A 72,089-nucleotide genomic window follows, 5' to 3' on the forward strand; every position below is an offset into this window, starting at 1 on the left:
AATATTTAAAATTTACATTAAATTATAATTTAAAAGAAAAAAATTATAATATGATGTACCATTGCTATCTAACACTGGATAAATTGATAAGAATGTACAAAGATACTTCAAATAAATGTTGGAAATGTAAATGTAAAGAAGAAACTATTTACCATTTATGTAATAAAGCAACCGAATACTGGAGTAGGATTCACTCTTAATACAGAAGATTCTTAAAATGAATATAAAGATAAAAGCAAAGATCTTCCTTTTGGGATCAATGGGTTAAAGAACTTTGATATTATATATGCTGACAGCAAGAATACTCCATGCACAAAAACGGAAGGATACTTGATTCCCACAATGGCTGCAAAAGTTGATGGAGTTATCAGAAATGATGAAATTGATTGTTTTGAGTACAAAAAAGAAAACAATTTTGTTTTTACTTAGCAACCCTTTTGGACATTGTGCTTGAGATGGAAAAAACAAAGCTTTGATTTTGAGTTTTGATGATTGGATAGATATGTTGTTATAGAAATAGCTTGTATATATTATTATGTAAAAGTAAAAAGTTGAGATTGTATGTTATTACCTTATTTTATTGCACCAAAAGGAGTAATAAGGCAATGCTTTTTTTTCCTTTTCCCTTTCTCCTACACTTTTTCCTCTTCCCCTTTTCCTCCCCTATTTTCTCATTATTTTCATTTCTGTTTGTATTTCTGTATTATGTATTTTGACAATCTAATAAAATTTGGGACTGTTCAGCGGCAGGTTTTTCTGTCATCCAATTTTTGTCCACGTTTTCATCTTTCTCTTTCTCCGCCCACTTCTTCAGCGCAGGGCGGCCTAAGTCAAAGATTAAAGTACTGTATGCAAAAATATTGCACTAAAACAAAACAAAACACGCCAGCACTCTCACCGTTGACTCGTCGTAAGGCAGGAACTTTAGCCTAAGCAAACAAGGCCCTGTGCGGACCAATCTCGGCGTAACACGCCTTCCCCTTCGTCCGCGCGGGGAATCTCTGACAAAAGCAAGCGAAAGGGAATCGCGGAGGCATACGTCATTCTTTGCCACGGGCGTGGATGAAGACTAGGGGGCGCTGTGGAGGACTTTGGAAACGACCAATGGAAGGGAGGAAGAGGCGAAGCTCGGCGTGCGAATCAACGAGGCTGGCTCAAGTTAATACTCACGCCGCGGCGACGGAACAGAAAGCCGACCCACGAGCCGGGAAGGGAAGGCGGGAACGAGCGCTGCTTGGTGGAAGCGGCGGCGTTGCCTGATCGGCGAGGGTTCCTACCTTAAACGTGGAAGGCACCTATAAGATAAGGTAGGAGGCAAGGTTAAGTGCAGATACCCGGGGAATGAGAACAGTGGGTGCCCGCCATCCCCTGCCTCGGCGAGACGTTTCATCGACGGCTTTTCCCTTCGCCCGTCCCACCTCAGCCACGAAGCAGGACAGCTCTGGCTAATCCCGTTCCTGCTGAGCGCAAAGGCAGCTGCTGTGTTTGGGCTCCAGCGTGGCGGCAGTCTCGTCCTTCTTTCCCACGCCTCCGGAGGCAGCTGCTTTCTGTCCGCTGTGCCAAGCTGCGGCAAGCGTTCCTTTGCTTCCGATCCGGTTCGTTGTTTTCTGACTAGGAGCCCCTGGTATGCCCTCTTGTGCACCATCCAAACCGCCTTAGTTTCTTTTCTGCAGATCCATCTTCTTAACCTCTTGCCGGTTAGGATCTGCTTCCACAGGTACCACGGGTTGGGTGGAGAAAAAGCACCAAGAAGCACCAAGTCCTTCTTGCACTTCTGATGAGACTTCTTAGATTATCGGATCACTGCGGGTGGACTTTACCGTTGCCTACACTGAACCCTCTTTGTCTGCCACCCTACATATCCCAAATTGCCTTGCCATGCTATAAAAGCATTCATGAAATGTATTCACGTTTTACTACAATTGGCTGAAGAAATGTAACTCTACGTTCAAGTAGGGTATAGGTAACCCAACTGAATATAAAATAATCAAATTAGTATTTAATTGACATGCCTGGCAGCTGTATCATGTCCAGGTTATTGTGCATTTTCTGATGTACAGTAGTATATGAGGTATTTGCAGAGGGAGAAATTATGCAATCAGATAGTGAGCAAATATTTATTCAGAGTCCCATCAATGCCATAGTTGCAGGAGACTTTGTCTCTTTCAGGAATACCATTTAAGCTATAAGCTATAGCATAATAGTTTATTTTTATATTTATGTTTTAATGAATACTTTATTATTGATGGTATCAGAAAGCTGCTTGTTTTAACTGTGATGAGTACTTTCATGATAAGGACTCTTGTTCCATAACCTGGTTGTGTTTTCATTGCCTCTGTTTATTCATCTAGGTGATTGATATTCTGGGTTCTGAAGTTTCAGAATATAATTTCCATTACCATCAATTCACACATAATTGTTTCTATATAAAATTTATGTTTGTTTAAATATATTGAGAATATATAAAAATATGTACGTCACCCACCCCAATGGTTCTGGGCAGCTTATAAAGTATAGTAAAAGCATCACTCATGTAAAATAAGAGATGTAAAACAAGAAAACTGAAATAGTGGTATTAAAGCTTATGGCAAAATTTGAGCCTTCTTTAAGGCTTCTCCCAAACTTAGGTTTTTCCTAAAACTTAGTAAGAAAATGGCTTTAATTCCAGGGGCAATTTAATAATATATCATTGCCACAGAGAAAACTATGTTTTTTAAAATATCAAATTATTCAAAAAAACCCTTCATTAATACCTGAGACATCGACTGATAGATAAAATAGAAAAAAATGATGTAGAAAGAATAACATAAATCACCCCTCCATTTCTTTATCAACAAAGAAATTGATGGATGAATATGTTACAAACTGCTACTCCAAGAGCAACTGCTACTCCATTATAAAGCTTTTGTTATTTTGAATAATACAAAAATCTCAATCAGGATGACTGAGTTTCACTAAAATCCAAAGTATAAACTTTCCAGAAGCCCAAGCATGTAGTTGGTAGCAGTTGTGTTAAGATTTGGACAAAACTAGGCTAGATAAGAATCTAAAATTAGGAAATAACAGTTACTGTAAGAGCTAGGAATTAAACTATATTTTATCAGATCCAGAGATTTAAAGTTTTTTGGCCTTGTGCATTGAAGTTCAGTAGTTTGATTATGGCATTCTCTTCCTAGTTTCCTTGCTTCCAAGCTTTAGCCCTCACAATTACAATCCATTTCCTGTTACACTTTTCATATATCTGTGGATTTGGTCAAAAGTTCAAAAATCCTTTTGGAAGTACTTAAAAGTTGAGTGACATAGTTTAGGTTATGCTGCTCTTTAGAAAAGAGACTGTATGGCTCCTGCTCTTAGCTTTGCTTCATGTTTCGAAACCTTTATTGGTCTTAGAAGAAATCAATGAACTAAGTGGATGTAGTAATGAAAGTAAACAGCATTGCAATTGATAAAAATTATTGTGCTGAACATACGAGTAACACTTTCTGTCGGGCAATGCTTCTAAGAACTATTATATATAGTTATGCTGAACAAGAATGATGGGATTATGGATTGGTTATTTTCTACTACAGGGAGTGGTCTAGACTATATCTGTTCTGATTTAACATTTGTCTTGATGATATAAAATACATTATATGGGATAGCATTCAAAAATACAGTTTCCTTCTCAGAAAAAGACCAACAGAATGTGCTGTTTTTCTTTTTTAATGAGACCTGGAAACATTTTTAAAACTATGATATCATTGTGGTACTGTAATTTGAAGTAATTCAGACCATATTATCATCTAATGTTCTTTCTTGTTCTTCATGTCTACAATAGAATTGATAAATGTGTCTATTCTTAATGTTCCATTCAATAATTTTGAAAGGAGGATAAGGGTAAAAAGTGAATAGGTTTACTGGACAGCAAGCCAGGTATTAATCATTATAATTTTCCAAAGCAGGAAAGCAGGTGGAAGCCCTACTGGAGAACATATTTCACATATTCTCTTTTTAAATAGTCTAATGCACGGGTGTCAAACTTGATCGTGTTATGTTATATATCACATTTTTTTTGCCTTTGAAGAGCTGGGTGGGTATAGCCACCAAGGCTGTGGCCGGCCAATTTGACATCCCTAATCTAATGTGTTTTCCTATTTAGTTTACATTTATTCATTCTGATACTAAAATTGTGAATTCTGTAATAAATCACATTTACCTAAGGAAATTACTTAATTACAACTGATTAAAACACTTCTTCTATTGTTTAGTCATTTTTCTTGATTCATTCATAGATATCAGCATCCGTTTCAGGCAATGTTCTCCATTTATACTCTTTTCATGTTTCCTCATGAAGCAAAACACAGAATTTCTTCACAATGCTTTTTGAACAGTTAATGCTAGAACGTTCTGGAAGCATCCTAATGCTCTCAAGGAGATGTACAGTATGTATAACTATGCATAGTTATTATGCCTTTGAAGTTGTTGAGCATACTTGCGAATATATGCTTAAAATGATTTACAAAGCAGATCTTAGAAATGCATTGCAATAGCAATTTAGCTGTGGTAATTCCTTTTACAAACTCTAAACATAGTTGTTTCATTTATTTGAGATTATTATTCAGCTAATCTTAAAATTTTAGTAATTTAAAATGTGTGTGTATTTGTGCTATTTTCATATAACACTTAAATTATACTCCTTTATTAAAGTCAAATTTGTTAAAATGAGTATCAAGTTATTTGCTATCTTAGGATGCATCGAATAAAAAAATACAGTATCATCTAAATGTTAACTACCACTTAAACAATTCCTTCCATTCAATCATGATAGCTGGGGCTAATAGGAAATGAACTTCAAGAAACTTGAAAGGCATTGGATAGTAAACCATGAACCAGATTTACATTTGTATTTCTGGATTTGTAAATAAAATAATGTTTGATCTTTGCTGCTTGAGTAATTTCCATATAATTGTATTTATTATCTCAGGAGGGAGGATTCTATGGCAGTCTTGCCTGGGCTTGTGTCATGCCTAGGTCGAAAGATGACATAGTGCAATCCAAATGATTTGATTCTTTATTTGCTTATACCTAATGGATAGAATCTTGTCACAGTAAAGATATAACTTTCTAACCTAATAGATAACAGCTTGGGAAATGTTTAGGGTACGACTCCTGAACCTCTTCCTGCCTCACACTGCTCAGTTTCTTAATTTGGTGTTCCTGGCAGAATTTCCTCCTGTCTTTTTCCTGATACATGTTCCATCACAACTTGTAATCTAATCTGTGTTGAGGTTGGTTGTTTCTTAGATGGGAAACAATTAGGCATCAACAGGCTGTATTGGAAAGAAAATGGTAGAAAGCCATGGTAAATCTTTTCTGTATTGTTGCCAAGCAAATTACGTGGATGTGCTCATAAATTCACCAGGAATTGAGATCAACTTGAAGGAAGTTTACTTTGAATTGCTTAATTGTTACCAGTTTCACCTGAAGAGCAAAAACTAGACTCTTGATTAATACCTGGTGTTTCCTAAGATTGTGTTTGTCTTGGCAGCGAGACAAAGAAAAAAGGAGGAAATATTCCATCCCAGATATATTTTGAGTGATGTTAACAGCTGCAATGGTAAATTGAACTTGTATTGTGCATTCTTTTATCACAGACTGGTGCTTTGACGAACATTTTATTAGTAGGTTCCAAATCAAACATAGATTGACAAATAATTTTACTACCATTATAACAGATATAATTCTCTTTCCCATTCTTATTTATCAATTTTTGCTTGATCTCTGTCAAACTTTCCATTCTATTCCTTTCCTCTTAGATTAATTTATTCAGACATTCTCCGTCAGTTTGGGCAACTTTTCAACCCTGAAGCGGGTCAGGTAATGCAGATAGAAGTCCTTAAATTTCTGTTGTGTCGTATACATTAACCTTATAATGGCATAACTGGTTTTCTCATTTTAATTATAAAAAGATAAAATAGTTTTTCAAACTAGCGTGGAAAAGGAACTACCTCATAGTTCTCCACTGAGCCAAAGGAAGAGTCCAGGATGGGGTAGTCTCTAGTCTCCTAGCTCTGCAGACTGAGTTGAAAAACTGAGGACACACCCCCTGGTAACAGTCCCCACTTCTTCACTCGGTCTCAGCGTGTTCAGACCACCCTTTAAGGGCTCTGAATAGTTAAGATCGTAGAAGAATTTTCACCCCCTGGATTAACCTTTTTGTTTTAGAGAGGCTTAGATCAGGTTTGACAGCTAGCCGGCTTGCTGGTTTAGCACTTTCATTTTTTCGCGCCTTTTTTTCCGGTTTGCGGTTTTTGGTTATCATTTAATTTTTAAACTTTCCTTGCTAGTGGACTGGTTTTTTTCCCTTTCTGGTTGGAAATTGGGTGGAGGTGACCCTGAGAGCCCATGTGGCCCGGGCAGGGGGCAGGAGGTGGCGTCTTACTTAACTCACCTTCTCCCGATCTACTTTCTCTTGACTTGGGCTAGCTGCATCTGCTGCTAAATGCCCTTTGTTTCAACAGCAGCGGCAGCCATTTCTCACGTTTGGGGAAAAGGAACTACTTCATAATTTTCTGTGTCTCATTTCCTGGCTAATATGTTTATTATGTTTTATCGAAGTAGCAGAAAAAACATATAATGTGTTCTCATTTTTAATCTTATTAAAGTCCTTTTATTAGTAACTTATACAAGTACAAAACTCCTTAAATTTTATACCTGTGATGTCTTCAGGATTTAAAATAAAGCTGAACTACATTAACTACATTATTTCTTCTAGGCAAAAACTGCAAATATTTTTTTATTTTATTAGGCAAAATTGCCAACTCCCAACTTTTCTCCTTAAGCGTCCAACTTTTTCCCTAAAGCAGCTCCCTATAGTGCAAATGAAACAATGGATCTTACTCAGTAGCTTATAAAATGAAGATGAAAGGAAATAATAGAGGAGGCTTTGGAAATGAAGGTTGAAAATCTATTTCAGTAGATTTTAAAGCAGCTTTTTAGGACATTTATGACATGCTTATATTTCATGTGTAGGAGGATTCTGAATTTCATATGTAGACTTGTAATATGAGAAGGCCAGCTTGAACAAGTTACTTGATCATAGACATGATCGTATTGGCAGCTGACAAAAAAACCACAGAAATAATTAGAGAATGATTTAAAGCTAGGTATTTGAGAATCTGATGACTAATTAATACTTTCAAGCTATTACACAATCCTTATGTTGCTTTGCCATTATAAGAAATATGGCTATTCTTCAGGTATATTAAAACATCACACATTTTACATGTCTTTACCATAAGAAAATTTCCTCTATTTGTTGTGTATTGAATCTTTTCTCAAATTGTAAATATAATTTGGATTAGACTAAATTTTAAAGACCCATGAAAGTTTGATTCCAGAATGTACTATGGAAAAGTATAACATAGTCCAAAGAATATTCTCTAGGTTGCTTCATTATTGTTATTTTATTCCTTTGTATCATAGCTTTTGAATTTTTTATCTGTAGAAAAAAAAGCTTTTTGTCCTTTTGCAAAGGGGTATTTTACTATTTCTCTTATACAAAAAGAGATAATCGTAATAACCATAATAACTTATGATGATAAATCATTACATAGGTAGCTCTCAACAAAGAAGAAATTACATTTAAAAAATAAAAAATGCAAGCACAATGAAGTCAGAGGTCTGACATATCTCACTGAAGGATGAAAAGATCTTTAGAACAGCTGTTCTAAACAACAGCAGAGCGGGTACTATCTGGATCTCAGAGTGAACCTAATTCCAGAAGGTGGGGACTGCTAATTCTAAAGAAGGTATGTTTTGGGGGTCGGAGAGATGAGATTGTTTAATGGTGCTTAGCAAGGTTGTATTTTATAAGGGTTTGAATTTACAGAATTATTTCTGGGACATCGTGGCTAAAGATGAGAAATGCAAATACAAATAATAGTATGGGAAAGGAAAATGGAATCAAGAGGAAGAAGAATACATTGTAAACAACAAACTAAAAGACTCAACGTCCATCCCATCCCTGACAGGACCTAATGGCAAAGACTGCAACAACAACACCATCAAAGCAAACCTATTTAAGACATTCTTTGGCTTAGTATTTGTAAACAGCAATGGATCATGCCCAGTATTTCCTAGTCGAACCACAGACAACTACAATGAGCTAATACATATCGATTTTACAGAAGACATTATTGAAAAAGCACTGCGCAATCTAAAACCATCCCTATCTATTGGACCAGACAGAATATGTGCCTATTTCTTAAAAAAGCTATCACTGACATAGCCGAACTTCTAAGCATAATCTTTGAAAAATCTTTCAGGACCAGCTCCTTGCCAAAACTATGGTCACAAGCCACGGCCATCCCCCATCTTCAAAAAGGGAGACCCTAGCCTAGTTGAAAATTACAGACCAATCTCCTTATGCTGTGTCACCTGTAAAGTCATTGAATCAATTATTAATCAATCCATTATCCTCCACTTAGAGACAAAAACCTCTGTAATAAAAAAAATGGTTTCAGAAAAAAACTATCCTGTAATCTGCAACTCTTACACTACAAAAACATGAACTACACAACTCGATCAGGACAAAGCAATAGATGCAATCTACATAGACTTCTGTAAAGCCTTCGATTCAGTGATACTCGACAAACTACTCCTAAAACTAAAATCTTATGGTATCTCTGGACATCTACATAACTGGATAGAAGCATTCCTGTCGAATAGACAACAAATGGTCAAAATTGGGAGTGTCCTATCAAATTCTGTACCTGTCAGTAGTGGTGTCCCCCAAGGCAGTGTTTTAGGACTAACTCTCTTCATACTCTACATAAATGACCTCTGTGATCATATTAAGAGCAACCGTGTTCTCTTCGCTGATGATGTAAAGCTATTCAACACCACAGACAATACTACTACCCTACAAAAAGACCTCGACTATGTATCAGAATGGTCAGTCAAATGGCACACATCCAATACTTTGAGGAATTTCACAAGGAACGTGAAGACTGTGTCGAGGAAAGCAAGACAGCCCTCCAGGCAGCGGTCCACAATGCGCATCAGCAGGAAGTAGCATCAAGGAAGCAGGCCACATCCGACATGGCTCCTCGATCACACGTGTTTTCTTCCCACCATTTTAAGACGCCCTTCTCCCTCCATCCCAAACTGGCTAGATCACAAGCTGGTTCCAGTGTTTCGCGCCAGTTCTCTGCTGCCAGCTCTCATCATCTTTCCAGAGCATCCTCCCATTGTAGCGGCACATCTAAGGCCTCCAAAGTAGCAAGTTACACCGAATGGGCTGAAGAAGCTGAAGTAGAAGCTGCAGTAGCAGACGCAGAGCTACATGCCACAGAGGAGGTAACGTGGTAGAAAGCGGCAATAGCAGCTCAACAGGCTGAAATAGTGGCTCAACAGGCTGAAATAGCGGCTCAACAGGCCAGGCCAGTCAACAGGCTGAAATAGCCAAAGCCCAGGCCAGTCAACAGGCTGAAATGGCCAAAGCCCAGACCAGACAACAGGCGGAAATGGCCAAAGCGCAGGCCAAATTGGAATTGGCCGAACGGCAAAGAGATGCCACAACAAAGATGGCATGTGCCGCAGCATGGCGGAAGATGGCCAACAACACCTCCCTCTAATTCAACCTCGAAGAGTTGGGAGAAGAGAGCCCAGGTACACGGATCAAGGCCCACATGGACGAGCAGCACTCGCTACAAAACAAGCAGCTGGAACCGCCTCAGTTGCCTAGCAGTCTCCCACAACTAGGGAAGCACAGGGATGAATCTCAACCACAGACTCTACACGTCAGTTACGCACCTGACGTTGTACGACTTAGAGTACAAGATTCACTTCCCACCAATAGCAAACCTTCCCCAACTGATGTTGTATGTACTAAGGTCCGAGATTCTCTTCCCAACACTAGCATCCCTACTTTTAGGAATATAAGTCACCTAACAGGTATTTGGCTTAGAAATATATAAACCAAGATAAACATTTTAGTACTATATTTTTAAGGGAATGCAAGAGCATGCAATAGGGTGTGGTTTCTCAAACAGCCATAAGATGGAGCCAGAAACCTGGATTGTCTTAGTCTTACTCTCAGAGAAGAGTGTGTCTGAGTGTATCTCTGTTTCCTTCTGTTGGAAAGTATTGCCGTTGCACCATTTCTTCTAATTGACTGATATTACTGGATTTAATGTAAGTCTGATACTGAACTGTTTTTGACACTGGAATTTGTTATTGGATTATCCCTGGATGAAAACTGACTGATTTTACCTGTGAATGACTTTGGATTGCTTATTTTGGACTTTGCTTAAACCTTTCTGGAAGTAAAAACCTACATTTACTGTACAGTGTATCTGTGTGCTCTGTGTGTATTATTCCAACACTACTCTCTATACGTCTCCCTGTATGCGCTCATTCTCCTAACGGGGAATTACCTCAACACCTACTCCAATGTCTCACGGCCTGCCAGGTGAGCAAATTAGTCTACCAGTGCTCAAAACAACTTCTCAACAAGTTGACATGCAACCAATCACAATTGCCACACTCAATCCTCAGGCTAAAGAGTTCTCACCACAACCGCTAAACAACTCTGACGCACAGTGTAGAACCTACACCCAACCTTAAAAGGTACCATGTACATATGTGGGGGCAGATACCGACCTCATAAAGTACTCCCTGGCGAACCACGTACCACTCACAACACATGCCCTCGACCCAGAACACCACGCCTACAATTATGTCATACGAAGAGATGACTTGCCCTCACAGAGAAGTAACAGATCCGTCATTAAGGTGTGGAAGGTTTGACTTAGCAGCCAGTGGCGTGTACAAATTCAGTGACAAGCCAGGCAGAGAATACATACTATGGAAGTCTATTTTCATGAGCACCGCCCAAAGCGAACAGCTGCTTCCCGGTAAAGAACTTAAATTTCTGTTGGCTTGGCTAGGACCACGGTCTAGCTACATGGTGAAACACATTTACACAGACTTACTTAACGACCCAGACACCGCTTTAAAATGAACGTGGGATGCTTTAAACCAAAAATATGGTGAAGACACATTGATGGAATACTAGCTCCTAGAACGACTTTACAGTTTACCATGTATCGCCATCCATGAAACCCAAAAACTAGAGCATTTTTGCAACATCCTTACAGAGCTGAGAACAGCCAAAGAATGTTCTGACTTACCAGGACTGGCTTGCCTTGATCTCTTCATAACACAAGAAGTAATCATCGCCAAATTCCCCCCCAAAATATTAGAACGATGCATTGTTTTATCCGATGCCTTTCTGGCCGCAAACTGCAGATGAGACCCACCCTTTGTCTTTCTCCAAGAATTTGTCTTCCGGCAAACAGAGTCCTTCAACAGCTTCAGAAATCTTCACCTCAGATGCAGAGTTTACCAACCTACCAGAGACCACTACCGCAACTCTGGACCTCTCCAGCCTCTACTGCACATCTGTACAGATCATCACCAAATATCAACACATAACACAGGAGTTGTGACCTGATCCCTACACAATGCAGGACAGACCTCATCAGATACAACCCAATTTAGATCTACTACTTCAAAGAGAAAGCAGCTTTGTCCTATGCACCACACTTGTCACTCGCTGAACAGCTGCACTGGGTGTGCAGCAAAATCATTGACCCAATGAAAAGAGTTACTAAGGGAGTACCAATACTGCTACAAATTTTGCGAATCCAAACATCTGCCCAGATACTGCACAGCCAAAGTGCAATGTCACATCTGCAAAAGTGAACACCACTTGACTGCTGCATCCAGATGCTGAACCACCACGGCAGATATCTCGCAATTGTCCTTCGAACAAGGAATCTTACCGCACCACAGAAGCACACAGGGCTCCTTGGCAGGCTGCCAAACCCCTACCTAAACCAGCAATGAGTGTCAACTGCACGGCACTGTGTGCTGACTCACCATGCCCTCGTTCATGTCTTCCCATCTGTTTAGCCAAAGTGTACCCTGAAGGACGCCCTGAATATGCCATGAAAATGTATGTGCGAATAGACATTCAAAGCACCTGCACCCTGGCCAAACCTGCATTCTTCAACCTCTTTGAGTTGCAACAGGACGAATTTCCCTTTAAGTATCAACGTGCCATGGACCAAGAAGCACGGCGGGGAGGAGAACTACTGGACTCTGCGTAGTCATTGGATGGAAGTTCCCGGTTCCCACTACCGCCCATATTTGAATGCAATGGGGTACCAAACAACTACAGTCAGATCACAACACCTGAGGTCATAAGTAGCATGCCTCACCTATAGCACCTGGCTCATCATGTTCCTGCTCTAGATCCAGAGGCTGATATCCTACTCTTGCTGAGAAATAATGCCCCACACACCTTTCTGTTTGAGTCAGTCAGTGGCCCTGTAGACGGCCCAGTGGCCATCAAATCTCCACTAGAATAGGGGATTGTAAGAATTGTCAGTGTCGATTGGATGCAGGCCCCAACCCAGGCAAATGCCTGAGCACCATCCATTCCAACAGCCTTCCGACACCCTTTAATACCATCAACAACAAGAATGCCATTCCAGAATAAAAGGCCACCTGTGATCAGTACACTTTTGCTAGGATACCCTAAACGGCCTCCAACAACCACCAGACGTCCATTAAGATGCTCTACACAGGCATATGCCTCAGCAACACCCTTTCCAACAACTTCCTGATGCCTTTTGACATCATGGAAGCAAGAGTACTATCCCAATTCTAAAAGGCCGCCAGAGGTGACCAGCAGACTTTCACCTTTGCCGCCAAGAGTACCTCTCAACCCTAAAAGGCGGCCGGAAGCGACCACCAAACTTTCACCTTTGCCACCAAGAGTACCTGTCCACCCTAAAAGGCCACCAGAGGTGACCAGCAGACTTGCACCAAGAGGCTGAACTTGAAGATTGAACCTCAAACTTCGCATGCTTTGCTTTGTTTGATGCTTTATTAATGTTTACTGCTTTTCTTAGTTATATAGCTAACTGTTTATCTTAGTTATATAGTTATATGTTATTCAGTTAGTATTACTGTCTATTGCTTATCTTAGTTTATAGTTAATTTTTTTCTTCTTTTAATAGTGGAATTTATAATTCCAGGTGGGGAGTGTGCTGTCCATCCAGTATATGGGAATTGGATAGTTAGGTAGCAATTGTGAACTGTTCCCTTAAGGGAATGCATCATGGTAAATGTAGTTAAAGGTATCCTGGGAAATGTAGTTCATGTCATGTGGCCACATCTGTAATCCTGATTGGTCACTAATTTAACCCTCCATGGCTTGGGGGAGTTTTCCCCACTTTTGCCTGAATTCCCTAACTCATGGCAGCTGCTTTCTATCGCTACGAGATGGGTTAGGAGATAACCATCTTTTACCTACAAGGCAGATATACAAAGGATTGGTCATTAAAGAAGAACTTCATCACAAATGTTAGTTATGAGGATACCTGATGAACTACTAAATGTACTTTGTTATGGACGTCTTGTTGAGTTTATCTATCTGCATCTGCACAGCTTACAAATCCACCACTGTGCAGAAGACAGAAAAGGCAGTGAGGCTACAATTTTACATATCCTGTCACTTCAGACTAGTGATAATGTACATTTTGCGAATCAAATATTTGAATTAGTCTTCGTATTCATGCTTGAATTCAACTACGATAATTTTTTTGTATTTCTTACACATTTTTCTCTTTAGTAATCAGAGTAGTATATTTGAGAAAATTCTGGAAAAAATGTTCTTTGGTCATCTTTCACTTTTCTTCCCTACCCCCACTACATACATATAGTTTATGTAATAAAGCAGTCCTACTATGTCAGCAAAAGATTACTGCACATTGTTTATCATAACTTGCTGTCCTGAGGGTGGAGAATTCAGGAATCCTTCCTAAAGTGTTTAAAAGATTTTTTTTTTAGATGCTTTGCATATAAAGCAACTGTATATACTTTCAAATAAGAGTTTCAGTACATCCTAGTGGACTACCATCGTCTTTTTACACTCCAATAATCCTGGAAAACATTTTGAGCTCTCATCCCTGATAAGTATAATTATTTCAGAAGGTAGACTGAAAAAATGATTACTTTGGAACTAAGCCAATATGTTAGAGCTGTTGCAATGATTCACTGTAATAATATGTTTAACTTTTGTTTTGAGACCAGCAGTTGATATTATAAAGTAGCACTTTGGAAATGTCAAGTACTGTTTTTACATGATTGAAAGTTGGAGTTGTTAACTACTTTAGTAGCATAGTAATTTTTCATGCCCGTGTGCTTAGTCTAGGAGAACATAGTCATGACATCTTTGATGTGATTATATCAACCACAGATTTAGCAACTATTTGAATATACAAAGCTATGTGAGTAAAGTATTTTTCCTTCAATATAGAGTGCTCTACATGTTTCTGTTTTATTAAAGGAGCCATGTCTTCTAGAAGGCATTCCTGACTGCAGTGTAAGGGAAGAAGTGTTTCTGCATGTGTGTTCAGTTTTCTTTATCAGCTGAAGAGTAGTTTGTGCATATACATTTGTAAGCAGCAAAAGACAGCCTTTGTTAGGACCACCCACATAGCTTCATGAGACCAATTCACTTCGAGAAGTGCCTCCCACCCTTGTGAGTTTCTTTTTATACCTTCAGTTTACAATTGCTAGGCTGGGATAGAGGAAGCTTCTAATTACAAGTGATAAAGGATGATGAGCATTCTGGTCTTGGCATATCTTTCTAAAGATCATAGAGCTGCATTCATAATATTTTTCATATTTCTTCATTTTTTCCACAATATGCTTGAAAAACATAACCACTCTTCTTTGTATAATTTAGTGATTTCCAAATTTTCCAAATACTCTCTAATAAACAATTTGGTTTCAGAAAAAAACTATCCTGTAATCTGCAACTCTTACACTGCAAAAACATATGGACTACACAACTCCACTACCATAGCTGAACCCTAAGCATAATCTTTGAAAAATCTTTCAGGACCAGCTCCTTGCCAAAACTATGGTCACAATCCAGTCATCCCCATCTTCAAAAAGGCAGACCCCAGCCTAGTTGAAAATTACAGACCAATCTCTTTATGCTGCGTCACCTATAAAGTCATGGAATCAATTATTAACCAATCCATCATCCTCCACTTCGAGACAAACACCCTACTCTCTAAGAAACAATTTGGTTAAAGAAAAAAACTATCCTGTAATCTGCAACTCTTACACAGTAAAAACATGGACTACACAACTCGATCAGGGCAAAACAATAGACGCAATCAACATAGACTTCTGTAAAGCCTTTGATTCAGTGGTACACGACAAACTACTCCTAAAACTAAAATCTTATGGTATCTCTGGACAACTGCATAACTGGATAGAAGCATTCCTGTCAAACAGACAACAAATGGTCAAAATTGGGAGTGTCCTATTAAATTCTGTACCTGTCAATAGTGGTGTCCCCCAAGGCAGTGTTCTAGGACCAACCCTCTTCATATTCTACATAAATGACCTCTGTGATCATATTAAGAGCAACTGCGTTCTCTTCGCTGATGATGTAAAGCTATTCAACACCACAGACAATACTGCTATCCTTCAAAAAGACCTTGACTATGTATCAGAATGGTCAAACAAATGGCAACTTCAAATCTCAACAAATAAATGCTCTGTCCTATATATTGGCAAAAGAAATCAGAAAAGAAAATACAGGCTTAATAGACAAGACCTTGTTGATGATCCAAACTGTCAAGGATCTTGGAGTACTCATCTCTAATGAACTAAGTGCTAGAGCCCACTGTAACTACATAGCCAAAAAGGCATTAAGAGTTGTTAACCTAATCTTACGTAACTTTTTTTCTGGTAATATTACACTAATAACTAGAGTATACAAAACATTTGCTAGACCAATAGTCGAATACAGCTCATCAGTCTGGAACCCAAATTACGTATCTGATATTAACACAGTTGAGAAAGTCCAGAAATATTTCACAAGAAGAGTTCTCCACTCTTCTACTCGTTGCAGAATACCTTATGCCAACAGACTTGAAATTTTAGACCTAGAAAACCTAGAACTACGCCGCCTTCGGTCTGATCTAAGTATAGGATATAAAATTATACATTGCAATGTCCTACCTGTCAATGAATGCTTCAGTTTCAACCATAACAATACAAGAGCACACAATAGATACAAACTCAAGATTAATCGCACCAAACCTGATTGCAGGAAATACATCTTCAGCAACAGAGTGGTCAATGTCTGGAATACTCTACCTGACTCTTCCCCAAACCCCAAAAAGTTTAACCTTTGTCTACTATTGACCCTTTCCTAAGAGGTCTGTAGGGGGCGTACATAAGCACACCAACGTGCCTACTATCCCTGTCCTATTGTTTCTTTTATTCTTTTTATATGTATCCATGTGTTCATAACTATGTTTTTACTTATACCTATTATCTTGTAAGCAATTGACAAACCAAATAAAAAAATGTTGCTTCAGTATGTATTGAATTTAAAATTCCGTAGTACTCAGCTAACATATATTAGAAGGTAACCAAGTTGAAAATCATTTGTGTAAACTGTTCAATCACATAAATAAGTTTCTCTAGTAATGTGTTATGTATCTACTTTAACTTTATATATTTGAATAATTAGGTAATCTTTTGTATGTTTTCTTTTCTGGAAAACTTCCTTATCATAACAGACTTTTAAATGTTTGTCCTATGTGTTTTAACATTATTTAATAAATATGTATGTTTTGCACTCATTGTATGGCTGTTAATGTTCAGGTTCATGTAGCTTTGGAATGGTTTGGAAAAATGTTGAATGAACTCATTAATCGTCAGTATGTAGATTTGTAAATATTTATGCAAATAGAATAGAATAAAAAGTTTATTGTAGTTTAACTAATCAGCATACATTAAAATAAAAATTCATTCAGTTCTCAAAAGATAACCATTATGCATTTGTAACATTTTACTGTTCATTTCCTACTGTTCATTTCCTGTAGTTCTCATTGTGTTTTCTTTAAAATTTAGATAGCCTAGTTTAGCGTAGAACTGATTTAAAAAATCAGTTCTTGAGTTTATTTTTGCAAAGTGGCTTTTTCACTCCTTACCCCAGCCTCACAATCCAAATCACCAGTACTTCAGATAAAGTGAAAAGCATTTATTCATGAAGGATAAGTTTTGTATAGGGTACAGAAACAAGTGATACATACATTCAATATATATCATGTGAATGTATGGGTTACATTACCCCCTTTCTCAGTTGAATTTGTATCTTTATAGTTGCAAGTGTTTCGAGTTCTTCCAGAATACAACCCCTATTGCTTATTTTGTGGTTTAAGCTAGTTTTTGCAAGTAAAAAACAAATGTCTTTGGATAAAAAGAAAACTTAGTTTTCTAAACTTCAAAAGAAGTATGAAAGAAAGCATGGATACCATGCTAAAATGTTAATGTCACCTTTATTAAATTTTAATTTTTAATATGCTTTAAGTTTTAATATGCTTTAATATGCGTTAATATGCATTAATAAAGCATTTATTAACAATGAAGCATAGCATTACAGGTAACAATGATACCTTGCAAACATGACTTAAGAAACTTATCAAATATAGCAACATGGAGAGTGATAATGTACTATAAAAGTTACCTGGAGAATTCTTAAGATATATATATATATATATATATATATATATATATATATATATATATATATATATATATATATATATATATATATATATATTTCATAAATATGAATATATTAGAATTAATATTTACAATATTTATACTTATATTTTCAGAGTATGCTGGAGGTAAAACCATGAAGAAATAGTGGAAAGAAGAATAATGTTTTTCCGAAATCGTTTTCTGTTTCTGTTGGCTTTAGCTGCCTTATTAGCCTTTTTGAGCCTTAGCCTCCAATTCTGTAAGTATAATTTTAAATCATAGCTAAGATTTATAAATACCATGTTCTTTTTATTGCATTTTAATGTATGTGTAGGAAGTAAAATCAAAATGTCAGAATGATTGTGTATGCAACATGAGAACTCCTTTTCTGCTTTATAAAAATGACACAAATGACACAATTTTGAACATATTTTAAACAAACTGATATTAATTATAACTGCGGGCTGAAAATGATTGATATGTTTGATATGTAATAACAAAGGAGGAAGGAAAATTCTTTTCCCCCTCACTTTCTGCAAAATATTTAGTTTATTTCATATGTATAGATTTGAAAAACAAATGCAAATTATTCGTTACTTTTCTCATATTGGAATTTTTTAATAATTACATAATTAAAATATGAGCATCAGACTAATTTTCAAATACAAGAGCATGATTTTAAAAAAGGAAAGAGATAAAGCATACTTATATTTGCAAGGTTCTATTACCAAATCCAATTGTAATATTTTTTTAATTTTGATGTAGGGTTGATTTCTTGGTCTGATCAACCTCTTGAGGCTGGTTGTTTTATGCTTTACCTACTCCTTTTCTCCTACTAATGTGAATGAGTTTGTATAGGTGTGTCTATCTGCGATATTTACACATAATTTAATTCCTTTTTCATTGTTTGAGCTTAAGCAGTGTTTTTCTCCTCGGTGTTTTGGTAACAGGTACCTCAGTGCCATCCTCTTTACATTTCACAGACTGTCACCACATCATAGTTAGCGATGGAAGATCATTACATATGAATAGCCCTAAACCACAGCCACTCAATTTTGTCAGAACCTATAGCCAAAACCTGTTCTTCCCCACCTACCTCCAGGCACTGGGAAAATATCTTGATGACAATATCTTTGAATGCTGGAAACTAGCAAAAGTCTCAAATTGTGGTCACATGACTTTAGAAATGCTGCAACCAGTCATAAAAGTGACCGGTTGAAAGTTAACAACATGACAACATGACAGGGATACTGCAACCATTCATGGTTATTTCTGGTAGTGATTGATGGTGGTGCTTTTTAGGCCCCAAGTTAGTTGTTAAATTCAAATGCTTAAATACCAAAGGACAACTGTTGAAAAACCAACTTGGCCCACACTGCATGGTCCCAAACATTTTTCAAGTGTTCTTTCAGACTGTTTTATTTTCCAAAAGCTTGAAGTAGACACAAAACTTTTCTAAACCTAATCCTAATTGATCAGATGGATCAGATTGAAGAGGCAAAACAGTTAGAAACCTTGGAAGAATCTCACATCATATTGTGCTTCAAAGTACATAAAAATGGAAAATTGGAATAAATCAAAATGGAGACCTAATTTCAATGTTCAAGATACATTCAGAATTCTACATATAAAGACCTATAGCTAATATCTGTAGAAAGTTACCAAAGAATGCAAATGGCAAAAAAGAGAGAGAGAGAGCTTATTTTAGCTATGCGATTAATAATGAGGGGTGGGTGGGAATGGAAAGAATGAGTTTGCTACTTGGAGAAGATAGATAAGATAGTTAATAGATGGTGAGGAAAGTGTTTCTACCATGAATAAATTTAAGGATTCAGAAATAGCTCAGTTATGTCTGAAGACCTTGAAGAACTTAATGGATACAACTGTGGAGTGCTTTGAGAAACCATATAGTGCCAAATGATTGGTGTAGGGTGCATGTTCCTATCTTCAAAAAGGGAATAAAAAAAGGACCTGGATAAAAAGGCATGTCACCTTCGTATTAGTCCTTTGCAAACTTCTGGTACAATCTGTTAAGTAGGTGGTTTGTGACAATTTAAAAAAGAATGCATTATTTAGCAGAACCCAACATGAATTTATCAAGAAAAAGTTGTACAAAAGAATCAGGTTTCCTTTTCTTTTTGATAAAGTGCTGTTCAAAGAACCATAGAAAAGTGTACAGTGAAGATGGTAAAATGTGGGTTGTATACATGCAACTATTATATGGATATGCGCCTGATTTTACCATTGTACCGAACAAATATACATCAGTGACTTGTATAAAGCTGGATTAAAATGTCAAATGGCATATTGCAGAGCTCTGTTCAAGGCAAAAGAAAAGTAGTTTTTCAGAATAACGAGCAATAACTTTTACTCATAGCAAAACACACTTAAAACATGGGCTATTCTTTTGGGAATGTGAATCTATTAATTAGTTCAGCAGATACTATTTACTAAAAATAAATAAAAGTCTTATGTTTAAATGTCTGTTACATATTAATGTTAAGAAGCCCATATTAGGTAAGATACCATGATTGAGTTCTAATGTATAAATGTGTTTTTAAGTTTAGTTTAGTTTATTGTCATTGCACCTCGTACAACGAAATCAAACAGCATCTTCAATGCACATCATGACCATGATCATGAAAATAAACACATACAGACATCCTTCACCCTTCACACATTGAACCGAAAACACCTAACACAGCACCAGCAATGCACTACACAGCAGAATTCAAAAGAGCTACTGCCCTGGGATAGAAGCTGTTTTTCAGCCTATTTGTCCTTGCTTTTATTATTCTGTACCGTCTGCCAGATGGTAATAGTTTAAAAAAAAGGGTTCCCAGGATGAGATGGATCTTTGAGAAGTTTTGAACTTTCTTAAGGCATCGGGAGCTATAAAGCTCTTCCAAAGAGGGGAGAAGGCAACCAATGATCTTCTGGGCAATGACATTAACCCTCTGGAGTGCTTTGCAAACCATACTGAAGTGCAGTATGTTAAAATGCTCTCTATGGTGCAGCGGTAGAAGGTCACCAGCAGTTATTGTAAAATACATGCCATCTTTGCAAACATAAGAGTTGTGCACAATATAAGTATACATTCAAGTATCGTTGCCTATGACGTGTGTGTGTGTATGTTAGAGGGAGAGGGAGAAAGAGAGAGAATGATTGAAACTGATAAATCATTTGGACTATTTTAATGTCTGGGATGAATTTGTTTTTGTCCACAAAGAATGGAATTATTTAATGTGTACTTTTGAATAAATATTTAGATTTCTTCATGTATACCATCATGCATTCCTCATAATATAAAGGCATCTGTTCAGGACAAAATTAAGCTCTTGGTAAAAGGTCACTTATAAACGTTGTATAAAGAAAGGAACTCTTTGTCATTATATATATGAAAGATGATATACTATTTTAGTTTTAGTAACATAGGTGGTATGTATGATGACCTTTACAGAAGAAAAAATAAATCTGAAGAAACATTGCTACTGAAACAGACACATTGTTACTATAATTATTTGTTTGGATTTTCTGAAATCTCTGATAGCATTGGGGTACTTTGATGGTATAGAGAAAAATAAGGAGGATAAATCTCAAAACAAATACATGAAGGAAAAGTGAATAAGTCTGAATCAATCTAGAAAATTGTGATTTGATAGAGATTCAATTCTCAAAAACAAAGGTAAGAATTTAAAGGACATAAAAGCAGTTTATGAAATATATGGGATGTAGAGGAAGTAAAGATTTTCAAGGCTAGAAAGTTATATTATAGAAGCTGGATTTAGCTGTTTCCTTTTCTTTAGCTTACTATTTCTTATTTCTTTTGTGCTTTACATAACATTTTTTATTCAGGAAGGAGTGTGGGGTATATACATGTATAGTGTGCATATTCTCTTGAGGGTGCACTGTGATGAGCACTTCTCCTGGGAGAAAGATCACCCTAAGACAACAGATGACAAGGTTATAGGCATTGTTTCTTTGGAAACACTGCCAAATATGTTATAGTTGAAGGCCTTTAAAAGTCAAACCTTAACGCTGTTTACCTTAGGCCATTTCAGACACCTCTGTTCTCAGACGAAAATCAATATTATGGACTTACTGTTGTACTCATAAATGAAACACAGCTGTGGTCCAATAGGTAATAATTCACTCTTAAAAGCCAGTGGTTTGGAGGGTTTTTAAATCCAATTTAATCAAGAACTAGTACTCTTTTCTTGCACTAGGGTAAGCAGGAAAATAAGTTCTCAAAGTACAAAATATTAAAATTTACTAATATTGCTTCAGTAGATTCATCATTCTTAAGCTTTGCAAATGTTTAATGAGAGTCTTAGACTTAGAGCTATATATAATTATTTTTCCATCTTCTTACTAGTCAATTTCATTGGTACGTACATAAGATCATTGTAAAGGGCAAGTTTAAATATGAAAACCCTGTTATTGTTAGCCTATGTCATTGTACAATGTACAATCAACATAGACCCTTGAACAAATGTTATAGAGGTAATTAAAAGGAATGGCTGGAATGTGATTTGGAGTTTGTTTTCTTGTTACTTACGTGTTGAGGATTGAAATTCCTGTGTTGTTATATTTTCACGAATAGATTTAATATGAAATATAACAATACCTGATTTTAAGCTTGGGGGAAAGAACTCTTGATCAGTAACACCTCAAGAAGGATATTTTCAAATAAGCAATAATAGATTTTAGTTGAATGCAGATGTTAGAATGCATAATTACCATACGTATTCTTTCTAGGCCATTGTTTCTGTGGAATATTTTCTTCTTCATAGGACAATGATAGTAACAGAAATTTCACATGTATTTAAAGAACCACTCAGTAACAATTTAGGCCCATGTTTCGGTACTATCAGTTTTATGGAAAGAATATGAGCTATGATTCAGTCAGGTGAGTAGTTAATAAGGGGAGTGAAGCTCATTTTTTTAGCTCACCATTCCTCAACTTTACACCTTCCAAACATGAAAAGTGCTAAAGTTTGGGGAAAATCTGATCTATCCCTATCAAATAAATCTAATTTATGATGCCAGATTGGGAAACAGCAGAATACATTTCCACATAATCTTTCCAGAAAATTTCCTATACTCTTTATCATGCTCAGTATAACAGTCTGAACATGTCTTTCTATGACATTTCTCAATTGCACAGGTTAGCAAAAGAGATAGTTCAGAATTTGAGCAAAACATTACACTTTTTCCCTCTGTTTACACATAAGAGAAATAGTCTCGTAGGAAAATATTTTAGCAGCACTTTTTATAAATAACTGCTGATGGATGGAAGAGTTAAAATTTCTTTTTCCATTCTTGCAGAACTTTTCTAGTGTATCTTTTTATGTTTAAAGCCAATGAAAATTTATCATGGGTCCTGTAAACAAAGTCTGCTGTGTACTTTCTCAAGTTTGTAAAAGTGCTTTGAAATAGTTTGGTTGCGCAAAACTGAAAGAATCTACTGTGTTTAAGGCTAACATTCAGGAAAAAATATTTTCAGAGTTTTAAAGTCGAAAGAAAAAAAGGGAATGGATTTGCTTCCATGTCTGATTTTTTTTGGTAAATATTAAAGATTTTTCTTCAATATCTTACCCTTTAGTTATTTTAGTATTAATTGCATTTGCTATACAAATAACTGTTCTTAATTAAAACCAAAACAATGGATGGATTGTTGAATGGATAAAAAAAGGGATGAACATATGTACAGCTCAAGAGATTCCATTTTTATTTTATATTGTTTCTTTTATTTTTCAGAAGTGATTATACTGAAAGCATAGTGCACATATTGTATGCATAATGTAAGGTGGGGCAAAATTAGGATAAACAAAATCTATGACAAAATGCTGTTTTCAGTAGTAAGGTAGTTTTAATACTCTAAAGAATAATATTTATTAGGCTAAACTAGAAGATGGGTATGTTTATTTTTTCTTGTCTCTTCATATCATGTTTTATATATATAATATGCTGTATGTATTAAAGATAATTCTAGAAAAATAATTTATTTCAAAGGATTTTCTTTTGAAGGCAGAATAGAATTTAAACATATTTAGGAAAGCTGAAATGGATTGTCATTGAAAATTATATTTTCTAAGAAAACATAATTCAATATACAGTACATGAAATAGCAATGTTAGAGCCTTAGACAATTTATTGCTTATGCTTTTAATTAAAACCGTGTAATTTTATTTTACTGGTTGCTTTGTTAACAGAATTTTGTTTAGTTACTATTTCTCTTACACTGTCTGCATTTAACCCAAATCTGTTATAAAGATCAAAAGCAATGCATAATGAAAAGATTGTTTTGCTGATGAATACCACTACATATCATCTACTAAGAAATCACTAATTAACGTGATGTAGAAATACATTTTATATTAGAAGTCTAGTATAAGAAGTATAGAAGTCTATTTCCTGTTTCCATATTTATTTCATATTTATTTACGTATTTTGAATTATGCAAATAAATAATTTAGCACTAGACTAAAAAGTATCAACTGATGTTGGTTATTTATATTTTAGTACACTTGATTCCTGTTAAGCCAATTAAAGACGATGGTTTGCATTCCAAGAATCGAAAGAGAATAATGCCTAATCCACTAACAGAGCCACCTGCTATCGATCCTATTTATGAAGCCCAGTTTTATTGTAATGTTCCCAGCATCTCTGAACGCAGTATGGAAGGTAACTATGCAATTTTGTTGTTGACTGCTCTTTTATTGTTATTTGCTTAATTCTATTGCAGTTCTGAAACATTGCGAATAGAATGTTCTCACATTCCAAACAGAAAGCATCATTTAACAAAAAAGTAAAGGCAACCTACTAGCTTAAGCTTAAATGGAACAGCTGCTCAAATATAATTTTCTCCCTCTCCCACAGGACTGATTTAGTCATGTCTTGCATTTAAAATCCTTAGAAGCTGTAAGTAGAATGAATGGTTTTTATAGAAAAGCATGAAATCCTTAGAAGCTGTAAGTAGAATGAATGGTTTTTATAGAAAAGCATGAAGCTTCTGAATCTGATCTGCAAGAATCAGAAAATGGATTTTAAAAATATTAGCCTAATTAGCACTATTATTTTTATGTAGTACACAGTCTCCATTGGATCTGTACATCATACAGAAGTTTTATACAGTGCTGGTAAATAGGTTTGTTTTTTTTTTGATTACCTATTTGGCAGAAGTGGTATTCAGCAGGTTCTGAACAGTTCTGCAGAACCGATAGTGGAAATTTTGAATAGTTCAGAATACTACCACTTACTGGCCCCGCCCCCATCTATTCTCTGCCACCTGAGTCCCAGCTGATTGTCTGGGTCTTCTTTTGTTACCCTGCAAAGGAGAACGGAGCTGGAAAGCAGGTTAATGGGTGGGGAGGGAATGGGATTTTGGAGTAACCATCACCCAGGGGTAGGGTGGGAATGGAGATTTTACAGTATCTTTTCCCTACCATGCCCACCAAGCCACACTCACCAAGCCATGCCCACTAATCCAAGCCACGCCACCAAGCCACACTCATAGAACTGGTAGTAAAAATGTTTGAATCCCACCACTGCTATTTGGTAATCCAAACTTTTCCATTGTAGTTTCCTATGTTCAGATCAGGGTTCTTCCCCGTAAATCAGTTAAAATGTCTAGTCCAGCTGAAAAGTAAAATGGGTATATATTTATCATCACTACCAATTGCCTCTGTTCTGGCTTATAGTCAGAGGACTTTCTCAGTATCACCAGGCAACCAATCAATAGCTCTATCCATTGGCTTGTCAAAATTCACCCCCTCCTCCTTTCACCCCTCCCCCTCTCTTTTCCTGGCACCAGCTGCCTGGTACAAAAGAAAGAAGATGGCGGGAGAAAGGAGCTTTTCATCCAGAGCAATGACCTGCATCAGCCCAAATTATTGACACCCTGAAGCACAGCTGTGACAGAGAATATAAGTAGGAGTTGCATGAAATTTATGCTATTTTAATATCCAGTACCCTTATTAGCTGCTTTTTATACGATAACCAAAGTTGATGAAGCAGACTGGCATCCTGGAATCATTGTGCTTGAAACCATAGAGAAAAAGTTCTCTCTCTCTTCCTTAATCATACACAGAACCACCACAAATACTTCCTTAAAAATAGTTTTTATTCCATTTAAAATAATAATAGAAAAAAGCAAAGGAAACAAGAATTCAAGCATTATACAAAAAAAACCCCATACACCCAACAATCATAACAGATGTTTAAAGATATTAGTGAAAATAAAAGGAACAGAAAAAATTAAAAGTATAAATACGCTGTTAGAACAATAAACAGTTCCAATTCTATATACAATCATCGAATATAGTTCATTATTCTCATTTATATTATAACTCAAACATAAATAAAATTCTTATGTCTTCTCACCACAAATATTTGTCAGCTGCTATTTGGGATCAGCTTGGAGACCTCACCATTTTAGGGAGAGAACCTGGTTTGAAATAACTTTCTTGTACTCTGCTGAATGGCCCTTGTCTCGGCTTGTTGGCTGCCTTAGGAGATAAAATACTAAGTAAAACTGAGGAATAGGTTGGGAAAAAGATGAAGGCAATACTTTTTTTAATTATTATTTTTATTTTATTATAAATAGAAAAAGCAACATATTCAATATCCATATAGACAGTGTGTTGCCTGGTTACAATTCCTTTGAACAATATTTAGCATCATAAGATGATGATATGCTCTAGATATAATCTTATAGTATCAGTGCTTTTCCTTCATAATATTAATACATATTAATTATTAATACTAATTAGAATTAATAATAGCTTACAGTAATCAATCATAATGATAAAAGTAATCTTTCTCTTATAATTTTAAAGTTCTAACTTCTATTTCTCTTATTTAATCATCAGTAGAACAAATCCCATATCTCAAAATATTCAATGTCTTCCTTTTCTTTAATTTCAAGAGTTAGTCTACTCATTTCTGTACATTCTAAAATTTTAAATTATTTTTTCTGTAGGGATCTCCTCGCATTTTCAGTGTTGCGCAGACACGATTCTGGCTGCTGTTAACACATGTACTATTAAGTACACATTCCTTTTATTGTATTTTTCATTACTGTATGGAATGCCCAAAAGAAATATTTCTGGTTTTAAATCTATATGTTCCTTTATCATTTTTTCTATTCAGGTGTGTATTTTTGTCCAAGATTTTTTTGCTTTTGGACACATCCACCACATGTGGTAGTATGAACCCGGGATCTGGTTGCACTTCCAACACTTGGCAGGCATATCTTTAAACATCCTGGCTAATTTTGCTGGAGGGAAGTGCTGTCTATAAAACATTTTGTATAAATTTTCTTTATATACAGTGGACATTGTTAGTTTATAGTTTATGTCCCACAATTTTTGCCATTTATCAGATTCTATAGACTGCCCCCAAATTTTGGCCCATGCAGTAATGGTTTCCTTTCCTTGCTCTTCTTCCATTCTAATACTCAGTAAATAATTATAGAATTTTTAAATTAATTTCTCCTCTGGTGCTGTTAAAATTTAATCCAGTTCTGTTGGTTCTTTATGTAAACCATATATTTTAGCATCTTTTTTATATCATATGGCCACCATATTAAGTCTATTCTTTGTTTATTCAATTCCTGCTTGTTTTTCAAATTCCTCTTCTCATTCAGAATATCTTTATATTTTATTATTTTTCCCATATCATTACATTTGGGTATGTCAGTGCCTCCATCATGAAGAGCCAGGCTGATATTTTCAAATATTGTTTTTCCTTGATTTTTGCCCATAATTAAAACAAGACGTTTTCAACTGTTACAATTGTTCAGTGCCAATGTTGTATGTTTAACTAAAGGTGTAAATGTATTGTACATTCTTGGAGTTCAATTGGAATTCTAAAAGGAATCTCTATTATGAGTATATTCTTGCTCTTTTTCTTCTAGGTCATGGACCTCACTATTTTAAACTGATATCTGTTCATGTACTAATTCGCCATGGAGACCGATATCCTCTGTATGCCATTCCCAGAACAAAACGGCCAGACATTGACTGTACATTAATGCCTAACAGGTAACATTTCTGTATTATACTAATGCTTTGTATATTTTATTTCTGCACAAATAATGTTAATGCCTGATCAAAATTCATAATCATTTTTGAATAGATTGTCATCAGTTTAAGCACAGAAGTACAAACTTTTTTAAAAAAGGATTCTTTCACACTTTACTTCTATAGTGCTCTGCATATTCATTCACACAATATTGATAAGCTTATCTTCCTTATCTTCCTTTCTCTCTCTGTCATTCTATCATTTCTTCCACTTCCCCCAAATTGGTAGAATTTTCACAGAGATGATTCACAGCTGTAGAAAATATTTTAATCATTTAATCTTTAATGCACTTGGATTTCAGCTGATTGGAAAGCATAAAGCTGCCTTTCTGGTCTTCCTCCAATTAGTGCTAAAAGCATTTGTTGATAAGTGGGTGGATTTGTTAATACTTAACCATATTATATTGATTTTATATTCTAGTCATTTTATTCATAAGTAGAGATGATCTTACCATTAGGCTTACAATTTAAAGATGTAATGACGAAAAGAAAATAGTATCAATATTATCAATTCTAACATCTTAGATTTTCATAATTGGTGAAAAGGGTGTTGCGTTATCACATTTAATATAAGAGAAGTTTGATGGAGGAATAGTTGCCAGAAGAATAACACATTAAAGAGTAAAAATTAATTTAAGATTATTTTAAGATGACAGAAGCCAATCATTTACTTGTTCATTCATTCTACTAGGGTTTTTCATTTTTAAGGTAGCATATTATGCCAATTCAGTAGAAAATATTCATTTCAATGGATGTTTTAATTTGAAGTTATGAAGAAGCTAGATATTTTAGCAGAATGACAATCCAAAACCAGAATAACAATTACAAATAAACTAAGATTATTTTCAAACTTGAAGGATTCTGCAAGGAAGAGTGGAAAAATAATTCCAAAGATAAGAATAGAAATAGTCTTATCTGATTATATAATAACTTTAGAAGCTATTATTTATGTCAAAGGAGATGATACCAAGTACTGATTGAAAAAAGGCCAAACATTGCACCCGACATATTTATACTGTTTTCTTGCCTTGAATCTGTAAATAACTGTTCATAAATAGAATGCATTATTTGAGCAATATTATGTTTAATATTGTAACATGTAAATATTGTGTCTGTTTCTGTTTGTTCTATCTCAGTCAGTATTCAGAAGTATCTCAACATTTTCATACAATTGAAAAAGTAAAATCATTTAAGAGAGAACTAGAACTCACTAACCTTTTGTGATAAACACATTTTCTCAAATAGAATGCTGCTATGCTGAAGTGAGCCATGCATAATAAATTTTTCTAGGATAGCCTTACTGGTGAATAGAAATAAATTGAATTGGCTCTAGTAAGCAATTACATTTTGTAATAAGATAAGTGATGAATAAGTTGTTAATTGCACTGATTGGATTTTTAATGAACTTACTCTAGGGAATGAAATATTAATTGAAGAGAGATAATTCAAAGCCATTTGGACATTTTATAGAACATGACAACCACAGTTCTAAAAATATCTAATACAATAGTGCTAGAAAAAAATCCAAAGTTGTCATAGGCATTCTATGATAATATTAATTGAATCACTATTTAAGTTCTTCTATAAAGTTGAAAAGTAATAAAGCCAAAGCCAGCAAACCACATTGTAGACTTACAGTGTAACTGTTATTTATACAAAGTTCTTTTGTTCTATGTAAAATTATTACAAAACAATATTGAGTTTATGTCTCCTAATTTAGCTATTATCCCCATGTAGTTGCTATTCTGACAGTGCAGTTGTGTGAGATTAGATGAGTGCTGTCCATATAATTTATGGTTCATGAAACATTTAGCCATTCTAAAAGTGTCGTATGTGAAGTGAGTTTGAATATTCATAAATGGTCGTGATTTCTTTGTTCATTAATGAATCTTTTTTCATACCAGTACATACTTATATGTCTATCACACAGCTATGTTATTCAAAGCAGAAAAAAAGATAGAAATATAATCAAATCTGCAGCATTTACTATTGCCCTTTGATCCTTGCATGTTATCCTTTCAACCACTATATCTATATGCTGCTTCATGTATTCATTTTTGAGGATATCCCATACAACAGCAAACAACAACCTTCTTGGTTTTCCACTTGGTTTCTCTTAATCCAGTTACTCATTTTTTATTTGTTTTTTATTTGATCTTTATTTATTCTTTGTATGCGACTTATCTCTTACATTTTTGTTTTGTTTTTTATTGTTCATATTTGCAGTCAGTCCACATTAGTTCAGCACCATTTGTTCTTGGCTTTATCTCTTGTTTTACCATACACATTTCTTAATTACATTATTCTCCTTACAGAGTTTCTCCTTACATAACAGGTTGTCATTTACTTTCAACAAAGTAGGTAGAAACAGCCATTTTCACTTTTTTAAAATTTATTTCCAGTTTTCCCAATTTTAGACAGTGTACTTGCTCTTATTTTTGCCATTTATATATTGTATATGACTTCTTTCACTCTGTTTTCTCCATCAACATGGAAGAGAAGATTTTGGAGTTGATGAGAATGGAATAAGTTGACAAATAAGGAAACCAGATCAAGACAACAACTTCCTTTATCATTGCCAATGTTGGGGGAGGCAGGAATGGCACAAAAAAAGGAGAAAGTAAAAGTCCTAGGATCTGAATTGGATTCACTGGTTATTAATTATTTAGAAATTGTGTCTATTTTTTCTAATTCAATCCACTATCATCAATAACTGGTTATACAGTAACTAGTAATTTCCAAGATTCTGAGAAGATTTTTTTTCAAGGTAAAAACCCTTGTAAGATAAATACTGGAAAATCCCGTGGATGCATTCAGCAAGGATTTGACTAACAAGTGGATGAGAGGCATAGAAGGAGGAAAGCGGAAATCTTAACTCCATCCTGGAATGAGAGCAGCTTTTGTGGGAGAAAGTTTACTGGGCAGAGAATTCCTGATTTTATGATAGAATAGAATAGAATAACAGAGTTGGAAGAGATCTTGGAGGTCTTCTAGTCCAACCCCCTGCTTAGGCAGGAAACCCTATACTATTTCAGACAAATGGTTATCCAATCTCGTCTTAAAAACTTCCAGTGTTGGAGCATTTATAACTTCTGGAGGTAAGTTGTTCCACTGATGAATTGTTCTAACTGTCAGGACATTTCTCCTTAGCTGTAGGTTGCTTCTCTCCTTGATTAGTTTCCACCCATTGCTTCTTGTCCTGCCCTCAGATGCTTTGGAGAATAGCTTGACTCCCTCTTCTTTGTTGCAGCCCCTGAAATATTGGAATACTGCTATCATGCCATACCTAGTTCTTTTTTTCATCAAACTAGACAGACAATTCCAGCAACTGTTAAATGAGGATGGGCTCCTAGTGGATAGTGACTGGTTGGTTGGCAGAGCAGCATTGGTTGGATTGGCTTTATCAACTTTTAATTAATGTATGTTGTAGAAAAAGGACAGAGTAGACAGCAGGCATTATAGCTCCAGATTTGGTACAGGGGGTGGATAGACTATTTAAGCCATGTGGAGCCATGTGGAGGGATATGCAATTTGGGAGTACCTGGTAGAGGAAAAAGGCCTGGCAGTAGGTTTTGGGTTGATTATTATATTCATCTAGGACTTTGGTGACTGGGTGGAGGGATTGAGAGGGGGGAAAGAGAGGAGAGAGAGAGAGAGAGACCTTATTTTAATTCATTCAGTCTGTTGTTCTTGCCATCTTTTATTCTTTTTTCTTTTTAAAATTATATTGTAATTACCATGTTTTGATTGTTGTGGGCTGCCTAAAATCGTTGGGAGTTTCAAGGTTACATAAAGACTTCAAGCATACAGACATCTGTGGAGTTCCTAAATTAGAAAAAGTTTCACAATTGGTATGGATAATAAATACCACAGATAACAATTGACAGTGAGGAAGTGATAAAGCGAACAGAAATAATATATAGTTTCTGATGTTAGGTGTCCATTTTAGGTCTTGTGATATGATAGAACCTAGAAATTTGAAGGTCTCAACTGTTGATACTGTATTGTCTAGTATTGTAAGAGGTGGTAGTATGGGAGGGTTTCTCCTAAAGTCTACCACCATTTCTATGGTTTTGAATGTGTCCAGTTCTAGATTGTTTTGGTTACACCACAAGGCAAGTTGTGCAACCTCCCGTCTGTATGCGGATTCGTCATTGTATCAAAAGAGACCAATCACTGTTGTGTTATCTGTAAACTTCAATATTTTAACAGATGCATCGTTTGAAATGCAGTCATATAGTATATAGGAGAAGAGAAGTGGAGAAAGCACACAGCCTTGGGGGACCCCTGTGCTGATTGTACAGGTATCAGATGTGATTCTGCCTAGTTTCACCTTCGGCTTCCTGTCTGTTAGGAAGCTTATGATCCATTTATAAGTGTGTTCAGGTACCACTAGTTGGTTTAATTTACTTAGAAGAGTGTCTGGAATGATGGTATTGAATGCTGAACTGAAGTCTACAAAGAGGACCCTTGCGTAGGTATTTGGAGATTCAAGGTGTTGTAGAATATAGTGCAGAACCATATTAACAGCATCATCTGTTGATCTATTTGCTCGGTATGCAAACTGCATGGGATCTAATAGTGGATCCATGATGGTTTTCAGGTGGGACAGCACTAGCCTTTCAAAGGTTTCATAACTGCAGATGTTAGAGCAATTGGTCTGTAGTCATTCATGTTACCTATTTCTATGACAACACAGTTGAAACACTATTTTTGTCAGTAATGAATGGCTTTAAGAACTGAACAGTGAATAAGAAAGAAGAGAGAGAGAGAAGATAGAGATACCTTGGAAAGAATGACTAAGAATACGGTGGACTTCAAGAGGCACCAATCAATCCATCCTTCTTTAAATAAAGACTAGAATAGGACTTCACAAATTGTGCGCATGTAATGCAAAGAATTATGAACCAAAAAAGTAAAGCTTTGTATTTGGCAAAATACTGGTAATGAGAAATAGAAAAAAGGGTAGCTAATGAATACAAGGATAAGAGTGATAAATGGAATGCCTTCAGAACATCTGTAGATTTTGCTGGAGATATATCAGAATGGGGATATATTAGAATATATCTACAGTGCATAGTTGTCAGGAGTCAGATTCAACTTAGGGGCACTTAAGTAGGAAACCCTGATTACATCTCAAGTGTTAATATATAAAATAAAGGGTCAGATTGCATATTTAATAATCTCCACCTTATCCTTCTATTTTATAGATATTAAAATTGAAGAGTCTTTCTGGAGCTTAAGCACACTAACAAAATACTTTTTTCATTGTGCATAGATAGCATCATCAATCTCCACACTGTTGCCTGGATACTTAATTGGCCATTCAAAAAAAAAGTTTCTTAATATGATTTTTTTTAAATGGAAAAGTAATTAACCAATGAATGTCCTTTCAGCTCTTTGCATTTCTTTCTCACCTTCAACTCCATTCTTTTTTTGTGAATACTAGCCCGCCTTGGGAAACATCTAGAATGTGGGAGTACAGGATTTTTTTTTTTTTGAAGAACCAATGCTTCCACATATTGAGGAGTAGATTTTCATGGCTGTATGTATGTTAGCATTGCTTAGATACTATTTACTGAGACATAATCAGGATGCTTTCTGACAAAAACAGTACTGGCTTTTCATGTTAATTGTAAATGCTAGTGTTTAGGATATAATATTGAAGCGTTTCTTAAACGAGCTTCAGGTTTCTAAACAATACCTTTTTATGTAATGTTTAATTGGAAATTGAAAACCCTTTTCATGTTTTTATATAGTTTTTAGAAAGTTTGTTTTAAGTTCGTAAGTTTTATTGTACTGCATACAAAAGTATACAGATTACACAGTATGATCATTATTATTACCTTTATTGTCAGAGTACAAGATGTGTACAGTGAGATTGGCTGAGCCTCCCTTCATGCACCCCCCCCAACACAACTCACAGTGAGGACAGAAGTCCCTAACCCAGTCCAATCTTATTGCACTATGTGACCTTGTTGCACAACGTGCCGGCCCCACAACTCTGTCATACTATGTTGTCATGAAATTATTTTCCATTCAGAAGTCTATCAGTCCATGGGTAGAAACTGTTTGTCAGCCTGTTGGTGCGGCTGGCTATGCTTTTATATCTCCTACCCAATGGTAGGAGAGTGAAGAAGTGCTGACCGGGATGTGATCGTGTGAGCATATAAGGTACTTCATAAAGAGCATTGAAGAATATTCTTACAAGAAGTGATGAATTATACACAAATGCATAACAAATTCGAAAATGTTGTGTATAAACAGTAACACAAAAAGAACGTTTGTTAGATTCCTATTTGTTCCAAATTATCTCTCTGCCATTTTTCTAGGTAAGAATGCAGTTACAACTTTACTTGTGTGTATGGAGCTTGATATGAAGTGCAGAATATTTCTTGATTCTTAGACTTGGTTTGGAGACAAAGCTAAATTTGATTGCATGTATGGATCACTTTGTTAAGAGATAGGAGATAATATGACTGTTAATCAGGATCTGTTAGCAGCTTTTGATATTGCTGACTGCACTAAGGACCTCGTTTATACATTGGACTACTACATTACATTAGTTCCATTCCTGATTTTGGGGAATAGTATATAGTCAATAAAACAGACAAGTTATTTATTTCAAATACAGGTAGTCCTTGACTTATGACCACAATTGAGCACGAAATTTCTGTTTTGAACTGAGACATTTGTTACATAGGTTTTGCCCCATTTTACTTTCTTGTCACAGTTGTTAAGTGAATCGCTGCAGTTGATAAGTTAGCCACATGGTGGTTAAGTGACTCTGGTTTCTCCATTGACTCTGCTTGTCAGAAGGTGATCACATGACTTGGGACAATTAAACTATGTTTCTGCAAAAATTGTGACAGATTTTTTTAAAAAATTCCACCGGGAAAAAGGAATTATATTCCTACTGCAATTAAGCTTTTTGCTTCAAATTTCCTCAACTTTTTATGGGGCAAAATTAGGCCCTTTTCCAACAGCCTAACAAAACAAGTTAGCTTTTAAAGAGCTTTTTCCTAGATATCCCAATGGTTGCTCTACTCTATTCATGAGGTTAGAATAGAATAGAATAGAGAACAGAGAATAGAGAATAGAGAATAGAATAGAATAGAATAGAATAGAATAGAATAGAATAGAACAGAATAGAACAGAATAGAACAGAATAGAACAGAACAGATTTGACACACGAGGAATTTGTCTTGGTGTAAATACTCTCAGTATACATAAAAGAAAAGATACATTCGTCAAGAGTCAAGAATCAAGAATCAATCATAAGCTCTTAATGATAGTCATAGAGTACAATAAGCAATCAAATCATACTAGGAAACAGTCAATATAAATCATAAGTATAAAAGCGACAAAGTTACAGTCATACAGTCACAAGTGGGTGGGGATGGGTGATGAGTGATGACAAGATTAACAGTAATAGTTAATAGACTTTGTAATAGTTGAACAGTGTTGAGGGAATTATTTGTTTAGCAGAGTGATTGCTTTCGGGAAGAAACTGTTCTGGTGTCTAGTTGTTCTGGTGTGCAAGGCTCTATAGCATTTTGAGGGAAGGAATTGAAACAGTTTATGTCTGGGATGTGAGGGGTCTGTAAATATTTTCAAATCCCTCTTTTTGACTCATGCAGTATACAGGTCCTCAATTGAAGGCAGGGTGGTAGTAATTATTTTTTCTGCAGTCCTAATTACTTTCTGAAGTCTGTGTCTGTTCTGTTGGGTTGCAGAACCAAACCAGACAGTTATAGTGGTGCAGATAATAGACTCAATGATTCCTCTGTAGAACTGTATCAGCAGCTCCTTGGGCAGTTTGAGCTTTCTGAGTTGGCGCATAAATAACATTCTTTTATGTGCTTTTTTGATGACATTTCTGATGTTAGGTGTCCATTTTAGGTCATGTGATATAGTAGAACCTAGAAATTTGAAGGTCTCTACTGTTGATACAGTGTTGTCTAGTATTGAAGGGGTGGTAGTATGGGAGGGTTGCTTCTAAAGTCTACCACCATTTCTACGGTTTTAAACTGTGTTCAGTTCCAGATTGTTCCGGTTACACCATGAGGCAAGTTGTATAACCTCCCGTCTGTATGTGGATTCGTCATTGTATCAAAAGAGACCAGTCACTGTTGTATCATCTGCAAACTTTAATATTTTAACAGATGGATTGTTTTGAGATGCAGTCATTAGTATATAGGGAGAAGAGAAGTGGAGAAAGCACACAGTCTTTGGGGGGGGGCTGTGCTGATTGTACAGGTATTGTTTCAGACAGGTATGCCATAGTAGTGGAGACATGTTATAAACAAATTGCACACCTGTGGCCTTTCCTGTGAATAGTTTCCAAGATCCTTGCTTCAACAATACAGTCAAAGTGGCGACGTAAGTAGTAGATTGGGGATATAGAATTACAAAGGAACCCGGTCAAACCATCAGGTTTTATCGGTCTGTTAGCAAACATTCAAGATACTGCCCTGCAAATTATCTAAAGCTGTGTGATATTCTAAGTACAGGTAGTCTTTGACTTACAATGACAAATGGATCTGAACTACTGTTCTAGGTGAGGCAGTTGTTAAATGAGTCACACCTGATTTTATGATCTTTTTGTCATGATCATTTACATGAATCACTGAGATTGTTAAATGAATCATGAAGTCATTAAGTGAATCCAGCTTCACACTGTGAGCTTGCTTGTCCGAAGCTGGAAAGGTCTTAAATGATGATTATGTGATGTCATGATACTGCAATTGTTGTAAATACATTGCCAAGCACCTGAATTGTGATCATATGACCATAGGGACAGTCATAAGCAGGGGTGTCAAACTCCCGGCCGTGGACTGGATGTGTCACGTGCTAGTCACGCCCATGCCTGTTTTAGCAAAGGGGGAAAAAAGTCATGATACCTCACTTGACAACAACATGACACTGCGAGTTTGACACCCCTGGTTATAAGTCACTTTTTCAGTGCTGTTGTAACCTTTGAGGATTACTAAATGAATGGTTGCAAACTGAGGAGGGCCTATGTCACTGGGCTTTCTCCCGCCTGCTTGAATGCTCTTTTATCAGCTATCTTAGAAGACACATTAAGAAATTGTTCAGCTACAGAGAAGCTTTGCATAGATCAATCAGGGAGGATGAATCATTAGGGCATATATTCTTCAATGCATGTACCATAATATTACTTTATATTTTTATAGGTTAGGTTTATTTTTTAGTTGTAAAACTAAAGGGACATTTAAAAGCTGGGTTACCTATAAACAAAATGAATAAATAATATGTTAAATATTATTCACTATTGCCTCCTGCAATAGTGAAAATCCATGGCAACTCTGACACATTTTATAAGTATTAATTTTTAGCTGCCAGGAGCCCAAGATGACATGTAATTGCAAAATACTTCTCTCTAAGCATCTAGAATCCATTGTAGTAAGGGTAACATATATGTTTTTTAGTATTATTAAAAATATGTTGTATGGTTATATTTTATGGATTTTCATTTTGCATGAGTTCTTGACTAAGTTGGTAATAAAGCCAAACTGAAACCACTTTTCAGTTAAGTAAATAATTTGTTTTAAATTGTAATTATGTGTAATAGTATCTGAAGTTAAAATGAAAGCAGTTTGGCACCACCTTGTGGTGTACAGTAGGTATTTTGAAAAATTCAGATAAGACAGTAAACACCAGATTGATTTATTTAAGGTGCTTATAATTTCAAAAAATTAAAATAATATCACATGGAAATTAAATTCATTTTAAAAAAGAGATTAACTTTTGGAATGTATAACACTAGAACTATATAACTTTTCTTATTTTATTTTAAAACATAAAGTTTACTTTTTTAAAAAAAAGTATATTAAATAAAATAAAAACATCAAAGTCTTTAAAGTGAACACCCTGAAATAGATCATATTTCATTACAATAAAATGTCCAAAACCTGAAAAATGTTAGTAAAAAGTTATTTATAGTATTAATAGAGTTATGTCTATATTAGATTAATGGGGATAATGAAAGTGTATTAATCCATATGTATTAATTACATTCATAGGGTTAACCTGTTGACTTTTATTATGTCTCTTTTGCTGCCTCAGAAAAACACAACATTTTCAGGCACAAGTGTTCATCTACATGGCTCTGTATGTCATTTTCATAAAGAGTATTTTTTTCTGAGTGGGAAGTATGCTTGTGTCGTGAAATTCTGTGAAGACTCTTAATTAAAACCCATTAATCTTTACAGCTTCTTTCATACCCTTAAATAGCTGTTTTGTTTAATCTCTTTTAGAAAGCCTTCCCATCCATTGCTTGAAGATTTTATTAGCCATATGTCTAAAGGATCAGAAGCCCAAATGGATGGATTTTTGAGCAGCTTGCCTCGTTACCCAAGCCATTCACTGTGTGAAATGGGAGAGCTTACACAGACAGGTAACTACGTACAATTGGTTTATATTCATTTCTAATAAAAATCAATGTGCTGGTGATGCTTTTATTTTTTTCTTAATTAGAGTTTTTAAAAATACTTTGCAAATATTTTAAATGCTTTTTCAGGGAGCATATCGATCCTTTCCACAGCATAATATAGTTTTTATAAGAAATTCTTATTTTTCCTCCCTTGTCTGAATAACTCTTTAAAACCAGAGTGGTTCCTGTTTTAAGCCATTTTGTATTTGACTGGTCACTTGAAAAAACTTCTGGTATAGTTATATATAAAAAGACAAACCTACCATTTGGTTTGTAATATAAAAATACAATGCTAAAGGAAAAACGGACTTAAGAAGAAAAGTAAACAAATTTTCATGCTTTAAAGACTTTGGTGAGGTTCCCTTAATTTGAATGCAGCTGTAGTCTTAGCAAAGTTCTTTAAAACAATGAGCTGTTTTTTTGCACTACAGCAGAAGTGGTATTCAGCAGGTTCTGACCAGTTCTGGAGAACTGATAGTGAAAATTTTGAGTAGATCGGAGAACCAGCAAATACCACTTCTTACTAGAGTTTACAGTATTCTTCCCCTGCCATGCCCATCAAGCCATGTTCACAGAACCAGTAGTAAAAAAAATTGAATCCCACTACTGCACTACAGTTTACAAATAGTATTACTTCTCTCCTTTCGCCTAGCTGAACTTGTTATAAATATACATAAATAATAAACATGAAGCACTAGTGTGTCCTCCTTTGTACTATGCTGTTTGGGCCTGATTTATTATCAGAAAATTTTGGATTGATCTTAGAACTTGAGTGTCAAGGTTCCAAGTAATATGTCCCCAGAATAAAAATCCAAGGCATCCATTTTTCTTTAAAATCTATTTATTAGGAACACATCAAATTGGCAAGGTCTTGGTGTAATTCTGAGTCTGAATTACACCCAGTAAAAAGCAAAAGTTTGAGAACCGCCCCCCCCCCAAGTCACAATCTCCAATCATTTGTCAGTCCACAGTGCGATGACTCCAAACTCTACCTTCCTCCAGCTGCATACACCTTCTGTGTTCCCACAGGAAAGGAATGCCAACCAGACATAACATTTTCCCCTTATCTCTATAGCCCCTCTTTCAATAGTTAGAATGTGGCGAGCCTGAAGTACTGCTAAATCCTTTTGCAAAAACCTGAAGAAAGCTAAGAAAAGAATAGACAAAGGCTACAATAAAATATGGCTACACATATGTCATCTTCAGGGTTGACATTGGGTCTCCGTCAGTAATTTATGACACATTTTTAAAATGTATTTTTAATTATTTCATTGATTAATATATTTTTATTTTGGTGAGTCTTTGTGTTTTTCTGAACTGTTTTTTTTTTAAACAGAATTGCCCTTAGAACTAAACTGCTGTAGTAATTATTTGTGAAGAAACGATATTTTTTCTTCATAGTTTGTCAAATTAAATTAGTATTTCAATAGTTCCTAAAATATTATTTATGTCTAAGTACTGATTATATGATTATGCAACTAGCAGGCCCATTTTGTTATTCTTTAGCATAATAAATTACGGTGCTTGGTGTTTGGTGCTTATTAATTAGTGTTACATAAATTTCAAAAGAGTTTTTACCTCTGATGATGGCTAATGCAATGCATCCTGTGTTGAAATGGTATATTGGATTCTGCTAAAATCTACATAAATGTTAATTGCATCCTTTGTTATAAGGGAGGAAGAAATAAATGTAGAAAATTTAAAGGAAGATTAACAGAAGAGTCAGAACAGAGAGTATGACAAATTAAAAAGAGGGAAAGGAAAATAAAATAATGTTGCTATATAAAACAAGAAAAAAGAAACCATTCTGGATGTTTTGATAATCATTTTATAATAAACTATGTAGGAGTGTTGTTGATAAGTCTGCAAACAGGAACATACCAGGGTAGTCTTATGCCCTAAGGTTCTGCAAGAACTAGATGGGCTTAAGGGATGAGTGATTCATTCAAATGCAGTCCAGAGTGTGCATAGCAATTATTGTGAATGGAAAAGGCAAAAATGATGATCACAACCATGAAGGCGTTTTCTGGCAAATGTGGCATTCTTCAACAACAAAAACAACAACAACAAAAAAGCCACCATGACCATTTGGTGCATGCCTGTCATTCTGCCAAAGAAAGTCAGTCAGTTTCAGAGAGTGACTTTCCTTTGAGCAACAATACCTAGTCAGCCTTTTCGTTATGAAAAGGCTTCATTTACCATTGTTATACTATCAATTTTCTACTTGATCGGGGTTTCTGGGAATTTCTCAGTTTTCTGTGAAAATTCTCAAAAAACATTATGTTTTTATACATTATTTAGAAGTTGTGATAGGTCATGCTCATTTGATGGGAAATAACTTCTGTGTAATAATTTTCATGGGGTTTTCGGGGGGAAGAATAATGACAGGCAAATACTATACTTATGCTGATTAAGCACATCTTATTTTTCCACACAGCCTATTTATTTATTTATTTAATTTTTATCTAATTTTTAAGTAATCAAACATGGCAAACGTACCTGATACTTCTTCCTCCTCCTATTTTCTTTACAACAGCTAGCCCCATGAGCTAAGGGGCTGAGAAAGAGTGACTGTCCCAAAGTCACTCAGCTGGATTTTATGCCTAAAGTGAGGTTGGAACATTTTCCTGTTTTCTAGCACTTAAATACTATGCGAGTTTAAAATCTCCTCATAAATTAGTGTTGCATACCACTTTTTTAAAAAAAGAAGCACCTGCATTGCTTTGCTTTGCTTCACTTTATCTGAAGCCTCATCTAGCACCTCTGATAATTTAAGCAGGATTCTATCTAATATGTGCAAAAGCTTCCCCTTTTCCAGTGAGCTAGCAACAGAAGAGGCTTCTGATGTTTATCTGATATCTCTTTATGATTTATTGTTATAAAATTATTAACCTTATTTTATGCTGATTTATATAACAGTAAACAAATGTAAATAAATAAGCACAGGGCTAAGGTTTCTTAGATTTTACTTGGAAGAAGGCTCAGCCTTGTTTCTTTCTTTTTAAAGGAATTGTACAACACCTACAAAATGGACAATTGTTACGTGACATATATATAAAGAAGCATAACTTGCTACCAACTGATTGGACAAGTAAACACCTGTATTTGGAGACCACTGGAAAGAGTCGAACTCTACAAAGTGGGCTAGCATTGCTCTATTCTTTTCTACCAGATTTTGATTGGAAGAAAATTAATTTTAGGAACCAATGGAGCACCATTTTTTGTTCTGGACACTGTGAATGCCAGAGAAGAAACCATTACTTGGAGGAAGAGCAACGTCGCCAGTATAGCCTCCGAGTGAAAAAAATAGATTTGGAAAAGACATATGCAGATATGGCCAGAATAGTTGGCATTCCCACCCGGCAGTTAAGAGCTTCTAATCCCATTGATTCTATGTTGTGTCATTTCTGCCATAATGCCAGCTTTCCCTGTACTAAGAATGGTTGCATAGACATCGAGCACTTTAAAGTTATCAAGAAACATCAACTTGAAGATGAAAAGGAGAGACAAAAAAAGAAATATTATTATTTGTATGCACTTCTAGCCACTCATCCAATCCTGAACCAAACAGTCAATCGTATGCTAAGGATTGCAGAAGGCAAGAAAGAAGAATTATTTGTTCTTTACTCTGCTCATGATGTTACATTGTCACCTGTTCTTAGTGCCTTAGGCATCACTGGGGCCAAGTTTCCAAGGTTTGCTGCTAGACTAGTCTTTGAGTTATGGAAAGATGAAAAGAAATATAACAAAAACTTTATTCGTATCCTTTACAATGGGGTTGATGTTACATTCCAAACTTCCTTCTGCCGGGATTTTAACAAGCATTTTGGCACGATGATGTGTCCTTTAGAGAAATTTGTCCATTTTGTTAAGCAGGATATGTTTTCATCTTTTAATACCACTAGTTACTATGATGCATGTCGCAGAAGACCGTTCTAAATGGAAGAGGAATAAAGTATTTCATTTTGTATTGTTAAAAGTTTGTCTTTGAGGAAATTTGATATTGTCAAAGTCTTGTGTGCCTAAGTGCAAATGCATATAGCTTGAAATTATTTTACTTTTGCCAAAATTCATTCTAGATTAATTTAAAATGCCATATCCCACTATTAACCCAGCAGTATAAAAGCTATTTTCTTTATGGTCAACATGATTTGTTGCATAACTGATGTAAAACGGATACTGCTTGAGTAACTGAATGCACATGTTCCGATTACTTAGCATTCTACTACAAAGATTTAAACATGAAAGCAAATATTAACAACCCCAATCGATGTCATAGCAGAAAGTATTTCTTCATTTCACAAATTATTCTTACAATCAGTTATTTTTAAAGGTTTTCTTTTTTAAAAAGCAGCCATTAGAAAAAAGAAAATGGTGTTTGATTCAAATATTTTTTGCACATCAGGTTCTGGATACACTTGATCTTAAGCTATGTGTTTCACTTACACTATAGATTGAGTAAAGATTGTTCAAGATGGGGCAGTATTATTTCAAAGCTACTCTTTTGAACAGGTGGAGAATCTCAATGCCTGTAATCAGTGACTTATTGAGGAGCACCAGCATTTTAAAAAGTATCTTGTACATGACCAGTGTGGATCAATCTATACAGAAGCTACATAAGATTCCATTTACAATATTGCAGCCGCCTTCTAGATTCCCAAGCCTGTGGAAACAATTTTTGTTAGAAATCATCATGCCATATACAAAACAACCCATTTTTGAAAGAAAAATTCTGTTTTTGCACTTTTAGCACTTTATATGTACTTTGATCATTAATTACAAGTTGTGCCAGATGCTAGAAAAGGATTCAAAAGAAAATATAGAGGAGATAGACATGAAGAAAAACGTTTTTACATCTTTATTCCACTTCTTTAGATTCTATCTGTTGAAATAGTTTGTGCTGTAAAAAAGAACAACAATGTGTTTACCATTTGGCTGCATATGACCAAAAGACAACTTAACATAATGCTTAATTTTGTAGTCCCGTTAGTACTTTTATAGACTAGGGAATACATTTTATAAGGTGAAACATCTTTTTTACATTATAGTGACATAACTGTTTTCTACTTGACAAAACTAGTGTTTCAAACAATCTTTTAATCTTGGTACTTAGATTCATACAGAAAAATCTTATGAATAATCCAACTTGATAAATTCATAAGTACAAAAATGAACATCTCCATTTCAAAAAGTTTTCATCATACGGTACAATATTTTTTAAAATTCTGGTAATGCTACGTTTTGTATTTTAAGTAGCTTGTATATACCCAGAACCATAATTTAGTGTATGTTTTAAGATAAAATGATGCAGTTAAAACTAGCTGTGATTTCTATTCAGGCTTTACTGGCTTTTTGGCATCATTTTGACAATATGTTTAGATGTTTCTATAAATAAAATTTTGAAGAATTTTCAATGGTAGTGATTCTTTAATGCTAATCTTTTTTTATATAGTAGTGCTGGGTTTGCTTGTTTTTTTAAATAAAAATATTGATTCTTTTGCACAAATATTATATGTTCATTCTTCCCTGTAGGTGTGCAACATATTCTACTTACCTTTATATGCATTTAAAAAAAAGGTAACTGCATAAAAAGTTCCAAATGTGATTATTACCAGATTTGTGACAGTTAGGTAACTAACAGTCTACAGAAAACAACCATTAAACCGGTGGTTCCCAAACTTTTTCAGTCCCCTAGGTGCTACAAAATCATCCTTGGTGCCCTCCACCCAGTGGTGGGATTCAAATTTCTGTTGGAGTGGCCTAATTCGAGGGTGTGTTTTACTGGTCTGTGACTGGGTGAGCGTGGCTTGCTGGTCATGTGACTGGGGTGTGGCTGGTTACATGACTGGCTGGCTGGGCGTGGCTTGCTGGATGGGCATGGCTTGGTGGTCACATAACAGGTAGGTGTTGTTTGGTGGGCATGTGACTGGGTGGGCATGGCCAGGTGACTGACAAACCAAATACAAGTAGTCCTCACTTAATGGCTAGTTGCTTAACAAGTGTTCTAATTTATAAGTGGCCTCCCCAGAGCTACTTGACATGTTTTTGGAATTTTGACAGCCATGCACACACACTCCCTTCTAACCCTGCTGGAGCAGGTTATTGGACTAGAATCGGCAAAGCATCTGTGATTAGATTCTAGTAGTGAGTAGAATCTAATCGGGGCTTTACCAATTCATGCTGATTTGTTTTATTTGTATTTCTTTATTTTATGTTGCTGAATTGCATTGACATGTGTGTCCCTTCTTGTGCACAGCTCAGTCGCTTTTGTGATTCTTTGCAGCAAAAATTACTGACCTCTGGCTTTACTCTACTTTTCAAACGTGCTGCCACTGCTGCTTTCGAGGTGCTGGCCCCCTCAGGTCCACTCCATTGAGCCTGCTGCACCGGAGGGACCTACCCAAGCAAGTCCGAGCGGAGAGGTGCACCAAGTCAATGGGGTGACCTTAGAGAAGGAAAGAGAGAAAAAAAACTGGTAGAATCCCACCTCTGAATTGCACCCTGCAAGGGGCCCACCTCCAGCGCCCCCTTGCTGCTTCTTAGAGTGCCCCTACCAGCCCCATTGCCTCTTAGCATTCCCCTAAGGCATCCCACCATCCCCAGGGGGCAGTACCACCCACTTTAGGAACCACTGCATTAAACTATACTTCATTTATTACAACACTAAACATACCTGGAAAATTAGATCTAATGGTTAAAGGTTTTGGATTAGAAACAGGAAGAGTGATTTGTAATTCTACCTTAGGCATGAAGCCATCTGTGTGACTAGACTAGATATGTTCTCTCAACCCTGGGAAGAAGTGTCAAACTACTTCTCAAAGTGTTGCTGAGAAAACTGCAAAGACTTGTTTAGGCAGGTTCCAGGAATCAAGACTGACTCAAAGTTAGGAAAATAAAAGAAATAAAAATTATTTGACATTTCATAGAATTTATAATTGACATTTCATAAAATGTGTATCATTCATGTCATATAAAGGTTTTCAAGCAAACTACATAAAATTGAAAATTTCTCCTCTCCAAGCCCTACTTCACTAGTACAGTGTTGGTATGGTGTTGAGGGTTTCCAGTTCAATGTGTGAAGGGTGAAGGATATGTGTTTGTGTTTATTTTCATGGTCATGGTCATAATGTGCACTGAAGATGGTGTTTGATTTCGTTGTACGAGGTGCAGTGACAATAAAGTAAACTAAACTAAACTAAATTAGTGGCAATCATACCTGCATATTTCCTGCTTTAAATTCTCATAATGCATAAAATGTTACAAACTAAACAGTTCTGACAGTTAGAAAGTTGAAGCTATTTATAATTTATCTAAAAGAGTAACATACAGAAATTTAACTTGGCTTTTTTAAAGTTAGAAGTAAAGAATGTACATATCATTTAGAAATTATTCTTTGCAGCTCTGTCAAAAAGATTCCTTGAATTGAGATGTCCAGAGGGCGGATTTGTATTTCCTTGATGAATTTCTAACTTGAACTTCTGTGCAGGTCTTCCAGCGCACTTAAGATTCTTGGGGAGATATTTGGAAGTAAGTACATTGATTCAAATACAGTCAGGTATCATGAAATGGATGAATTACATTAAAATTACTTTCAAAATATAAGTCAAATCAAATGTTGCATATAGATAGGCTACACGCAGTACAGAATTATTCACACATAGGATTGGAATTAATGCAAATGGTGACTGTTGGGTACCATTAGAGAGAAAGGATCAGCTACTGAAGCAATTCAAAGATTGTGAACAATTCTATGTGACCCACTAATGCACTAAAACCATCTGGAGAATAAAGCATTGCCACGATTAGTTATGGTATTGTCAATCTGCCAAAGATATAAAAGCCTGAATTACAGTAAATTATATACTTTCTGGTTTCAATTCAGAGTGATGCATAAATTGGAGATTCATAATTTACCTTGTTATCTTACCCTAATTTTTACCTTATCTTAACTCTTGTTGCACTAGATATACCACTCATGTCTAGTGCAGCAAGATCCCTCCGTTCAAATGACATTTACTCTATATCCACATTATGATAAACTGTGATATCACAAAACAATCAAACCAATATTCCACCATAAAAGCCTCATTAACAAGCCTATTTCTGACTGAATTAGGGAGAGGATCCTAAAGGAAAAACTAACAAAACCATCTAACAAAACTTCATAACATCAGGAAAGGAGAATTAGGTTAATCTATCCCTAATTAGGTACATGAAAACGGCAGAACCCAGCACATAGTAACAAGAGTCCCTTTACACCAGAGGTTGTGCTATGATGTCACTGAAAAGTCATTCACCAATGTACAGTGCCAAACTACTTTCAGATTGTTGCAAAAAATCCCAACATGTATGTGTCCTTACAGTCATCAGAATTTGAACTCAATTTGATGATGACTATAGTTTTCATATCAACAATGAGATTTTGAAAAATAAACTTACTTGTCTTAACATTAACAAATATGAAAGCTGCAAGCAGCCACAACTTACAATTATTGAAATGGGTAGCAAAAATGTGTATTTCTAAATGGATAGAATTTCGCAATACTACAAGGAATTAGGGCCTATGACTTTAAAGAAAATATAAAGTATATGCTGATTATATTGACTTTTGGAGAGATTCTGTTGAATCAAAACATACCATTTAAAACAAAAACACAAATGTTTTCATATATTTGGGAATTTTGAGAGATTGAGAGTAATTTAGTAATTTGTCCTTTCCATATATTTAAAGCCAATCAAGCTATTGTTGGGGTGGGGGGATGAGATGGAGTTAGCAATTTCCATTCTGACCTAAACAGAGAAAGTTCTTTTCTACTTAGAAGACTGAATAGCAATCTGCCTTAAATTTTAATTTGCACTTCTAAGAGCCTTGGAGGTGCAGTGGTTAGAATGCAGTACTTTGGCTATTTCTGTTGGGTGCTGGCTGACTGCAAGTTGGCAAATCGAATCTCACCAGGCTAAAGATGGACTCAGCCTTCCATCCTTCCAAGGTGGGAAAAATGAGGAGCAGTTTGTTAAGGGCAATATGCTGACTCTGTAAACCACAGAGAGGGCTGTAAAAGCACTGAAGCAGTATACAAGTAAATGCTATTGCTATATGATATAAAAGGCATTTTGCTTTTAATATTCACAGTTCCCAGAGTGAACTTTATATTGGTGAAAATAATTTTAAATTCAGTACAATATTTATAATAGTGTATTCCTAAAATGTATACTTTAGGAGAAATGTATATAAAAATATAGCAGTGTATTTATGAATGTTGGTGCTAGATGTATACAGGAGTTTTTATGTAGACTTTAAAAATATGCAAATTACAGAAGAGATAAAGGTAACAATACAAAAATTATAGACCAAGGAAAGTCATGACTATTGACTGTTTTGTGTTAAGCATATTTCAATTTCAAATATCACTTCCTGGCTCAAATGCAATGCTTAAAAAAGTATTTCTAATCTTCAAAAAAGGAAGACTTCTTTTTTTTTAATAAAGTTTTATTTGGGTTTTCACACACACAAAATACAAGTAAAACATGTTTTTTGAAAATAGCATGGTCCCGGGTTAAACTTCTTTATACAGACGCAAACTCAATTTCATGCTCATTTTTGTGTTCTATTCCATGTCTTATACTATTCTACATTTTCTGTATAGTTTTTCCCCTCTTAATTTTCTCAATTTTATTTTGATTATCTCATCTCAGTTCAAATCATTATATTTATACTTTTGTCTGTTCTGTTTCAATTTCATATTATTATTTTTTTCATTAAACAAATTTTCTCCTGTAATTACTAATTGGAGTATGACACCTTTATATCTTTTAATTATATCCATTCAACTCTTATTTAAACTTCAATATATACCTTAAGGTTATGACCTTCAATATAATACATAATACATAACTTCCAATCAAATTCTGCTTGGGACATTCTTATAATACACACTATATTCTTAAAAAAAAAAGAAAAGGATTATAAATATATGTAATTATAAACCCTCATTCCATTCCAATTCAGCTCTATCATTAATAATAATTAAAGTCTTAACATCTTTAACATTTCTTTTCAATTAAATATCATACTTCCTTAAAGACACATATAATCTCCATAATTAATTTTTCCCTTATTTCTCTTCACATATGTTTTGTAAATCATTAAATATTCATTTTGTTACATTTATTTATTGACAGGTATTCCACTAAGTTACGATAACTATTTTATCAAACATTTTAATCATACTTTTTTTCATATTTTCTGAAATTATTTCTATTTCTAATATAACAATACTATCTTATGTACCTTTGCAGAATCCCTTTTTCCATTAGATTTTCACCCATCATCTTTAAATAGGCCCTGTTTCTCTATATTTTGTTTCTGTCCTTTATAAGTTCTTTTCCTTCCTTTCTTCCCTCTCTTCTTCTCCCTCCCCCTTTTACCCCCTTGTCTCTCTACTTCTAATTCTCTCTTCAGCATTTCCCTCTTCTGTTGCTTTCTGATTTTATACTTATTTTTCACTCTATTCTTTTTTGGGGTTGTTTTTCCCAATCTTAAACTTTCCATTCTCTTTCCCCTCTTTCCTCCCCCCCCCACCTAAGATTACTTTTTCATTAAAGATGGCTTCTTCTTTGTCCCAATCATCTTCTTCTGCAGGCATTTCTTGTTGTTTCTCATAATTCCAAATCTCCATTTCTAAGAACTGAAATACGAAGCCAAACGAACCTCTCCATTCTTGTGCATCTTCTTTGTACTTTTTAAGTTCCATTTTCAGTTCTTCTAAAAGTGGAGCCATTTTAAAAAGTTTTAAACAACCACCTGATTGATTTTAGTCATTCAAATGCAATAACCAAGAATCCAGAGATCACCAAGTAATCCAAGTAGTCCCAAGCTGTTTCTTCTTATTTCTTTTTTCACTTTCTTTTCCTGGGGTTTTATTTTGTTGAGATGTTTCAGTTAAGATGTATTTTTTGGAAGTCTTGTTGAGATTTTGCTATAAATTCTTTTTAATTCCAGGCAGTCTCCTCCCTTCCAGATCCTACCCTTTTATTCTTTTTCTCTCCTTTCCTGTTTTCAAAAGCTTTTAATTATCCAGAAATCTTTATTATCCCTTTGACCTTTTATTTTCAGTATTAAATGCCTATTAATGTCAAAGTGGATTTTTTTCCTTGCTTAAGTCTCTTAGCTGTCAGTATAGGAAGAGGAGAAAAAACCCAAATCCTTTACCTTTTCTCTCTCCTTCGCAGCGTAGAAATCTTCTTAGGGAACAATGTTTTTAATAGTTTCAATTCCAGGGTACCTTATTTGTTGCTTTTGCTGTTTGACCCAGTCAACCAAAACTTTCTCTTCTTATCTTCCTCCTGCACATTCTTTTCCAGTCGAGTTCTTCTTTGTGGTGGCCATTTCTGACCACCACTACAACCACCTTTGGGAAAGGGAGCAATGGCCAGCTGGGGAGGAGAGATGTGGCTCTCTTCAACCCTGCAGGCAGTCTCTCCCTTCTTCACCACCTCTAGGGAGTGGCTTAGCCCCGAAACCAGCTGGCTCGGGGCGCTCCAGTGGCGAGCACGGATCGAAACCAAGCAGAGGCGCAATTTCGGTCTGTCGCCGAAGAAGCTCAAACCGGAAGTCCGGAAGAATTCTTTTTTTGAGAAAATGGTAAAGATAACATTGTTGTTGAAATATACTGAACATTCATTCTGAAACTGCAAAGACTAAGATTCTCCCCTAGGAGCCAAGCACTATAAACTTTATTATAAAGAACATCTCTTTACTTTAAAGGCTAGCTTTTATATGGCAAAGGACGGGTTAAAACTTAAGATGTCTGTCAGGTTTCCAAGTGATGAAATCCATTTTAAAAAGAAAAGAACAAAGTCCACCTTCCAAAACAAATTATTTTATTTAGAAAGCATCAAATTGGCAAAGTCCATGGTAATTCCGGATCTAACACAATACGGAATTACCCCACAATATTACAAGTTAGAAACAGCCCCCAAAAGTCACATTCTCCAATAGAAGTAATTCAACATTACTTGATGTCATAAATCTCCACCTCAAGGGACCCAAGCACAGACAGCTCATTTCCCACAGGAAGAAAGATCACCTAGCCAAAACACTCTCTTTATCTCCACTCCTCCCCGCTTAAGCATGTGGCCAGCCTGAAACCCTTCCTCCATGACTGCCACAGAGAAAGTAAGAAAAAGAATATAAAGTAAGCCTAACTATAATGCCTAACTACACATATCACTTTTGGGCTTGACAATGCCATGAGACTCTTTCTTTTCTTTTTAATACCTTACTTTTTACTTTTTAATGTCTTACTTGAAAAGACTAACATGTACAATATTAACAATTATTAAATAGTTATCATTAAAATTTTTGTTTTTTAAACAAATTCTACTATTTCCTTTTGGAAGAAAGCAGAGAAGAAGGCAAATTAAAAAAAGAAAATTAAAACAAAATATAAGTCTAGTTTATAAAAACAACAAGAACACCAACCCTACTCTTTACTATACCTTTCTGTTGCTTCAAATGACCCTTACTTTCATCCCACTTATATTTATTTATTGCCTTTTGTTATTTAAAATTTTCACCTCCCTCAGTCTTTCAGGATCTCATCCAATGCTATGCATGTCTTGATCTTCCCTTATCTCATTCAATTCATCCAATCAACATTCATTAGATTAGATAAATTGTACAAATGAAAGCTTACAGAAAATCTAGTTGAAATCCACATGTCATGTTCCAGAAAACCTCGACTCCAATCAATAACTCCGAACCAGACATCTTCTCAAAGGTTCATTTTATTAGAGTAGTAAACTGGCACATCTGGAAAATCCCGAATCTGAAACTTCAAATTACAAATCTACCTCCTGCACCCTCATTGCATCACATGCCCCAATCATCATCCGTCCCAACTTGAGATGTCCGCTCAACCACTCCTCAACCAGGTGCAGAAATAACATGAGCTTGACTTAGAAAAAAGGATGCTATTATGTCTAACCACATATGCTCCAAGAAATTCCTCCTTCCCATTTTCCCAGACTAAAGAATGTGGCAGTATGGAAGCTTCTGGTGCTAATATGGCTTCCAAAGCTGACAGCACAACTTTAAAAACAAGTATTTTTTAAATCTTAATTCTATTGAACTATGTGGTAATGGATCAATCTAGATGAAAATACATTGTATTTTACCTTTTTCATTCAATCTATACTTTTATTTTCCTGAATGTATTAGACAACTCCATCCCCCAAGTTCAGCTGACTTTCAGTTAGACCTGTACAGGTGAAACTCGAAAAATTAGAATATCATGCAAAAGTTCATTTATTGCAGTAATGCAACTTAAAAGGTGAAACTAATAATATGAGATAGACTCATTACATACAAAGCAAGATAGTTCAAGCCGTGATTTGTCATAATTGTGATGATTATGGCTTAACAGCTCATAAAAACCCCAAATCCACAATCTCAGAAAATTAGAATATTACATGCAATCAATAAAACAAGGATTGTACATAGAACAATATCGGACCTCTGAAAAGTATAAGCATGAAGATGTACTCAGTACTTGGTTTGAGCCCCTTTTGCAGCAATTACTGCCTCAATGCAGCATGGCGTGGAAGCTATCAGCCCGTGGCACTGCTGAGGTGTTATGGAAGACCAGGATGCTTCAATAGCGGCCTTCAGCTCTTCTACATTGTTCGGTCTTATGTCTCTTATCTTTCTCTTGGCAATGCCCCCATAGATTCTCTATGGGGTTCAGGTCAGGCAAGTTTGCTGGCCAATCAAGCACAGTAATCCCATGGTCATTGAACCAGGTTTTGGTGCTTTTGGCAGTGTGGGCAGGTGCCAAGTCCTGCTGGAAAATGAAGTCAGCATCCCCATAAAGCTCATCTGCGGAAGGAAGCATGAAGTGCTCCAAAATCTCCTGGTGGATGGCTGTGTTGACCCTGGACTTAATGAAGCACAGTGGACCCACACCAGCAGATGACATGGCTCCCCAAATCAACACAGACTGTGGAAACTTCACACTGGACTTCAAGCATCTTGCAGTGTGTGCCTCTCCATTCTTCCTCCATACTCTGGGTCCTTGGTTTCCAAATGAGATGCAAAAATTGCTCACATCAGAAAAGAAGACTTTGGACCACTGAGCAATAGACCACTTCTATTTTTCTTTAGCCCAGGTAAGATGCTTCTGACGTTTGTTTGTCAGGAACGGCTTGAAAAGAGGAATAAGACATTTGAAGCCCATGTCCAGGATCCGTCTGTGTGTGGTGGCTCTTGATGCACTGACTCCAGCCTCAGTCCACTCCTTGTGAAAGTCCCCAACACTTTTGAATGGCCTTTTCCTGACAATCCTCTCCAGGCTGAGGTTATCCCTGCTGCTTGTGCACCTTTTTCTTTCACACTTTTCCCTTCCACATAACTTTCTACTAATGTGCTTTGATACAGCACTTTGGGAACATCCAACTTCTTTTGCAATTACCTTTTGAGGGTGTCAGTGATGGTTTTCTGTACAACTGTCAGGTCAGCAGTCTTTCCCATGATTGTGATTCCTACTGAACCAGACAGAGACCATTTAAAGGCTCAGGAACCCTTTGCAGGTGTTATGGCTTAATTAGTTGATTAGAGTGGGACACTTTGAGCCTAGAATATTGAACCTTTTCACAATATTCTAATTTTCTGAGATTGTGGATTTGTGGTTTTCATGAACTGTAAGCCATAATCATTTCAATTATGATATATCATGGCTTGAACTATCTTGCTTTGCATGTAATGAGTCTATCTCATATATTAGGTTCACCTTTTAAGTTGCATTACTGAAATAAATGAACTTTTGCACAATATTCAATTTTTCGACTTTCACCTGTATTTTCTATTTCATTTCTCTTAATTTCACAAATACACAACACAAGAAAAGAAGAAATGTAAAATGACCATAAATAAGCTGATCTGCTGAATTCTCAGCCCCAATCTTCCTTGACCACATATTTATTCTTCCATATTAAAGGCACCATTTGATAGACCAAATCTCTAACTATACCTAGCAGCTGGTACCAACTTCTGACTTGCTGCCAGGGTCCTCTTAATCAGCAAAATTAAGCAGCTTCCCCAATCCCCTGAACACATCCAGCCTATATCACCTCGTCCTTTAATTATCCTGCTTTCACTCAGAAAGCAGGGGAGAAAGGGGGTTTATGATAACTTCTATATAGTAAGGTGGCCAATGAGCATCCTTACAACCCTGTCTTTCATCTTTACATCCTGTGTCTTACCCAGAGGAAAATAAATAACAAATAACGCCACTTCACATCTATCCACCGTCTATTCAAAAGCTCAACAACATAGCCCAATACAGCAGAGTAAATTGACAAGGTGTCTATAATCCAATAGCAGCCACAGACACAAGGTTGGCCCTCTCTCAAGACACTTCCATTCCATTACCAGTCTCTTAGTCCGAAAATAGTAGACATAAGCAGATCCACTGACTGTAAATTAAATAATAATAGGTAGTACTTTTTTTGTTTGCAATGAAAACATATTTTTATATTAACACGATTTATGACTAGAAAGGATGTATATGCAAGATATTTTGAAAATCAGAGCACAGCTTTTAACAGAAGTTTATAGAGATACAGTTTATCCAAGCAATGTCTGCTCAGACTAGATTAAGCTTGGCCCAGTGTCACTTGCCATCTCCTACCAAGCTACAAAGTAGAAACAGACTGATAAGTCTGTTGCTTCAAATGATCTTGGATCAATGTGAACTAACATCAGTAAAGGATATCTTCTGGTCAGATATTGTGAAGATGTTGCTTCAAAAGTGCATGTATTGACTAGACTCTGATGCATATAAAATGGCAACTAGTAATTATGCAGCTATATATTTATTTCTCATGAAGATTTTAAAGAAATCTAGTGTCCCTTGGGCACAGAATTACAGCACATGCAAAAGTGGTTCTTCCTTAAGATTTAGTTCACAAAAAGCACCAATTAGAAACAGTATCCATCCACAGCAAAGAGAACAATGAGCTGTATGCAGAGATGCCTAGGGCAAACATCTGTCACAGTGAATATTTGCAAATAAACAAACCTATTAAGTCAAAATCTCCTTGTGGATAATTTGCAAATGTCAAACATGGATTAACTCATTTGAAAAATGTTCTGCTTAAAATAGTTGTCCTTGAAGCAAAATGTGTTAATCGTTTTCTTTCTTTTCTATAGAGCATCACTGAAGAAATAAATTTTACCATAAAACAAGTCAAACTTGAATTATTCTCATAGCTTTATATGAAGATTAATTGAGAAACAGAAACACTAACTGAGACAGAAATCTTTCTTGGATAAAAGCGAACTAAAAAAAGTAACAGATGTACTCCAAGCTTTCACTATGGATGACAAACATGTGTATACATTTTGTATTCTGCTATATGCATGTTGCATATACATACCTTTTTCTACTTAGAATCTAAAGTACATCATTTCCTTTCAATTAACTTAAAAAGATGTCTTCATTGTCAAATCCTTTAAGAACAAGAAGTTAAATATTCAAAAAGATGAAGTCTATCCCAATAGCAACCTTTAGCATTCCAGATGTTGGTGATAATAACAATATGTACACATGTTTCTTTTAGAAAATATTACACAATTGTTATGGAAAATCCAAAAAAGCAAAAGTAGAAAATAGGAAATAAATTAAAGGCAGGGTGTAAGAAAAAAGAGCCCATAATACATTTCAGAGAAGGCAACATTAAGTTAGAAAAGAGTTAAATGGTAAGCCAAAAAAAAAAATTAAAGACATGAGAAAAGAAAAGAAAAATAATTAGGCTTAATTTGCACCAGTACCGCTCACTGTGCTTCTTGTTATATTTCTAGTCTTGGAAGCCATCCTTGTTTCCATCACATACTGCCTGTTTCTTTATTTTTTTCAGACTAAGATAGAAAAAGATAAGATTCCTTTCAGTGGAAGTATGCTCTTGGGAACTCAAAAATAGTATGAAATTTGTTATGACTCCCCTTCAAAATTCAAACGAACAAAACAGAAAGCAGCCATTTCAAAATTAAATCAAACAGAAAGTAGTCTTACAAGATAACGGCTGGCAGAAATCTCATTCCACAGCATAAATCTTTACTCTGTCCGGCAAACCAGTCCTGGCAATAAATCTCCAGTCTCAGAGCTTCTTGCTGTAACGTCCTCACTCAATAAGTCACTTTTACCAATTTTACCAGCCCAGCTGTGTCCTTTTATACTCATTGACGCAACGTGCTAATTTACTGACTCGCCCTCCTCCTTCGTTCCAGCTGAGTTTGCCTTCTCAAACGTCTTCTGTTCCTTACATTTAACCACAAATTTTCCAAGTTCTCATCTCCACTAGAAGACTCTCTCAAAACTTCCCTGTCAGCCATTCCCGGCTGTTGATCAGATAAGGAACCAGAGGAGGTCAAAGGTCCTGACAATTCTAATACATCAGGTCTGTCTTCCTTTGTCATGTCCATCTCCTCATCCTGGTTACTAGTCCAATCACTGAGCCATGCCGGCTCATAATTTTCTGCCATGTCCTCCTCACTTGAACTCATATCAGTCACAGGAGCTGAATCCAAGCCTGGAGCCACAACAAAATATAATGCAAATATACTTAATGTTGCTCTCAGTGAAACTGATTCTTCATGAATAAACCTAGAATTTGTAATTGGTTTAATTCTATTGTTTTTAAACTTGACTGTTAATTGCCTCTTTATCCCAAAGGTGCTTTTTCAGGAGGCAACTGGATGTCATCCCCCATCCATCTTGAATCAGATGGGGGCTGCCACAAGGGAGGATGGGTAACCGTGGGAATGAAAGTAACGTGAGAAGGGACGATAGCCACAACAACATTCTTTCGCCAGAGCTCAAGGCCGAATCACTGGAGGGGAGTGACTGGACATGGCGGGAGTTCATAATGGAGGTGGATTGGAGAGTGTGACTTGGGAGTCATCAGAAAAGGGGCTGGTGTGAGTTTAATATAGCAGGGGAAAATGCAGGAATTCAGATTCGGGTTTTCCCAGATGTGCCAATATGACTTCTCTAATATATTCTTACTTGGATGGACTTTGTCTCTAAGTGCTGAATTGAGATGGACACTTTGGTTGGAATGCTGACATTGGATTTTCTTATTTTTTTCTTTTGAAGATGTTTTGCTTCTCATCCAAGAAGCTTCTTCAGCTTTGACAGGATAGTAGGATTTATATGTCTTGCAGACCTCTGATAATCTGCATTCTTTTAGACGGTTGTTGATTGTCTGCAAGGAATATAAATCCTTTCATTCCCTACCATCCTGTCAAAGCTGAAGAAGCTTCTTGGATGAGAAGCAAAACTTCTTCAAAAGAAAAAATAAGAAAGTCCAGTTGCCTCCTGAAAAAGCACCTTTGGGACAACCATGACCTGGATGACTGAGAATCTTTGCAGACAAACTGCCTGTTTACTTCTAAAGTACAGAATTTTTTTCCTATGGATATTCACCATTCTCTCACTTTCCCATCTTTTTCATAATAGTCTTTCTAGATAATGGCCATAATGAAAAAGCCACAAAGGTACAATTAGATAATAAGTGTAAGTTACTTTTGATTGGCAGTCTGCTGTTTTAGAGTATTTTCTTAATGTTTGTATTTTTTCAGCTTGAATGCTTTCATAGTGATCTTTTGTCAGTGGATATGTTATGTATAGTTTTATTTTATAAGGTTAGATGTTATTTTTTTAAAAAAAGTAGCATAAAATAGCAGTATATTCTCCAGTAATATGCTGTTAGATTTTTGGTAAGGTAATGATTTTTTTTTTTGGAAATAACTTTCTTCCTTAACATAGTTTAGCTAAGATTCCTTTGTGACAGCCTTTTGCCAAGACATATATTCATTTTCTTCAAAGTTTCCAAAAGAAATGAAAAGCAAGTCACAGACTGCTGTATTCAAACTGTTCATCTGTCAAAACCAAAATGCAGAATTAAGCTGTCTTCACATTTCTTTCCAGCTTAACTGTCCTCAAAGGGGTTTAGGTCTGCATTTTTCTTCACAGTTTCCTGCTATAAATCTCTTTTGGGAGAAATCAAGAGAATCTGAATTCGTTATTTTTCATTCTTTCTTCTCCTGTTTCCCAAAAAGTTTGAGATAGAGTTCCTGTACACTGGTAACTGGGGTAAGTTAGTAAAACTCATATTAAAAGGGATGTTTGGATATAAATTTGAGTTGCATTTATTGCATTCACAAGTGATCAAAGTCAATTACATCTATTGAAAATATTTATGATTGTTAAAAAAAGGAGAGGGGAGATTTGTATTTTGATAAGCATAATAAAAGCATCATTAAATGGTGATTGTCACAATGAATGCACATTCCAAAACAATCTTAATTGAAATCTCTATCGAATAATCTTGAACACTGTCTATTTCAGCAATGTTTTAAGGTTATGTAAAAGTTATGAACATCCTATGGCCATTTTGTTTACATGAAGTTACACATACATTCAAACAATTGACACATTAAAATAAGATACCAGACCACTCTTTAGAACTATACCTCATGAAAAAGCAACACAATATTTACAGATAGCCTATACAGATATCTAGTTCATATAAAGAACAAAATGTTTTAATCAAACAGTTTCAATGCCAAACTAGATGTTATACAAGTTTGTAATGATGGGTATGTAAAAATTTGAGAAATTGGAATTACAAGGTGACATAAATCGGGACATAAGAGATTTGAGAAGCAAATGATTCAGTGCATAACTGTTTCAACAGGAAAGACGCAGACACAACACCTGGGCATAGACAACAATGCAATCAAATATACAGGTTAAATTTGGGAAGTCAAGCTAAGCAGGTGTGTCAGAAAAATTGAATTGATAACAACTGGTTATCATTTTAATTTGCCAATGGAAGTAAAGATAAGATAAGATAAATTTATTGTCATTGTACTCAGAAACCTGAGAACAACGAAATAAGGTGCTCTTTCACAACATACAACTGAACAACACCAAAAGACATATACAAATAACAATGTAAAACAAATTAAACAAATAACAGTTAAAAACTGTACAGTCAGGATATATATATGTTAAGACCACCAGATTCATAACTCTGCATTTAACCTGATCACAGCACTTGGGTAAAAGCTATATTTAAATCTACTTGTCCTGGCTTTCAGCACTCTATATCGTCTTTCTGATGGTAGGATCTCAAACAACGAGTGGCCTGGATGCGAAGGGTCTCAAGATCTTTTGTATCTTCCTTCTACATCCCATGTTATACAACTCCTCCAATGAGGGAAGAGGACATCCGCTGATCTTTTGTGCCCTTTTTATCACTCTTTGGAGTGCCCTTTTCTCCGCCTCTGTACAACTCCTAAACCACACACAGAGGCAATAAGATAAAATGCTCTCTATAGAGTTTCAATAAAAGGCAACCAACAGACTCTCTGGCAGTTGTTGTGATCTTAAAAGTCTTAAAAAATACAGTCGTTGATGAGCCTTTTTTTCTAGGGCTAAAGTATTTGCCCCCCATGTTAGATTTTTTTTCAGGGTGATACCTAAAAACTTACATTCTGCCACCTGAAGTAACAAATTTGGTATACTAAACTTATGTGAAATACAAAGTGAATATATGTAAATACAGAAAAAAAGTAAGAGATATTGCTACAACCAAAGGGAGAAAAAACTTTCAACTGTTTCAGAAAAAAGATTTAAGCTTTCAGAGCAAGCTATTACAATAGTCAAAGCTAGATGAAGATGAAAGACTTGTGTAATGATGACATTGGTAACTGAATTCAAAGTTCAGTGTCAAGCAAGAGAAAATAAAGAAGGATATTATAATCAAGAATATCAAAAAACAGAGCCAAATAAGAAGGAAAATAAGCAATGTTTTTAAGAAGATCAGATAAATCATTGAGAAACATATACCTGTATTCCTGTAGTAATACTCCAGAGAAAAGATCTGCCAGAAAGTACATGAAGTTTTAAAAAGTTGGAAAGACTATACCGAAACTGTTTCCTAGAATTATAGAATGACAGATAGATTTTCATAAAGAAAATAAGTTTATAAATCGACACTGCTATAAAGTAAGATACAACAAGCAATAGACCATCTGTCAAGCAGGAAAGTACTAAGCACTGATGAAATACTGGAACTGTATTGCAATTCAGATGCCAAGGAAAAGGTGTGTTGAAGCAAACATAAGTATACCTAACACCTGTCAACAATCATGTCTTTTAAACCAAACATTTCTTTTCACAGCATTGCATTCCTGCTGTGAAAAGCAACTATATGAAAGTAAAACAAGACACCACCTTAAAGACACTGTGGTTTTAAAGAATGTTTTGGCAACAAGATAGTACATACCCAACAAAGCTATGAAATAACTTTTACATTTGAATTCAAAGAACTGCACAAGGCTAAAAATATTCATTGAGCTATTTAAAACTGCAGGAAAAGAGCAGCTCTACATTAACAAAGATGTAACAAATGTGTGGCCTAAAGATTTTAAAAGACCTGTGTATACAGATTAAGTAAATGAGACGATCAATTGCATAGGATGATCATAAAAAAATAATGCTGCCTTTTCTTCTCACTGCATTTTCGAATCTGAAGCAATGTTCTGAAATCAACTAAATTATTTTGCATATTACCATTTGTTCTTAATGATTAAAAAATCTTTCATCTGTTAAAATTCAGCTACTGTTTGACAAAGGAATAGGAAACCTGTTGACTTTTTGGATATTTAAAAGAGAATACAATATTGTACCCAGCAGCAGCTATTCAGCACAAGTATTTACATGTGGAGAATCTACCTTCATATGATAGTGTTGTCCATGTATAAGACAATAGAGATCTCCTTTTCATGTATTTGTCTAGATACCATTTGGCAAATGCCATGTAAGTGGCATACATAGAGATCACGTTGCTGATATATTTAGATTTATTATTATGTTTGGTCACACAGTAAGCCAGACGTTTAGACTGGATTTGTCATTGCTGATAGTATTCAAATGTTATTCCAGATATTTTGGAATTGCACCCAAGGCACCTATTAGTATTGGGTCTATTTTTGCTTTCTTTTGCCCTTTGTAAATGTCAGATAAAAACTTTGTCAATATGCATATTTTGCCATGCAAAATTATTTGATAAGGCACCCAGTTTGCTGATAACACTGGTTTGTGCTATAATTCCCAATTTGATTTTCAGAATTTGATTATCAGCCCAACTCTAATTCTTCTTCTAGGTGTTCAGATTTTGCTTGAAAGTATTACTTCTGTAGGTGGTACCATGAGTTTAAAGTTGCAAGGGGGAATCTTCCATAGCAGTTTGTTTTAATTAGGATGCCATAGCTAAATAATGAAACACATTGGGCTTAATAAAGTTATTCCTTGGCTCAGTCAATTAAGATTGGATGATGGTCTAATTACAAGATGCAGGCTGTTAGCAATCACATGCTTGCAGTTGGTACACCCTGAAGGTAAGGGATCCTGCTATGAACACCTGCTCTGGCCTTGGATATGATTCACTGGGCTAGTACTAATGGCATGGATGACATATACCAGAACAGAAGACGCTACGTTGCCATACTAATAATATAAGTCACTCTTTTTAGAAACCAGCTCTACATCTGGCATCTTTCTCCATGCTCCATTTTTGAGTAAGGAATAAAATATTATATAAACAGCATTTTGCCCTATGATCCATTATTGGCAAAGGCTGCACTGCAGTCCTTAATCATCTAGTGTTTCCCAGCACTGGATAAACTGTTTCTGGATTCCCCAAGCCTTGTAACTTTTAGTCTCAATATGTGTTCTATTGTCACTATTATGCTTTCTGTTTAGTGAATGTGGATCTAATATTATTTATAATGTTTTTATATATAATTTGAAAATACTGTCTCCTGCAATAATCTGAGAAGTAGTTGTACTGAAATAGACCCTCTAATAATTGTAGAAACAAACAGCCAAAAAAATGGATTAAACAATACCTAAATAATTAAGCTCTGTCAGTGAGACTAAAACATATGGCAATGTTTGTTTGTGAACACATTTGATCCCTAGGCAATGAATTAGGCTATGGCTGGAGAAGGAGATGATAACTTTTTTTTTATTTGCCTCTAGCAATGCTAACAATGTTCAGATAAAGAGCTACTTCCTACAGCAGCTGACAGCCCTGGATCCCTTCCTTTCTTTTCTATCTGTGCCTGAAGGTACACAGAGAGCAAAGAACAGTTAAACCTCTAAGGAATCTAATGTTTTTGATCAGAAGGAAGCATGAGTCTGTGCTTTGCTCCTGTTAGTAGTTACCTGGCCTGAATAATTGTAAGTTAAACTGCATGTTGAGTGAAGTCCCTTAAGGCTGACTATTAATTTTGAAGCAGAAACCTGACATCAGTAATTAAAGTCCTGGTTAATAAGGGCATTATAAAATGGTGGAAATATAGTTGTGCTATTAAACGAAATTTAACCCTAACTCTAAGCATATTAATGTGAGATTCAGCTGCATCTTTTTTCCCATTGTATAAGAATCAGATAATCAGAAATTATTATCCAGAGCAGAAATAAATATTAGTCTTGTTTGCTGGTCTTAGACAAAAGGGTCAGTAGTTTAAACTGCCTGCTACAAAAAAGCACTGTTTTATTTGCAAGAAATGAAAAGTTCCCTTTCAACATTATAATTTTCCTTTAAATTCTGTATGTTCTGTGTTATTTATTCAATAAATAGATATTGTCTTTCTCCCTTTCTTCCTTTTAATTGTATGGTTCTTATACCGAAGCAGTCATACACGTCTAAATCGAACAGAAAGCTTACATACAATGTATATGGGACAGTAAACATTAATTCACATTCATAGAAACTTTTTCTCTTATGTAGAAAAAGGATGGTCTTTTCTAAAATAGCGCCTAAAAAGATAACTACATACATTTTCTAAAAAATCTTTCCTAAAATGTTTTTGACTTCTTAAAAAATTATTAAAGTTTAACATTTATCTAGTCTATGCATTATCAATCAATATCTTTAATTTCAGTTAAACATCCCACCCTTTATTCTGGATGAGATGTAGCATCCAAAATGTGGTGTGGTGACTCAGACGTTTAATGATGCTGGAAGTGGTCTCTGGTTCAGCAGTTCAAGTCCTAGCATTGTGTGGAGGTGTGAGCTCCCATCAAATACCTCAGCTTCTGCCCACCTAGCAGTTCGAAAACATGTTCTATGCTAGTAGATAAATGAATTCTGATTTGGTGGAGTTGAACCAACACTTCATACAGCAGCTAGAATCTTGTTGGCACTGAACCTTCCTGGTTGTAATGCCTTTTTGCAAGGTTGCTTCAGTGAAGAAAGAGGGCCTTAGATGATGTTGCAAGAAAAAAAAACCAGCTCATCTTTCTGGTTCAAAGCTAGCTCGCCCTCCTGTGGTGCATCTTGAGAAGCATGCAAGCATGTACTTAGCAGAACTGATAAACAGGCAGCCAAACTACTGTACTATTCTGTGTTAGCATTGTAGTTTCCTAGCTAATATAACACCACCATACGCCAAATAAGTAAACTTAATGACAAATTACCTGAGGTTTCCATAGAATCATTATAGTTGCTACCTTGAAAAGAATGACCTGATGAGCTAGACATAATATGTTCAAAGATTGCCAATAGAATTTTCTTATTCTTTTAAAATCTATTTTCAATTATTGAAATAATAAAAAAGAATGCATACAGAAAAGAAGCAATAAGAAATTCTATTTAATTATAATTATATATTATATCTGTGTCATACTGTTTGCAAATTCACTGCAGAAAGGTGATTGTAATCTTGTAATTGTAATTTGTGTAATAGATCATTTTATTGCACACTCTTCTATAAGTGGTAACAATCCATGTATTTCCAAAAACCTGAACGGAAATAAATATAGACATCAGTGAACAGCCTAAGATACTCTGAACTGAAAAAGAATAGGTAATCACAAAAAACAAACCTTTGTTGTTGGGTAAAGGAACCTAGCACTAATCTTGTTCTCTGGTCTCACTGATTCCTATTACTTTATTTGTAAAATTTAGAAGCTTATAATATTAGTATAGTTGTCCAGGAGCTCCTCTCTGTGCATTGAAAGCACACCTGATGAATGGGAAAAAGCCTTTTAAGCTCTAATTTTATTTTTATACACCTCTTAGTATAGGGAGAAGTAAACCACAGAAGTATATTTAACAAATATTATTCATAGCACTGATATAGTTCTATAGTTACAACCTGCATGTGTTTAGGAAGAAGTTAAGAATATTCAGTTTGATAATGTGAGAAGGTTGGGAACAATGTGAAAAAGAACATTGGATGTATGTATCCATGTCACGTACCCATTTTTACAACAGAGTATAGTCTCTGTATAGGACTAACCTCATTTTGTTTTGTCATAAAGCAAATAGTTCTAATCCAGCTAGACCTGACATCAAAAAGAAACCCACCTCCACCTTCCGATCAGTATGGCTGCAATAATGGGATATAGTAACATTCGCCACCCCCCCACCCCCCCCCGCATAGCTATTGACATCTTGTCTATTGCAGTAATTCAAAACTCCATTCATGGTTAAAATACACCCATGAATTATAAGTCAGCTCTTTAAAAAACAAACCCTTTCCAATCTGACTGGCCTTCGCATAATCATTGTATACGGATCATAAGTTCTGTTGAATAGAATAATTTCTGTTTATGTGGTTGGCAGGTCAGATGAAAGTTCATCAGTCAATTCATTACTGTAGTGATAATGCTGTCTTTTATGAAGAGCTGTTTGCAGTCATTCAGCCCAACCTCCTGTCCCTGAATGTAATGGTGTATTATGTGGAGTATATGGTAATGTTCTCTCAGTGGCATCCATTGACCTTCAACAGTAGTGATTCATCTGTATATAAAAACCCCAGTGACTGCTTTTCTGTTTTATTTTACACACACTTTATGACACCAATAACACTTGCTCTACAGGAGAAAGTGTACTTTTGATTTCTTCCTCTGTAAAAAAAGTCAGAAAAAAGATGATGCTAGAAGGCTCGCTGATTTTCAAAATTATACTGCTGCTGGTGCCAAATCGGAGGCACAAATTTCCAGCTGTTCCAGCAACCTTGAAATAAATAAAAAGAGGCATTTATGAAGACTTGTGATTTTAAATAGCATGTTTTTCTTTCCTGATTACCTTCCTGTCCCCACCAGTCACTCCCCCAGGATTTGACATAAAATAAGGTTGTTTACCTCATTACAAGTTCTCAAAACATTATAGACAAGAAAAATTAAGCAATCAAGCTATAATAACATGCATTTAAAGAATTTGAACTCATCTACACCCCACCCCCAACAAATTTGATTATATCCATTAAGTTCAGGATTGATTCTACCAGATATTGACTGGTAAAAGAATCAAAAGTACAATTGAAATATAATTTTCCCTATATCAGTTGCCCCATTATGTAGTCTTTCATTTTAAAGGTGATGTCTTTATTTCCATATTTTGTGTGCGTAAGTATATATACTCTTTATAAAGCATTTGTTCTAATATAATTATATTATGATATAATAATATGCTGGATTTCAGATACAAAAATATGTCTTGATCTCATGGAATAGCATTGTAACTATTTCAAAAGTTAAGAAAGAATCCTTTAAAAAATAAATAACTCCCAAGGATCTTATGAAGAATGGTGATTTTTCACTATTGCTATCTCGCTGCTTGTAAGTAAGATTATTTCTGTCACTCTCATCTTGTGATTTCCCCTTTCTGAGGAATCAGCAGCTCAAAATAGTCCTTTTGTTGAATATGTTTTCTTTCAGCACATTAAAAAAAGTCAAGATTTGTTGGGTATATGAATACTCCAACTGGTTTGGGTGAATAAATATATAAACCTAGGTTTAAGTGTTTGCAGCTTTAAGCACCAAAAACTGCAATGTAATTTGATAATTAAGGGTGCGGTTGCAAGCAGCAGTAATAAGGCAGTGAGAGAGACGTAACACTTCCTGGTTACTGATTCCTGGTCTGGTTCTGGTCCTGGTCTCTCTGATCTCTACTGCCTGCTGTTTACTCCTGTATGAGACGTCTGCTTGTTGGCTACTGTGCTGAACAAAAGGACTGTTTACTTGGTTAGCTGATATCCTGTGAATACTCAGCGTTGTCTTCGAGAGAAAGGTATCGGGAGGAGAAGATTTACAAGCAGATAAAGACATTGTACTGACTAGTTTAATGAACTAAGTTACTGGATGGCTATATTGAATAATGACATATGGACTGATTGACACTGCTTAAACTCTGTGTGAATTAAATAACTATTTAAAACTACAAACAGTGTTTTTGTCTCCAGTGTGTGTATACTCTTGGGCCCAGCCTCTCTCTCTCACGTGGCTGCCTGGCTTGACTGCTGCTGTGCACTCTGCTTGGGGGTTTGTCCCCAAACACTAACATTGGTTATGGGCCCAGTGAGCACAGTCTAACTAACCAGGATATAGCAGTGAGAGTTTGGTGTGAGTTGCACATTACTGTAAAGACAAACTGTTTGTTGAATAGTTATTTATCTGAAGAGCAATGGCACAAGTAAATTTGCCAAGTCTGTCCATGATATCCAGACTAGATGGAACAAACTATGTTTCATGGTCAATGAAATGTAGTTTACTTCTACGAAGAGAAGGTTTGTGGGACATAATAACAAACCCACCAGATGTGACTAACTTAATCCTAATGTTGAAGAGGATGACAAAAGATACAAGACTATAAACGAAAGAATGAGCAGGCTTTGTGCATCATAGGACTGACTCTCTCAGACCAGCAACTTATCCATATCCGTGGAGAGGAAAATGCTGCAAACTGCTGGGAGAACCTCAGGAAGATATATGTTCGGGACAGTGTAGGAGCTCATATATATCTTACACGCAAACTATTTAGAACACATCTTCAGAAGAATGGAGACATGTTAACTCATTTAAATTGTATGAAGAGCATTTTTCAGGAATTACAAGAAAAAGAGCTTATATTTAATGAGTTGCAACAAGTATACATCATACTGTCTTCATTAGATCAAAGCTATGATGATTATGTGACTGCTTTAGAAGTATTGCCAAAAGATAGTTTATCATTAACTGAGATTACCGGCAGGCTATTAGAAGAAGCCAGAAGAAGGTGTGAACATGACCAGCTGAGAGAAGATAAACCTAATAAAGAAGAGAAATTATCTTCAAAGCTTGAAAGAAACCAACTAAGTAAATTAAAGCACCCGGAAGAAGAGAATTTATCTTCGACGGCATACACAATTAAAAAGTGTTTTAATTGTGGAGGCAGAGGACATTTGGCAAGATTCTGTAGAAAAGAAAAAACCAGAATGTAAAAAAGCCAAAGAAATCTTTGAACTAGCCACGTTAGCAACTGTGATGTGAAGAGTGATTTATGGGTGGTGGACAGTGGTGCATCCCACTGCATCACGAGAGATAAGACAAAATTTATAAAACTGTCTACAAGCTCTCAACATATATCACTTGCTAATGGCTGGAACCTCAAGGCCAAGGGAGAAGGTATTGCATACTGTCCATGCTTAAAACAGAATATAAAAATGTTGTATGTACCACAGTTAAAGATGAACTTGCTTTCTGTAAGGGTATTAGACAAACTAGGTTATGTAATTACATTTAAGAATAATAATTGCATAATGAGAAAGATAACAAAAAGGTAACTGCAGCTTTAAATGGAACATTATATGTCTTACATGATAGTAAGAAAGGGAGGCACAGACTGTATTTAACAATATAAAGCCTCATAATGAATGTATCCATTTATTGCATAGGCGTTTGGGGCATGTAAATTTTAAAATGCTAAAACGTACAGTAGAGTTATCTGATGGAATAAGGTTAAAACCCTGTGATAAATATTTGCGTTGTAATATCTGCTGTGAAGATAAGAGTAAAGTATTGCCTGCAAATAGGCTAAATGGTTTCAAAACTAAAGAACCTTTAGAAGTAGTATTTGCAGACATTATAGGTCCAAAGAAACCCAGTATGGGGGGTGCTCGGTATATACTGAGCATTATGGACCATTACTCTAGATATGGGTTTTGCTACCTAATGAAAAGCAAAACTGAAACATATCAACATTTCTTCAACTGGTTAAAGTTTGCAGAAAGAAAGGCTAAACGGCAACTGATAACCTTGGTGACAGATAATGGTACGGAATTTGTTAACAGCAAATTCCAGAATAGATTAAAGGTAGCTGGAATAGAGCACAAGAAATCTGCACCATACAGACCACAACACAACGCATTTATAGAGAGAAGAGCCCAAACACTACAGGCAATGGTTAGAACAATGTTAACTGATTCTGGATTACCTGATTCTTTGTGGGGGGAGGCTGCAATGTGTGCTAATAACACATTGAACAACGTTGTTAACTCAACTACTGGTGAAATACCATTCACCATGTGGCATGGCAGGAAGCCTGATCTGAGTTACCTGCACACATTTGGTGCACCAGCATGGGTGCATGTCCCTACACAACTCAGGCGTAAAGGGCAACACAGAGCTAAACAATTATTCTTCGTTGGTTACCAAGCTAACCATAGGGCATATAGATTTTGGGAAAAAGGCACATCTAGGGTGTTAAGTAGTGCCAATGCCCAATTTCTAGAGCACGTAGGATGGGATAACTTAGAACAGGATAACAATAAAGAAGTGATTATTGAATCCTATAAAAATCCCATTAATTATCCCTGTAACTTTAAAAATAAAGTAAAGAGAGAAGTACAGGAAGAAATTGTGCCCATAGAAGAAGAAATAGAACCAATAGCTGAGCAAGATGAGGAACATGAACAAGTAGTAATTCAAAAAAGTCCTCATACAAGCCCTGTAATTCCCAGAAGAACTACACGAATATCTAGACCGCCTGATAGATACCAGGCTAACACTGTGTTCCAGGTAAATAGAGTTCCATCTACTGTGGATGAAATAAAAAAGTATCCTTCTAAAGATAAGGAAAGTTGGTATGCAGCAATGAATAAGGAATTAAAATCCTTGAAGGATATGAAAGTATATGAAAATGTGAGATTACCTGTTAATATAAAACCCATTGGCTGCAAATGGATTTTTAAGATAAAAACTGATAAGGATGGAAATATAATCCATAAGGCAAGATTAGTAGCCCAAGGTTTTAGACAAAGTGCAAATGACTATGATGAAGTATTTGCACCTAGTCTTAAAGCAGCAACATTAAGGGCAGCTTTAGTGTGGGCAGCAAGCAAGAAATATATAGTTAACCATTTAGATGTGGAAACTGCTTACTTGCACGCTCCACTAAGACATACTGTATATATGAAAAAGCCTAGTGGATTGAAAGGTGAAAATAATAATGATTGTTGGTTGTTAAAGAAGAGTCTCTATGGTCTTAAACAATCAGGCTATGAATGGAACCAGTATATTGTAAAAGAACTGAACAATATAGGGTTTAAAGCTGGTTTAGCCGACCCATGTCTGTTTAAAAGGGAGACAAATGGTAAAATATCATTACTATTATTGTTCACTGATGATATTGCTTTGATTACTGAGACTAATGATGAAGCAAATAAAATTATAGCATCATTAGAAAATAAAATAAAAATCAAGCAATTAGGGGAGATAAAGAAATATCTAGGTTTAAATATAGTGAAAACACAGAAAGGTTATAAGATATCTCAGGAAGATAAGATATCTAAATTGCTAATAGATTATAAGATGGAACTTTGTAAGCCTGCAAAGACTCCAATGAGTCAGGATATTTGCAAAATGGATGCTCAAAGTCCCAAGTTTGATAAGGCAATATATCAATCTTAGCAATTGGTCAAGGCCAGATATTGCTTATAGTATTAATCAGCTGGCATGACATAATAATGATCCGCTTCAATGTCATTGGATAGCATTGAAGAGAATCTTAAGATATCTTAAAGGAACATTACACCATGCACTGTATCTAGAACCAAAAGGTGATCTCATATTGAGTGCTTATGCAGATGCTAGTTTTGCATCAGAAAGAGACACAAGAAAGTCGACTTCAGGAACAGCCATAATGCTAGGTAAGACATTAATAGGTTGGAAGTCAATCAGACAACAGCATATAAGTTTGTCTACTATGGAGGCAGAATTCTCCTGTTTATCACTATTATGTACTGAATTAATTATGTATAAACAAATGTTGAATGATATGGGTATAACTGTAAATTATCCTATAATTGTACATGAAGATAATCAGGCAGCAATTCAAATGGCCACAAATATTGCAGTAAAAACTAGGAGCAAGCATACAGATTTAAGGTATCTAAACGTTAGACAATCTGTACAGAGTAAAATGATACAGCTGGAGTACTGCATGTCGGAGGACAATATAGCTGATAATTTTACTAAAGCCCAAGGTGCCATTAAGCACCTAGAGAGTTGTGAAAAATATGGGTTCAGATTGTAAGGGCATTATATATTTATATCACCCAAAAGGGGAGAATGTTGGGTATATGAATACTCCAACTGGTTTGGGTGAATAAATATATAAACCTAGGTTTAAGTGTTTGCAGCTTTAAGCACCAAATATCAGCTAACCAAGTAAACAGTCCTTTTGTTCAGCACAGTAGCCAACAAGCTACTATATATTTATTCACTGCTTGGGGGTTTGTCCCCAAACACTAACAAGATTCTTTTAGGTGAAGAAGGCTAACATAAATCAAATTTGAATTCCCTGCTCAGTATGTATTTTCAAATTGAATCAATACCATACAACTCTGATGAATAAATTCTGAAACAGATATAGAAGTGCAAAAATGCCTAAAATAAAAATCCCTAGTGATCCTAGCAGAGTTGTTTTCTCCTGTTAGGCTATAGTTTAAATTATATTGTCCATTATTCAGACACTCCGATCTGTTTTTGTTTTGTAATTTTTCTAGCCCAACGTACATGTAAGTATCAGACACTAGGTGCTAAACAAAGGGGGAAACTACCATGGTAGGTGTAGTTGTTGGCATATTATAGGCCAATAATACACTGTCATGTATGAACTCTGAAGAAAATGGTTTCTTCTTTTTATCTAATTATTTGATAACTAAAGAGAATTTTAGATTAACTATACACTGAGAATTTCTGTTTATTAAAGTAACCCAGTCCTTTTGATTGGTAAATATATTTGGAATTTGAAAGTATGCCATGTCTTTTTGGCCTACCACTAGGAAAGGAATTCACCTTTCACAAAATGGCTGCTATGGAGGGATAGGAAGCCTGGAAGCCACCAAAGGAGATGATTGTAGGCAAAATAAATCTATATATGGGGAAGGATACTCAATCTAACATATGGAAATCATTCAGTTGGAGAAAGTCATTCTCTCTGCAGTATAATGTCATTTAAACATTTTTATGATTTAGATGGACCAAAGAGGGCTTTTTTTAGTTTCAGTCTCCTAATCCTGGAATTCTACTCCAAGGGAGCTTGCGTGCCATTGAGCTAAAATATTTTTAATCACTTTGGCATTTTAAGTAATATTTTTTTTTATTTTTAGTTAGAATTTTTATCTATTAATTACAGTATTGTTGTAGTTATCGTGATTCGTCTCATAGTCTGCCAGATGTTAAGACTGGATTTAATATTTTTGTCCACCAATCAAATCCTTCTTCCCAAGGACCTGAAATAGGCAGGTATAGATGTTTGATGGCCATACAGATAACATCCCAGGATGTAAATTGTTCTGAGTAAAACTGCCTTTTTCAATTGACTGTTGGTGAATTTATCAATATTGAGGTGTTCAAATGGTGCTCCAGTTGTTTTGGAATTGCACCCAAGCTGCCTATGACTATTGGTGCTATCTTTGCTTTCTTTTGGTACAATCATTCTATTTCTATTTTCAGGTCTTTGTATTTTGTTTTCTTCTCCAGTTGTTTTTCTTCTGGTCTGCTATTTCCAGGTACTGCCATGTCCACTATTCAGAACTTTGTCTTTCTTATTGATAATTGTTAAGTCTGAGATGTCTACCTTCCAGATATTATGTGGCAGATCCTCTCCATTTGAAAAGCTAAAATCTTAGAGCACTTTAGCTTCTTCATTTTCTATGACTTTCTCTATTTTATGGTCCCACCAGTTCTTACTTGCAGACAAATTATATTTCTTGCAGATCTTTCAATGCAAGACAGAGTTAATGTTGGCTGCTACTTTGTCATACCATTGTTTGTAGTCAATCTGTGCAATCTTCCTGCATTAGCTAACCAAGTGCTCCACTGTTTCTTCAGCTTCTTTGCAGAGGTTGCATTGGATATTTGTTGCTGCCTTCTCAATTTTCAGCTTTGTATGTATTTGTTCTTAAGGCTTGGTCTTGTGCAGCCAGCATTAGTCCCTCTGTCTCTTTCTTCAACTTTCCTGTTCTTAGCCATTGCCAGGTCTTGTTATCTGCTTTCTCTTCCTCTATATTTTTAATTAATGTAATACCTCATCTTCCCATGCCTCCTTTATTATTTCTTTTCTCCGGGGATTTCATTTGATAGTTTTTAAATCTTGTTAGGAATATGAGTCACCTAACAGCTATTTGGGTTAGAAATATATAAACCAGGATAAACATTTTAAAACTGTATCTTTAAGAAAATGCAAAACTGTAATTAGGTGTGGTTTCTCAAACGGCCATAAGATGGAGCCAGAAACCTGGTTTGTCTTAGTCTGAGTCTCAGTGTATCTCTGCTTCCTTCTGTTGGAAAGTATTGCTGTTCCTCCATTTTTCCTAATTGACTGATATTACTGGATTTGATGTAAGTCTGATACTGAACTGTTTTTGACACTGGACTTTGATATTGGAATTATCCCTGGATTGAAAACTGACTGATCTTACCTGTGAATGTACAGTGTATCTGTGTGCTGTGTGTATTATTCAAACACTACTCTCAAATACATCTCCCTGTATGCATTCATTCTCCTAACGG

The 72,089-nt window shown here is 35.5% G+C and overlaps 1 protein-coding gene across 3 annotated transcripts; it reads left to right on the top strand.

Annotated features, from left to right (window-relative positions):
• The first annotated feature begins 902 nt into the window (after positions 1–902).
• PXYLP1 (2-phosphoxylose phosphatase 1) lies at positions 903–43,576 on the top strand. Of its 3 annotated transcripts, none has more exons than XM_087933196.1 (6): positions 903–1,307; positions 17,766–17,890; positions 24,157–24,318; positions 27,551–27,677; positions 37,997–38,136; positions 41,180–43,576. In XM_087933196.1, the coding sequence occupies exons 2-6, from the start codon at positions 17,812–17,814 to the stop codon at positions 42,109–42,111; spliced, it is 1,440 nt and encodes a 479-aa protein (XP_087789322.1). In that variant the 5' UTR covers positions 903–1,307; positions 17,766–17,811; the 3' UTR covers positions 42,112–43,576. The 3 variants fall into 3 exon arrangements, with proteins under 3 accessions (XP_087789322.1, XP_026557292.1, XP_087789323.1); XM_026701507.2 differs by having other exon boundaries at positions 1,177–1,302; positions 17,764–17,890; XM_087933197.1 differs by lacking the exon at positions 903–1,307 and adding an exon at positions 7,596–7,790.
• The last annotated feature ends 28,513 nt before the right edge of the window (positions 43,577–72,089 follow it).

The sequence above is a fragment of the Pseudonaja textilis genome, chromosome 4, assembly GCF_049901715.1.
Source record: "Pseudonaja textilis isolate UNSWEBS1 chromosome 4, rPseTex1.2, whole genome shotgun sequence".
Taxonomy (NCBI): domain Eukaryota; kingdom Metazoa; phylum Chordata; class Lepidosauria; order Squamata; family Elapidae; genus Pseudonaja; species Pseudonaja textilis.

What these genes read in the sequence shown, in the direction of transcription:
- PXYLP1 (XM_087933196.1), top strand. Translation starts at nt 17,812, where the DNA reads ATGTTTTTCCGAAATCGTTTTCTGTTTCTGTTGGCTTTAGCTGCCTTA. An exon ending in GAGCCTTAGCCTCCAATTCT is followed by an intron (nt 17,891 to 24,156) that starts GTAAGTATAATT and finishes TTTATATTTTAG; the next exon opens with TACACTTGATTCCTGTTAAG. An exon ending in CTCTGAACGCAGTATGGAAG is followed by an intron (nt 24,319 to 27,550) that starts GTAACTATGCAA and finishes TTTTTCTTCTAG; the next exon opens with GTCATGGACCTCACTATTTT.